The 72089-nt window shown below is 43.9% G+C and overlaps 1 long non-coding RNA gene across 1 annotated transcript; it reads left to right on the top strand.

Moving 5' to 3' along the window:
* The first annotated feature begins 28077 nt into the window (after window positions 1-28077).
* LOC129629981 (uncharacterized) lies at window positions 28078-60570 on the top strand. Its single transcript, XR_008703444.1, has 5 exons — window positions 28078-28285; window positions 29718-30067; window positions 48826-48918; window positions 52637-52693; window positions 59852-60570. It is a non-coding gene; the product is annotated as an uncharacterized LOC129629981 (long non-coding RNA).
* Window positions 60571-72089: the final 11519 nt, after the last annotated feature.

Below are 72089 nucleotides of genomic sequence, written 5' to 3'. Positions count from 1 at the left end.
AAGATATTGCTGTGTGTATACATTCACAGGGAAACAGGACTTTGTTTGCCCTAAGGCTGCTCTTGACTCTTTCTCCTGGTCTTGCATCCCCTCCCTTCCCTGATTAACAACTGCTTAAATCTGTCCATTGGCACTCAGGCAAGGTCATGGAGGCTAAATGAAGGCTATTTCCTATAATCAAAGAAATTGGCGACACAGAAAGGCTCCAGTACCCAGGAGCCCCACAGGGCTCTGCACCTTACCATGTGGGCATAGCTCTCTAGGGCTGCGACTCAGAGCTTGAAAAAAGGGCGTGGCCACATGAAATTTCTCAGTCGGAGGAGTGCATCCACCCAGGCGTCCTCCAGGGCATGGTTATCTTCTCCTGGAAGGATCTGGGTGTTAAGTCACATTGCGCTTTGGTACTCACCTCCCTACCAGGTGGGTACGGAGGGCCTGGGCAGCGGGGCCGGGCGGAGGTAAAGGACAGGGACAGGGGTGGCGAACAGGCATTTCCGGAGATGGAACGGGGACGGGAGGTGGGGAGTGTGGGTGGGAGGTCGGTAGTTGGGTAGGGTCCGAAAGTGGTGAGGATGGGGAGTCGCTGGTGGAATGGAACTGGAGACAGGACCTAAGCGAAATGGGGGCGGAGCCTGGGAGGGCAGGGTGGGGCCGGAGCCTGGGTGGGCCGGGTGGGGGCGGAGCCTGGGTGGGCCGGGTGGAGGCGGAGCCTGGGTGGGCCGGGTGGAGGCGGAGCCTGGGTGGGCCGGGTGGGGCCGGAGCCTGGGTGGGCCGGGTGGGGGCGGAGCCTGGGCGGGCCGGGTGGAGGCGGAGCCTGGGCGGGCCGGGTGGGGGCGGAGCCTGGGCGGGCCGGGTGGGGGCGGAGCCTGGGCGGGCCGGGTGGGGGCGGAGCCTGGGCGGGCCGGGTGGGGGCGGAGCCTGGGTGGGCCGGGTGGGGGCGGAGCCTGGGTGGGCAGGGTGGAGCGTGACCTGGGCGTGTCTGGGTGTGTCTGGGGCGGTCTGGTCCAGAGCGCGCGAAGTCTAGCGGCTCCTGGGAGCTGGGGGTCACCCGCAACCGCTCTAGGGGTCCGGGTGTACGGGAATTGGTCTTCCGACGGGAGGCGGACTGGGCAGGGCGCGGACATCGCAGAAGCAGCACGGCCGGTGACTCTACTGCTAATGACGCCTGGGGTTCGGGGAGGCGGCGGGAGAAGCAGGAGCAGAGGTAAGGCGAGGGCGGGCGGCTGTGGCGCTGATACTGGCGGCTCGGGAAGCATCCGGCCTCCAGGTGCTTCTGGGAGGAGGGAACCTGAACCTGGAGTTTGTGCGGGGGATCTGGCGAGCTGGCTGTTCGCCCTGGGGCGCGGTGCAGGGGCGTGTCCTTCTCCCTGAATGGATGGCTCCTCTCTGGAGCCCTGGGCTTTGGGGCCAGTTTGCGTGCTCCTGCATCTCAAGGTGGTGCCCCAGGGTCGATGAGGGGACGTGGTCAAGGGGAGGGTTCTGTGGATGGTCTCTCAACTCCCTGCCCCCGGGTCAGTCAAACTGCGGTCCTGGGGTAGGCGTGTCCTGACTTCTTGCTTTACTTCACCTCACACGAGGGATCCCTGCCCTGCTCCTAGTTCAGTCAACCTGTCATCACGGAAGTTGAAGAGAAATCTCATCACCTCCATCCCTACAACTGTGGTGTCTCACTCCACCGCTCCTAGATAATCCAGTTTCTCCACAACTCTGGGGTCCCAAGAGCCGATGTTGGCCTACGGAGGAAGGCAAGGTTACAGCGTTAGTTCCTTGCCAGGAATATGGGACCCACCCGGAGGCACCTGAGATTGAGATAAAAGCAGTTTGGGGGGTGCGGGTAGAGAGACTCGGGGTGGGAGGGGCCTCACCTTCAAGACTCTGATAAGCCCCGTGGATCTTGTAGAATTTTTGTTGTCTTTTCCCGTAAGGAAGATTGCATTTCAAACCAAATGGAGTTCAGAATCTATAGTGCTCATTTGAAAACTTTTGTTGATCTGACTCAGTTTCCAGGACTCTCATTTGTAATTCTGTGTTTTACTTCCTCCTTTCCACTTTGGGGACAAAGGACACGGTTCACCATCTGTATACAAATTTTATTCATCTCCACCTTTTCTGTTCAGGAGTCTTTATGTAAGAAGTGCAAAACTCTCCTTTTTCTTAGATCAGGAATCAGAAAACTGCAGCCAGGGGCCAAATCCAGTCCATCATCTGTTTTGTAGATCAAGTGTTAGAATACAGTGGCACATTTTCATTGATTCATCATCTCTGGCTGCTTTCCTGCTCCAACAACCAAGCTGTGTAGTTGTGCAAGTCTTGAAATTTTCTTTCTCTTCTTCAGTCCTTAAAATATTTGAGCTGTATGATGTAAAGCACAAAGAAGTGCGGGCGAATACTTGTCTAATGAACGGATTTGTGAGTGGCAAGTGAATGGTGGCGTGTGAGATTGGCTGGAGCTTCCTTTTCTGCTGTAATTATTCCGTAGGGCTGTATCTTTGCTGACCCCACCAAATCTTGTCTTCTCCTGTCTTGTCTGTTTGCTTTAGAAGATCTTTTTTCAAGGAGTAAGATCGTTGTTGTTGTTCAGTTGCTAAGTTCAGTCACTAAGTCCTGTCCAACTATTTGCGACACCATATAGCCCTCCAGGATCCTCTGTCCATGGGATTTCCCAGGCAAGAATGCCGGAATGGGTTGCCATTTCCTTCTCCAGGGGATCTTCCCAACCCAGGGATCAAATCCTTGTTTCTGCATTGACGGGTGGATTCTTTACTGACGAGTCACCAGGGAATCACTAGAAATTAGCAGAGGGGTTCTAGTTGGGAAGGTACTGGGGACCAACCAAAATACTTGCAAGAGGTGGCCAGGTGGCCACTGTGGTCTTACCGATCCAGATATTGGGCCTGAGAAGTCCAAATGTGATTTTCCAACTCTACACCCTCAAAAATTCTGTCTGGATAAAAACGGTAATATCTGTGGATATCTGTATCATAGGGCATATATTTCTTACACTATTTTATCAAGTAGTAATGTTTTCAAACTCAGAGAACAACTCAGATGGTGTTTATTACTTCTGTGAGAATGAATTTTGCATTCCTTTTAGAAGAGATAAAAAAGATTGCATGAGAAAAAGTAAATATATAACTGGAATTATATAATTAGGAGACGGGCTCACATTTTTTTAAACTATATATATTTAAAATTTTTATTTACTTATCTATTTTTGATTGCCCTGGGTCTTTGTTGCTGCAAGAGGGCTTTCTCTAGTTGCGGCGAGTGAGGGCTACTTTCTAGGCCTGGCTTTTCATTGCCATGGCTTCTCTTGTTGCAGAGTACAAGCCCTAGCGTGTGCAGGCTTTGGTAGTTGTGCTGTGTGGGCTCAGTAGTTGTGGCTCCCAGGCTCCAGAGTGCGGGCCCAGTTGTTGGGGAGCACTGGCTTAGTTCTACCGTGGTATGTGAGATCTTCCCGGACCAGGGAATCAAACCTGCATCTTCTGCACTGGCAGATGGATTCTTAACCACTGGACCACCTGGCAAGTCCAGGTTTTCACATTTTATGCCTCTTCCCCTCAACACTCTTCCTCCCCTTTACCTCGTTGGCCTTGCTTGTGCTGCTAGAAACACAGAAATGTTTGCTTTGGGATGCCAATGTGTGCCTATCTAATATTCCCATAATATCTATTCCATAATATTAATAAATATTGCTTATTTTATCCTTTCTGTTGAATTATGCTATCAGATGAGATGTTAAATTCAGACTCATGGGATGTGTCTGACAAAGTATATGAATATATTCCTAAAAAAACATCCTGCAGAAGCTGTAATCTCTGAATTGTGACAACCTTAGGTGGAATCATTTTAATAGAATATAACTTACAAACTGCCTGCAATACTGTGATAAGAATTTTAAAAGCTTTTCAGTGCAAAAACCCAGTGCATTGGGTTAGAAAAGCAGAAAAAGTCTTGATTTTTAAATAGTATTGTAATGAATGCTCATTGTGAGGCCCTGTGAATAAATGAATTTGAAAATCACGTGATTATAAAGGAGGACAGAAGAGATTAGAAAAAGGAGCACATTTGAAAGTGTTCTAACAGCTAATGTCAAGCCAAAGGAAATGAGAGTCACACTAACGGGCTCCTTGTTTGGGGACTAGATACATACAGAGAGCTTGGCAGTGGGGTTGTTCTTTACATGAATATTGTTGTCCCTGTTTCCTTGGATACACCTAAGTATTTCTAAGAGTGAAAAAACCAGGTCAACGTATATGTGCTTCTTTAGCTGACCCACAGATGCACAGATCTGTAGTCTGAAGAGCTGCTATAGCTAATATGAAGACCAGGGAGCATGATCATAGATGCTTATTTATGTCAAATTGTTAGAGTTATTTGTTATTTAGCCACAGCTAACTGATACACCCACACTGATCTCTACCTTCTCTTCAATACTTTATCCTTTACTCCACATACAACATATTTTAGAAACAATTTATGCATACCTCACATTATTCTCTAGATTTATTAATATATTATTTAAGACTGCAAATGAGAGAAACTCAGTTGAAACTGGCTTAATGCACAGGGGCAATTCGTTAACTCACATAATAAATTCACACGGATCAAAGCATTGAGATAATATTAGGATCTTCTTTTGTTCAGCGTTCTGAGTGTTTTCTTGTATTTCCTTGGAGGGGAAAGGTGAGACCCCAGAAGCTCTAAGTTTTCATTCAACTGGATTAGTACATACTCAGAATAAATCAAAACTTTTCTTTTTCAGTAATTACAGATAGGGCACACAAAGGGCAAGCATGCCTTGAATATTGGAGTGAAATTCTTCTTTTCAGCCCTCAAATAGCCTATTTTGTGATACTGGTGCATCTTTAAGTTGATTTGAAGGTTCTGATAGCTTACGCATAGAGTGAACAGTGCTGGTCTTCATGGTCTCTGAAGGAGAAAATTTAACTCTAGGACCAAAGATGGATCTGTTACTCAGATCGTGTAGCAAAGTGTTCTTAAAGTGTAAAGGGACAGAGAAAGCTTCTGACATAGACATCACAAAGGGGCAGAAAGATTACCCACCCTCACTAGCTTAAGCAGGGCATTATATGCTTCTGAACTGGCTGCTGAGAATAGGTAAAAACAATACCTCAAGGTTGTAAGAGTTTCACCTGACCATTTCCCAAGGCATACTTCCTGAGATAACTTCAGCACAAGATTAGCCAGGGAGAATGGGTTCCAGGCAATGTCTGGGCAATGTCTCTGGGCAAGATATACTGTTGCTGTGTAATCAGGGGTACAAGTCTTGAGAAACAGGTTCCCAGACAAGATTTGTTACAATTTTAATCAGTAACATATAGCCCAAGAAAAGCATTTCCATGAGCAAGACACTGGCTGTGTAATTATCAGCTCTGGACCTAAAGAAAAGCCAGTTTTCAGGTAAGATACATTGTTGCACAAGGCTTAAGGAAAGCCTGAGCTAGAATGTTCACCTCCTCCTTAAAGTGCCCTAGACCCCCTGCCTAAGTTAACTCTCTCAGTTCAGTTCAGGTCAGTCGCTCAGTCAAGTCTGACTCTTTGCGATCCCATGAATCGCAGCACGCCAGGCCTCCCTGTCCATCACCAACTCCCGGAGTTCACTCAGACTCACATCCATCGAGTCAGTGATGCCATCCAGCCATCTCATTCTGTGTCGTCCTCTTCTCCTGCCCCCAATCCCTCCCAGCATCAGAGTCTTTTCCAATGAGTCAACTCTTCGCATGAGGTGGCCAAAGTACTGGAGTTTCAGCTTTAGCATCATTCCTTCCAAAGAAATCCCAGGGCTGATCTCCTTTAGAATGGACTGGTTGGATCTCCTTGCAGTCCAAGGGACTCTCAAGAGTCTTCTCCAGCACCACAGTTCAAAGGCATCAATTCTTCGGTGCTCAGCTTTCTTCACAGTCCAACTCTCACATCCATACATGACCACTGGAAAAACTATAGCCTTGACTAGACGGACCTTTGTTGGCAGAGTAATGTCTCTGCTTTTGAATATGCTATCTAGGTTGGTCATAACTTTTCTTCCAAGGAGTAAGTGTCTTTTAATTTCATGGCTGCAGTCACCATCTGCCATGATTTTGGAGCCCCAAAAAACAGTCTGACACTGTCTCCACAGTTTCCCCATCTATTTCCCATGAAGTGATGGGACCAGATGCCATGATCTTCGTTTTCTGAATGTTGAGTTTTAAGCCAACTTTTTCACTCTCCTCTTTCACCTTCATCAAGAGGCTTTTTAGTTCCTCTTCACTTTCTGCCATAAGGGTGGTGTCATCTGCATATCTGAGGTGATTGATATTTCTCCCTGAAATTTTGATTCCAGCTTGTGCTTCTTCCAGACCAGCATTTCTCATGATGTACTCTGCATATAAGTTAAATAAGCAGGGTGACAATATACAGCCTTGACGTACTCCTTTTCCTATTTGGAACCAGCCTGTTGTTCCATGTCCAGTTCTAACTGTTGCTTCCTGACCTGCATGCAAATTTCTCAAGAGGCAGGTCAGGTGGTCTGTTGTTCCCATCTCTTTCAGAATTTTCCACAGTTTATTGTGATCCACACAGCCAAAGGCTTTGGCAAAATCAATAAAGCAGAAATAGATGTTTTTCAGTTCTTTATAATTCCGTTATGTAGCAAGCTCCACAGTATGGCCCATGTTTCTCACAGGCCTGGAATGTCCTCAGTCACTGTCTGCTGAATGAATATCTTTGTGTGTTTCATAATCAAAGACACCGTGAGTGTAGGCCAGCAGTCAGCTTGCTGTGTGACCTGCAGTTGATCAGGCAGGGTTGCTGAGGCACTAACAAAGCTTTTGTATGAGGCAGTCCATTGCCCTGAGCTGGGTCCTGGACATCAGATGATCAGATTTAGTTCCAGACAGCACTGCAGAAGTATAAACTCAATGAAACCCAATTAGCAGTAGGTCTCAAGGATGCAGAGTGTAATTGCTTATTTTCCTAAATAACAGAGACACACTGTGACTTAATTACAATAGTTTCATTGTGAAATAGAATTGGGGTAATTTCCAAGTAAGTATATCTTATATTAATGAGATTTGTTCAATCTTATTGGCATTACTGTGAAATGCCTTCATGCTGCAAATTATTTTCTAAATTGCTCATGTCATCTGTGGAAGAAAAACATCTGATTTCCTTCTGGAAGTGAAATGTGTGTGTTTCAGAAAAGTTTCCATGCTCAACTTTCCTGGGTGACAAGACTTGATTGTGCAAACAAAAGAAAGCAGCAACAACAACAAAAAATCACATATCTCCAAAGCATCAGTGTTCAGTTTAATATCCACCATGAAACATCCATGTATTAGGAATTTTTTCACCAGGAGTCTGGAAAGCTGAATCCACCAATAGTTAAGGGTCTTAACATTTGAGACCGAACTCTGCCTCTGGGTATCAACAGTGTTACCAAATACTACCAAAACATTGGAGTTTGGAGCAGAGAAATGTTATTGTAGGGCCATGCAAAGAGACAAGTGGTAGTTCTATGCCCCCCCAAACCCCAAATTCCCTGAAGGGTTTTAGCAAAGCATTTTAAAGGCAGGATAAAGGAGGGGCATGGTTGGTTGCTGCAACTTCTTGGTGTAGGAATCCTTTGTTCTTGCAGTTGTCTATGTAGGTCATGTGATGATGTTCCTGTAAGCCTCCAAAAGCAATATTATTCTCCATTCTGCAACTTTTTATCTCTGTATGAATAGAAAAGTGCTATACCTTTAAGGTCAGAGCCTTGAGGATCCTGTGTATTTCAGGCTCTAGGCAACATTCTTAACTTATAGCAAAAGCAATAAAATACAAAGGTTAATGTAAAAGAAATAGATCTACTACGGAGTCAAATTTGTTCTTCCCTATTATAATATGGAGTTTCCCAAGTGGTGCAGTGGTAAAAAAATCTGCCTGCAATGCAGGAGATGCAGGTTTGATCCCTGGGTTGGGAAGATCCCCTGGAGAAGGAAATGGCAAAGCACTCTAGTATTCTTGCCTGAAAAATCCCATGGACAGGGGCGCCTGGGGGCCTATAGTCCATGGGGTCACAAAGAGTCAGACATGACTTAACTAAACAAACAGCTAAACAACACAATTACAACATGACCTTAGACAGATATTAAACATTTCTTTTCTCCAACTTGCTCACTTTTAAAGTAAGTGAGACATTCATTTATTGGGTAACTCCTATGTACAAGTGCTTTTCTAGGCATTAGGAGAAGAGCAGCCCATATGGGTAGACTAAATTCTTAATTTCTTGGCGCCTACATTCTAGCAGCAAAGACAAAAAGCACATAGATGAATGAATAAATGAATAATTAAGCAAAGGTTAATTTGATGCAAATACAATCAGAAGATATAATTGAGGTGTGGGGGTTGTGACTTTGGGAGGAGGATCAGGAAAGTACCTCTGAGAGTGGTAACGTTTGAGTGGCAATTTGAATTATAGGTCGTCGTTGTTTAGTCGCTCAAGTTGTGTCTGACTCTTTTGTGACCCCATGGACCCCCTTTCTCTGTCTATGGGATTTCCCAGGCAAGAATACTGGAGTGGGTTGCCATTTCCTTCTCCAGGGCATCTTTCCAACCCAGGAATCGAATCCAAGTCTCCTGCATTGCACATGGATTCTTTACCACTGAGCCACCAGGGAAGTGAGAAATGGAAAATTTGGAGTGGGAACATTCCAGGCAGACAGAATGGCACAGGGAGCCTTGAGATAGAAACTTATTGATGTCTTAAAATATCTTCAATTATATATTTCAGCCATTTCTCCTCTTGCAGAAATTTCAAACCTGTATTCCACCTTTAGCATCCTGTTTTCTCCATTGTCATGGGTTAGATTTAATTGTCCTTATCTAGACTAAGCTTTCATTCAGACAATTTCCTAATGAATTGAATGTGTCTAATTAATTAACTTGCTTATGACTCCTTCCTAGATTTCTGCAATTTGTTTTCACCATTCCCAATCTAGCATATACCTCTTTCCCGGCCAGTTTTCTAATGTGATTAGCCAGCAGACACTAAAGCATAGAGCTAAAGAATCTGCCTACAATGCAGGAGACACGGGAGACAGGTGTTCCATCCCTAGTTGGGAAGATCCCCTGGAGGAGGAAATACTCCAGTATTTGTGCCCCCCAAATTCCATGGACAGAGGAGCCTGGTAGGCTACAATCCAAAGGGTCGCAAAGAGTAGGATAGGACTGAGTGACTAAGCAAGCACTCTCTAAAGCATAGAGGAAGAAGAAAACGCTGCTGCTCAAACCTTACACATCCATGTATCCTGATTCCTTCCCAGTTACCAGCAATTGCCCAGGAAATATGTCAAATTTAAAATGGTCATTCGTCTAGTATTTATAGCAAGGGGTTGTGATAGGCTGGGACCTGGGACCTTTTGCTTGTTGCTGGACACTCCTTTCCTCCAGCAACAAAATACAAAGAAACGGTATGGGACTAAAAATAACTGTGTGGATGTGCAATTGGGGGAAATTATGGATGAAATATACAAAGAGACCAAACCCCCCCCCCCAAAAAAAAACCCAAATCAAAAACACAACTGCCATTTTGAAGAGCCTGGAGCAAAAGCCTGGTACAGAGCATGTCCCCTGCACTCAACACCACCTAAGGGGAGGGCAAACCACCTAAGCCATCCCTCTGGCCATACCCATGAACACACCCCTGTGCTGTTCTGTGCTTAGTCGCTCAGTCGTGGCCGACTCTTTGTGACCCCACGGACTGCAGCCTGCCAGGCTCCTCTGTCCATGGGGATTTTCCAGACAAGAATACTGGAATGGGTTGCCATGCTCTCCTCTGGACACACCCCTACCCTCACCCAGTGTAAGGAACAAGCTAGTCCACCCTCAGGGAGTGAGCAAGCAAGGGAACCTGTTACTTGTTCTGGCTCCCCCTGTGTAGCAGGGACCCCCAGTAAAGCTTTGGCTGAATTTCTTGTCTGGCCTCTAGCCAATTCCTATTGATTGGGGAAGGCCAAGAACCCTGGTCAGTAACAGTATGATGGTATAATGTCCCAGAACTTCTAGGCAGTATTGATAAAATCGACATTGATAAAGATGCTTAGAGTAAGGCAGCTAATACATATTTCACACGTTGATCAGATAAGTCATTTCCTCTATGAAGGAATGCATGATGCTATGATGGGTCCACCTGCTATCTAGAAATATATCAATCAGTGATGATGGCCAGTTCAACTCAGCCCACTCCAGAACAATCAACAAGAAAGTCAGAGTCAGGTTGCCATCACTTCATATCCTGGAGCCCAGTAAATGTGCTGCTCCTTTTAATCCATGATTCAAAAATAAAATGCTTTGGCAACACGACAACCAGTTACTGATGGGGGTGATCTTGTGCAAAAGACAATGTAACTTTTGCATTTGCCTTAAAACAGGAGGTAATAACAGAATCTACTTTGCAGGGTTGTAAGTTTGTTGATGCATGCCACGTGGTGAATATAACACCAACAAAGGACCCCTACGGTTATTATCAATTCTCATCATACTCATCCTTGGTTGTCACCTTTTCAGTTAAAGCTCTCCTTGAATACCCAATTGAAAATAACAACTCTTAGTCATAAAAAACAATGGAATCATGCCATTTGCAGCAACATGGATGGACCTTGAGATTATCATACTAAGTGAAGTAAGTCAGATAGAGAAAGACAAATACTGTATAATAAACTTACATGTAGAATCTAAAATGCAACACAAATGACCTTGTCTATGAAACAGAAACAAACTCACAGACATAGAGAACAGACTTATGGTTGCTGAGGTTGTGGGAGGCTTGAGGGAGAGATGGACTGGGATTTTAGGGTTAGCAGATGCAAACAGTTATATAGAGAATGGATTAACAGCAAGGTCCTACTGTATAGCACAGTGAACTATATTCAATATCTTGTGATAAACCATAATGGAAAAGAATATGAAAAAGAATGTATAACCTGGTAGCAGAAATTAACACAATATTGTAAATCAATTACACTTCAATAAAATAAATTTAAGAAAAAACAACTTGTTTTTACTCTCTATTCCCTTATCCTGCTTTAATTTGCTTCTTCTTTTTCTTTTGGCATTAATTACCATTTGACCTGCTGTATATTTATTTGATTGTTATCTGTTTCACTCTAAAAAAACAAACAAAAAAACTTCCTGATCATTGAAGTCATCCTCCCTGAAGGATCATCCATGTCTAGATAAGTGTGTTGCATATAGTTGGTGCTCAATACATACTTGCGGATTAAACAAATCAACAGTATCACAGTCAACCATGCCTCGTGGCTGAGTCAGGCGGATAATGCAGAGGCAATTTTTATCTCTTCTTGCTGTATTCACAGTTGGAGAATGAGCTGGAAAACAATTTGGATCACTGTTTTAGGCTTCCATCTCAGGTAGCACAGTGGTATACAATCCATCTGCCAATGAAGGAGATGCAGGAGATGCGGGTTCAATCCCTGGATTGGGAGAATCCCCTGGAAGAGGAAATGGCAACCCACTCCAGTATCTTTTCCTGGAAAATTCCATGGACAGAGGAGTTTTGTGGGCTACAGTCCATGGGGTCACAAAGAGTCTGACATGACTGAGCACACACACACTCATGGACAAAGATCTGCTTGAGCTTTGTAAAAATAAAGTCCTTCTGATATGCTAAGCATTATAGGTAGACCTTCGGAGAAGGCAATGGCACCCCACTCCAGTACTCTTGCCTGGAAAATCCCATGGACAGAGGAGCCTGGTGGGCTGCAGTCCATGGGGTTGCTAAGAGTCGGACATGACTGAGAGACTTCCCTTTCACTTTTCACTTTCATGCATTGGAGGAGGAAATGGCAACCCACTCCAGTGTTCTTGCCTGGAGAATCCCAGGGATGGTGGAGCCTGGTGGGCTGCCATCTATGGGGTTGCACAGAGTCGGACGTGACTGAAGTGACTTAGCAGACTTAGCAGCATAGGTAGACCTTATTGCATTATTACATGCCATCAGGGAGTTTTACTATCGTCTTGATCTCTGCTGAGCTGAGATTAAACAACAGCCTAGTAGACACTGGCAGGAGGCATCTAGGTTTCATGGGATTATGATCCTTCTCTCTTTCATGAGAAGAAGGGCATTAAGAAACACCCAGAATAGTTTTTCCTACCCAAAGGCTGATAAATCATTATTGAAAGTGGAAAAGGAGGAATAGGCCGTGGTGACTTGAAGCAGCATTTCATGGCTTTGGAAGATATGACATGTGAATCACTAATCTGGACCCTACTTTGGCTACCTGATGTGAACAGCCAACTCTGGAAAAGACCCTGATGCTGGGAAAGATTGAGGGCAAAAGGAGAAGCAGGCAGCAGAGGATAAGATGGTTAGATAGCTTCACTGACTCAATGGACATGAGTTTGAGTGAACTGTGGGAGACAGTGAAGGACAGGGAAGCCTTCTGTGCTGCAGTCCATGGGGTCTCAAAGAGTTGGACACAACAACTGAACAACAGTCCTTGGAATCAGTTGAAATACCAGGCACTTTAAAAATAAAAAGATGCTGAATTTAAACAGAATTTTCTGAATGTTGTCTGTGGATTCTAATTTGGAACCCTTTTGTTTTTCTTATTTTGATCCAGGAAATATACACTGTCCTCTTAAGTTTATTTTCTTATAAATGAACTCATTAAAATGCAGCAAAAATTAAACAAGCTTAATTAACTTAAGCAAATGTAATATTTTCATGGATTAACTGAAGGGAATAGAACCTAACACATTTATTTGTTATGTGCATCAAACATATTAAACGACTAGCTTAATGATCCCTCCACAAACTAATACTTTTGTTTTAATAGAAAAGAGAGTTAATCATAAAACAACTCCCTCTAGCAACATGGAATGAATAAGTCACAGCAGACTGTCTTTCTAGATAATTAAAGTTCAGATTTAGCCTTTTCTTTCAGAAATACCTTATTCGATCTTTTTTTTATTTAATTTTTAAATATTCATTTATTTATTTGGCTGCCCTAGGTCTTAGTTGCAGCACATGGTATCTTGGATCTCCATTGCAGCATGCGGGATCTTACGTCGCATAATATGGTATCTTCAGTCATTGAATCTTGCAGGTTCATTTTAGTTGCTGCACATGGGATCTTGTTTCCCCGACCAGGGATCAAACCTGGGCCCCCTGCATTGGGTGTGTGGAGTCTTAGCTGCTGGATCACCAGGGAAGTCCCAGGTATGGAGACTGAGGATAAAGATGCAGTCCATCACCATGTTGTAAGCCAAAGGATAGAGGTGCATAAGGAAGCTTAGAGATGTCTTCCATACCTATCTAATATGTATGGAGGAAAGGTTCATTAAATAAGTATATAGAATACCCAGCACAGTATTTGATCCATAGCTTACAATTACTAAATGTGAATTCTTTGTTTTTAAGTATAGTTGACTTACAATGTTAGTTTCAGATGTACAACAAAGTAATTCTGTCATACACATGTATATATCTATTGTTTTCCAGATTCTTTTCCATTATAGGTTATTACAAGCTATTGAGTATAGCTCCATGTGCTATACAGCAGGTCTTTTTTTAAAAATCTATTTTATATGTAGTAGTGTGTATCTGTTAATCCCAAACTCCCAATTTATCCCTTTCCCCCCTTCCCCCTTTGTTAACTGTAAGTTTGTTTTCTATGTCTGTTAAACATTAGTTCTTTTAATTAGTTCCAACTGCCAAAAGTCCATATTTTTAAAATAGATGTTGGACCAAGAAGAAGGACTGAAGAAATTATCTTAATTCTCTCAGTATCTTCCTTTGTGATAATGAAAAGAAAAGAAATTCTTTTTTTTTTTTTTTTGGTGCCAAGCAGATGGTTGGAGTTAAAGGTCTACAAAGCATTGTGATGTCATTTGCATTAATTATTTTAATAATTAATCATTAATTAAACTTTATCCAATACTGCTTTCATAAATCTTGAGTATAAAATTGAGTATAAAAAAATGGATGGAACTATGGTTTTTAGACTGATAATGTAAAAATGTCATTTATCTGCCTGTCTTATATGTCAACGGCAATCCATTTGAGTTAAGATTTGGAGAGAGTGGTAATAAAAATGGAATTTTAAAATATGATAATATGAGCCTATTTAGCTTTCTAACAACAAGCAAAAGAAAACAAAAGGAATAATGTTTGAAAATAGTTATAAAAATTGAGAGCTTAATGGACAGGTCTGGATGCCAGTTGAAACCTACTTCTTAGCATCCCCTGCTGTTTAAAGCTTGATTTTTCTCACAAATATCCCCAAGTTGATTAGAAAATATCTGAGAATTCATTCTAATTACATGCACTGTTTTAGGACTTGGAAATGATTCATCTGGAACGTAATAAAGTTTAATCTTCCTCTTCACCCAAATTTATACTTGTTGGTGGAGGGGAACTTACCATATGTGGAAAGATGAGTATATTTCAGAAGAGACTCCTGCTTATAATCAGACTCAAGAAGCCATTATTCTAATTCAGATTTACTATCTTCTCCACCAGAACTGATTTCTCTTTATCCACACACAAACAATAATTTATGTCCTAATGGTCTGAACTGCTGACTGCCCATTGAGCTTAGAATTCAACCTGAGTTGCTATCATTCTTTATAGAATGATATATATTTTACTATGATTTAGAAGTGGCTGAGTGTATTATAAAATGTTTTAAATGTGAAAAAGCATCTCCTCTTAATTTAAACATCTTGTCAGGAGAAAACTAAGCCAACAAGGTAGTGAAATAATGTAATTATTCTGATTTATGGTACATATTCTTTCTTATTTAATCTGTTCTCTTGCCTTCTGAGAGAGAATTCTGGAAAAGTATTTAGCTAAAATAAGTAACTCTTAACTCCACTTGATTTATCTTTCTCTGTAAAATCCATATATATTTTTTTCTACTAGGACCTGAATTTATTTTTTCCTTTTTGGGGCAAGATTTATTGGGGGGAGTGTCTTAAATTTCCTTAGTTTGAGTTAATATTGATCAGGTAATAAACACTGAGTGGAAATTCAGACATAATAACATGGGCATTCTGGACTTTTAATTTGATTCCTTTTAAAGTGAATATAGCAGTAATTTGCCCTCATTGATTGATGGGGACTGGAAGGTTTGGATAAATAACTCTTTACCCCAGTGTAGACGGGGGCTGGATCCTTGAAAATTTGAAAATACCACATGGCCCAAAAGTGGAGGGATGGTTTTGTTTCTGAGCTCACCTTGGATGAAGCAACACAGTACTTTAAGCAGATCACACTGAAGGGATAGAAATGAAAAGAGAAACCTCTTTTTCTGTGAAAAAGGGTCAGCCTAAAAAGAGAACTCCAAAGACAGCTGTCAAGATGGAAATCAATCCAAGTTGTTTGTTTGTTTGTTTTTTTAAATAGAGTGGCAGAAAGTTACAAGAGAAGGAGGCCAGTAACCAAGGAGGAGCAATCATCTTTCTGATTGAAAGTGGTCCATTGTCGAGAGAATCTTGGGATCCATAGTTAATGAAGTCACCCTCCCCACCCCCCGACAGGACCAGTGCACTGAATGGTTATCTTCAGCACATTTGTCAGTTGTGATCTGCCAATTAAGACCAGTGATGACAGCTCAGTCTTTTATCTGTCTCCAGACATCCCCTCCAAAGGCTTCTGTTTAAATGTGTATTGGCTTGCTCCCTGCAGCATCCTCCAAGTATCACATTCTAGCTCTTAGGCAGCTAATTAGACACATCTGATGTCTGGCTGCATGTGTGTGAATTCTTCCCCGACCTGCCTCCCACGTTGTGACACAGGCCAGGGCTTGCAACGAAAGGAGAGAGATTGGCACCTGCTTGTTTGTCTTTAGACTTGGATGAGTCTCCTTGTGTGTGCTGTCTGTATCGGTTTGTGTACTCCAGGATATCCTGGCTAACTTTCCGAGTCAGTGGAGTAGTTCTTCCTCATATGTTTAAAACTGTTGAATAATACTTCAGATTGGATATTTAGCCACATTTCCAACTTTTCCTCCCCATTGCAGTCATTAAAGTCTGATCTGATTTGAGGATGAAAAACAGGTTTTTGTTTCATTAGGCTAATTGGTTGCACTCAGGAGCATTGTGGTGAAAAGAATTCTGAAGACAAATCTGGCCCCTGATGGAAAGAGTGTGGTCCTGTGCTAGGGTTGATTAGCAATGTCTGCCTTGAGTGCAGGTGGGGAGTGGATACTGGGTGCTATGATTGATTTGCAGTGTCTGCTTTGAGTAGAGGAGTGGAGTGGATACCAGATGTATCATATCCTGGCTTTCTTGATAGGGATAGACACCTTCACCTTCCAAATTCCCACTGAGCCTGCAGATATAGATCTTCACAGTGATCAAGAACAATAAAGCATCACATTAGGTAATGTGGCCAATTTCTATTTATTAGGACAACAATTGGAGAAGGAAATGGCAACCCACTCCAGTATTCTTGCCTGGAGAATCCCATGGACAGAGGAGCCTGGTAGGCTACAGTCCACGGGATCGCAAAGAGTCGAACACGACTGAGCGACTTCACTTCACGTCACTTCACTTCAGGACGACAAATAGGTTCTTACTTTGAAACTTGCCTTTGATGAATTCTCAGTACACAAGACCTTGCAGGTCTGTTTCCCAACGTCCCTTTGGCCATTTTTGTTTGAGACTGTCACCCCATGAGAGTCCGCTGCTCTGTGGCTGTTGGTTTCCAGTATAAACTTGGGGAAATTTGATCCTTTAAGCTTTTGCATAAATTAAAATGAGCAGCACACTTTGGTTTACACTGTCTGGCTACTGCAGACTAATCAGCCCCACTTCTAAGAAGCTCAAAACAAGACAACCACATCCATGTGTTACCGCAGCACGGGACCACTGGCAAGCATCTTCAGTCAACTTGCTACTGTGATGGCCACATAACAGGACTTACATGCTACGTCATTTCCTAGCACACACTCAAAAACACAGAAATACAAAAGAAGTCATCCCAGAGAGCAGATGGAAGACAGCTAAATGTAAAAGAAGGGGAAGACCAACTCTAAAATATTTGATTCAGAGGGTTTTGGGAACCCCCTTGAGGATGTGTGGTTTCTTAAGGTGGATTGGAAAAATAGACCTGGCTCAGCAAATCCAGAGAGAAACTGCTGTTCGTCAGCCAGTAATAGAATCCTGGCTGTTTCTGTGGCAAGAATGGGGTATGACAAATGTTTGAAGGTTCTGCCAATACCTCTAATATTTTTTATCCTTTTTCATGATATTTTATCACAGGATATTGAATATTGTCCCCTGTGCTATACAGAATGATCTTGTTGTTTATCCCATTCGGTAGATAATAGTTTGTATCTGCTGACCCCAAACTCCTAATCCTTTCCGACCCTCCCCCTCCCCCGTCCCTGCGAGGGCAGCCACAAATCTGTTCTCTATGTCTGTGAGTCCATTTGGGGAATTAATTTTTATTCAAATTTATTAGGAGATCAAGAATCCAGATAACACTGTTGAACTTTTGCTCCTTTGAAACATGAAGTGGGTCTTCTACGATGAAGCCTCAACAGTCACTCAGTATAGCTTCTATTGAGGCTGCAATTGTGGTCCAAGGTCAAGGGGAGGGACTGTGGACCTCCCCTTGGGAGAGTAAGACTGTTAGTGTCACGTTAAGGTAACGTGAATGAGACACAGACACTAGACTGCGTGTGACTCTGTGACCCCACGGACTGTTGTGCACCAGGCTCCTCGGTCCCTGGGATTTCCCAGGCAAGAATACTGGAGTGGGTTGCCATGCCCTTCTCCCGGGGATCTTCCTGACCCAGGGGTCGTACCCGTATCTCTTATGTCTCCTGTGTTGCAGGCAGATTCTTTATCGCTGAGCCACCAGGGAATCGCAGTAGTGATTGCTAAGAGGGAGGGGAGGGGAGGAAGGGATGTATTGGGATTTGGGGGTTAACAGATGCAGACTATCATATAAAGTGTATAAACAACAAGGTCCTACTGTAGAGCACAGAGAACTATATTCAATATCCTGTGACAAATAATAATGGAAAAATACAAATATATATATATGTATAGCTGAGTCACTTTGCTGTACAGCAGAAATTAGTGCAACATTGTAAATCAACTACACTTCAATAAAATTAAAAAAAACACACAAAGCAGATAATATGAATGTATCTTTGCAGACACTTTTGGTCAGTCAGTCTGCTGTAGGTTTTACCCTTCAGGTAACGATCATGTGTAAAAACTCTGATACCCTTGAGGGAAGTGCCCTAGTCAAGATTAGATGAAGGAAGCACTAGACTTTAAAAAAAATCCATTCTGAAAATCTCTGCTTTTTAAATTTTATTTATTTATTGGCCATGCTGTGCAGGCATATGGGATCTTAGTTTCCCAACCAGGGATCAAACCCATATCCCTGCACCGGGAGTCTAGTCAGTCCTCCCTGGACCACCAGGGAAGTCCCTGTAGGCTTTTATCTTCCTTTATCATTCTAATGACTTTTTTTTTTTAAGTTTCTTTTTTACTTATTTATTTTTTTAAATTGGAGAATAATTACTTTACAATATTGTGATTGCTTTTCCTATACATCAACATGAATCAGCCATAGATGCGTGTCCCCGAACCCCCTCCCATCTCCCTCCCCACCCCATCCCTCCAAGTTGTCACAGAGCTCCAGCTTTGGGTGCCCTGCATCATGCATCAAACTCACACTGGTTATCTATTTTACATATGGTAATGTATATGTTTCAGTGCTGTTCTCACAAATCATCCCACCCTCTCCTTCCCCCACTAAGCCCGAAAGTCTGTTCTTTTAACGTCTGTGTCTCCTTTGCTGTTTTTAATTGAGAGCAGAGAAAAGGGAGAGGAAAGCTTGGAAAAGACTCAGAAAAAGGCTATGGAGGACCTCCGGGCAGACTTGGCTGCCTTTCCTGATCTCTCTAGAATCATCTTGCTTCTGGAAAATATTTACCTTTGGCTGATGAGGCAGCTCATTCACGGATGGTGACTGCGAGGCCCGATCTCTCTCCAGGGGCGGGCAGCTTGCAGATGGAGCCACTTATGCAGTGCAATGAGCCGCCCAAGCCGTAAGAAACCTAATGGGACAGAACATGGTCTAATTTTCCAGGAGAGCCAGGCAGCCACCCTGTGATTTGACATCCAATCAGAGTTCCCATTTGGGGCTCCCTGGTGGGCCGTTCAAAATTCCCATTGAAGAGGCAGCTTTGTAAAACCAAGCTTGCTTCGGCAGGGAGCTGCCTCTGGGTGTGTAAGACTGCCCCTGTGATCTGCCTATTAGATGTCCATTTGCCTGATTCTGCTCCCTCTCTGACCTGCCAAGGAATGAAGGCGCCAGGAGCCCTGAAACAGATTCCCACAGATTTGTATATATTTCTACTACAAGTCTTCCCTGGTGGTTCAGACAGTAAAGAATCTGCCTGCCAATGCCGAGAACTAGGTTCAGTCCCTGGGTCGGGAAGATCCCTTGGAGAAGGGGATGTCTACCCACTGGAGAATCCCATGGACAAAGAGTCTGGACTGCAGGCTCTGCAGAGGACTGCAGTCCATAACATCACAAAGAGTTGGGCAGGACTGAAGGGGCTTAGCACACATACACACACCCTGGGACTAAGCAACTGAAGCCTGGGAGCTGCAGCTCCCTGCAGACAGGACTGTGCCCTCCAGCGGTCATGGGGATAATGACACCTCATAAGCACCGTGCTGTGGTTGCTCATTTTACAGGTGCTGCCACTGAGGCAGAGTTTAAGGAACTCGCCAAGGCCAGACATAAGTGAAGTCACTCAGTCGTGTCCGACTGTTTGCGACCCCATGGGCTATAGCCTACCAGGATCTTCTGTCCATGGGATTTTCCAGGCAATAGTCCTGGAGTGGATTGCCATTTCCTTCTCCAGGGGATCTTCCCAACCCAGGGATCGAACCCATGTCTCCCGCATTGTAGACAGACGCTTTACTGTCTGAGCCACGAGGGACATAGGGTGAGCAGAATCTGCATCAGCGACTACATTTCCATCATCACACCATATCAACACACCCTACCCAGACCAGCTTTACTCACCTGCTTTATCTTGAAGGCGGAGTGTTTATTTCTGCCTCCAGCACTGGGCATTCAAAGGCAGAGAGTTCACAGACTGTATCTTATTTAGATGAAGACTGTGGAGGTCCTTAATCAATTTTATTTTTAAAAGTGATCTATTTTTTTATGTATTTGCTGGGTGTTTGTTGCTGCATGCGGGCTTCCTCTAGTTGCAGAGAGTGGGGGCCGCTCTGTAGTCGCGATGTGCTGGCTTCTCGTTGCCCTGGCTTTTCCTTGTAGAGCATGGGCTCTAGCACACACAGGCTTCAGTAATTGCAGCTTGCAGGTTCAGTAGTTGTGATGCAAGTGCGTAGTTGCTTAGTCACCCTGTGGCATGTGGGATCTTAGTTCCTGGACCGGAGATCAAATCTGTGTCCCTTGCAGGTGGATTCTTAACCACTGGAACACCAAGGGAAGTCCCTTAATTTTAACCTCTGATTTCCAGGTCCTTATCCTGCTTTTCCCAAGTTTTGTAGAGAATGTATTAGTCCTCACTCACCCAGTCAAGAACTGAACAACCAGGTAACTTGCATCTCCAGAGACCTAGCTCTTTCCTGGCTAACATTTGCCTTCCCGTGTGGAAAAGAAAGACCTCTAGGATGAGAGCTTTACTATTTATAGTCTCATGGGCCATCACAATGTCATCATCTCGGACAGGGCATGCACCCTGTCATCAGGGGGGCCCATTCATTTCAGATGACCCACAATTACGAGTCATTTGGCAGAAGCCACTTGCATTTCTCACTTAACTCTCAATTCACTGCCTGTCTCCTCAGCTTTCTCCCACAGGCAGTGGCTGGTCTGATCCCTCAGTCATTGCCACATGATATCCACTTCAAAGGGCTGCATTTGTGAAGCTAATAACAAACATCTAATATAGTGGAATGGGTGGTCAGCCAGTGGATGCGTGAACGAAAAAAAGATGCTGGACATCATTAGCCGTTAAGAAAATGCATGTTAAAGCCACAGTGAGACACTACTCCACAGCCTTCAGAATGACTACAATTTAAGAAAAGATTGACCATTCCAAGTTGGTGAGGATGGGGAGGGATGGGAACTTTCTGCTGGGGTAAGGGTAGAACGGTACAGCCAATTGTGTGTTTTTAAATGTTATTGAAGTCTAGTTGAGTTACAGTGTTGTGTTTAATTTCTGCTGTACAATAGATGATTCAGTTATGCATATATATTTTTTTTTTTCATATTCTTTTCCATTATGGTTTATCATAGGATATTGAATATAGTTCCCTGTGCTACACAGTAAGACCTTGTTGTTTATCCATCTTATATATACTGGCTTCATCTGCTAACACCAACCTCCCAGTTATTCCCTTCCCTACCCCCACCCCCACCCCTACCTAGGCAATGAGTCTGTTCTCTACGTCTGTGAGTCTGGTTTTGTTTCATAGATATGTTTATTTGTGTCATATTTTGGAATACACATATCAATGATGTATGGTATTTGTATTTTTCTATACTTAGTATAATTATCTCTAGGTCCATCATGTGGCTGCAAATGGCATTATTTCATTTTTTTGGCTGAATAATATTCCATTGTATATATGTACCATATGTTCTTTATCCATTCATCTGTTGTGGGACATTTTGGTTGTTTCTATGTCTTGGTTATCGTAAATAGTGCACCACTTTGGAAAACATCCTGGCTGTTTTTTGCTTTTTTTTAAGTTAAATATACACCTACCCTATGATCTAGTCTTTCTATTTCTAGATATTTACCTAAGAGAAGTGAAATCGGCTATCCATACAAAAACTTGTTCATGAATATTGATAGCAGCCTGTTTGCACTTGCCAAAACCTGGAAAAAGCACAAATGCCCATCAGCAGGTGAACAGATAAACAAGCAGTGGTGTGTTCCTACAGGGAAGTGCAACCAAACCATGAGAGGACGTTTGCTGATACATGCTGTAACATGGATGGGTTTGAAAATAATTACGCTGAATGAAACAAGTCATGCAGGGACTTCCCTGGCAGTCCAGTGGCTAAGAATCCACCGTCCACTGCAGGGCACCTGAGTTCCATCTCTGGTCCGGGAGCTGAGATCCCACATGCTGCAGGGCAACTCAGCCTGAGGGCCACAACTAGAGAAGCCCTTGAGCCCCAATGAAGACCCAGCACAGTCAACATTTTTTTAAAGAAGTCATGCAGAAGAGGTATGATTCCATTTTTATGAAATTATAGACGATGCAGACAAATCCGTAACTTCAGAACTCAGATCAGCAGTTGTGTACCGATTGGGCTGAGGGTACCAGAGAGGGATGGGATGGAGGGATGACAGAGTGGCACAAGTAAGTAAGCTTCTTTATCCTTATCTCAATTTCAGTCCTAAATTCCCAGGCATATATATAGGTCAAAACTTATGAAACAGAATATATTTTAAATACACGCATTCTATCTTATATCATGCATACTTCCCTAAAAGTTTTTAAAATAGCATTTTTGCTGTTGTTGTAGTTTAGAGGCTAAGTTGTGTCTGACTCTTTGCGACCCCATGAACTGTAGTGTGCCAGGCTCCTCTGTCCATGGGATTTCGCAGGCAAAAATACAGGAATTGGTTGCCATTTCCTTCTCCAGGGGACCTTCCTGACCCAGGGAATCCAACCTGCATCTCCTGCATTGGCAGGCGCATTCTTTCCCACTGAGCCACCTGGGAAGCTGATAATACCATTTGACACATGGTAAGTATTTGATGAGCACATTTGGTGAAGGCATGGCACTGCATTTGTGGCAGGGAGAACAATTTTATTCCCTTTCCTTTGTTGCCTGTCTTTTCTTCTGCTTTTGCTTCCAAAGAACTAAATACATGGAGGAGGATGTGGCCCCCGGGGACCTAGTTACGGGGTGGCCGTGGGCTCTGGGTGCCTTGCCCTAAGAAGGGAGTGAGGTTCTGGGGCCATTCCTGCAGTTCTGCTCTGCAAAATTCTTGCTTCTTGAGATCCCTGCACGGATGAAAAGGAAATGCTGACGTTCATGTATTTCAATCGACAGTTTGAAACAATACACTTTAATGGGAACATGGCTTTAAGCTGCATTCTACAAGTTGATTACAAGGCAGTGTGGGAGAAGAGCTCACTGCTGTGGGAACTGATGGGCCAGGGCTCGGAGACAGGAGGGAGCCTGTTATTTCAGGAAGTAGGACAAGACAGTGGGTCTTGTAGGCGGTGAAATGAACAGAATGAGATTAGGGATGCAAGCAGATACCCAATGGTGTGGGACTTCCTAGGACCATAGAAAAGTTTGCTTTTCCCCCCCCCAACAACAGTAGGAAGTGACTGGAGGTTTTTGAGCAGAAGAGTGACTTTATCTTCTGTTTACTTGAAACAGTCCAGTCTGGAAGTCAGGTTGCTGTGTGGGGAGGAGATTCGAGGACCGGAAGAGTGCAAAGTGGGGTTCTACTGTGGAAGATGCTGTTTTCATCCAGGTGGGAGGTGATGCTGGCAGAGAAAAGGCTGAAACCTCTTGAAGGGCAGCCCTGGGGACTTCCCTGGTGGCCCAGCAGTTGAGACTCTGCCTTCCAGTGCAGGGGGCTCCAGTTCGATTCCTGATCAGGGAACGAAGATCCCACATGCAGTACAGTCAAATTTTTTTAAAGGAGAGGGGCAGCCGTAAGATAGTTTCTCCATGTAGGCTGAGTTGATCTGAGCAAAGCATCTGGAGGATTCTGGACTAGACCAGAGATTCTATGTCAGTTACGTTCATTGTGACTGGTGATCCCTTTTAAAGTTGCTTTTGGAACACTCAGTCATGACCTATATGGGAAAAGAATCTTAAAAAAGTGAATATATGTGTATGTATAAGTGATTCATTTTGCTCTACACCTGAAACTAACACAACATTGTAAATCAACTCTACACCAATAAAAAATTTTTTCTTTAAGTTGCTTTTGGCAGACAGAAAAGTTACTCCTAGGAAGTTTCCAAGAATAAATCATTTTCTAGGAACTATAAATAGCAGTGCCATTGCAGAAGTTATACTTGGCAGCCTGTTGTGACATGTTGCTATCAAAGTGGAGATAAAACAATGTGAGCTGGGATGGCAAGCAGCAGGTTGGTTTGGCTGCCCGGTTGTTTTGAGGTCGACCTCTTTAATTATTGCCTAAGAGGCTCTGTGCCTCTCCAGTTGAGGGACCCCAGAGTCCCACCCACCCCTTATTGTCCCTCTCACAGTCTGCAGTGTAAGGTAAGGGTGGCATGGTGATGTTTTTTTCCCCTGCATCACTAACAGGTAGAACTCGTGTTTATTCCTTTTCTATTGTGAAGAGCAAGGAGATCAAACCAGTCAGTCCTAAAGGAGATCAACCCTCAACATTCATTGGAAGGACTGATGCTGAAACTGAAGCTGAAGCTCCAATACTTTCGCCACCTGATGCGAAGAGCCGACTCATTGGAAAAGACCCTGACGCTGGGAAAGATTGAGGGCAAGAAGAGGAGGGGGGGCAGAGGATGAGATGGTTGGTGTCATTGACTCAATGGACAGAAGTTTGAACAAACTCCAGGAGACAGTGAAGGACAGGAAAGCCTGGCATGTTGCAGTTCATGGGGGTTGCAAAGAGTCAGACACCACTGAGCAACAGACCAGAAGCTGTGAAGAGAAGCTGGGGAAAATGCAAGCCATCCTTTCCTTGGAACTGGATTTCAGCTCTCTCTACCACAGGGGATACAGCCTTTTAGAATCTTCCAGACATGCTGGATCATTCAGTAATCTTAACCTAAAAAACCCAGAGGAAACACGGACAGGATGGGAGGTCTTATGTGCTGATTTGAGAGACAGATTTTGTGTGTCTTTCCCTTGCTCACTTGCTGTATTGTGGCTAGTACCCTACTAAGCTTTTAGTTTTATTTTACTTACATATGTTGAAAATTTAGATTCAGCTGGAGTTAAGTAATGGTGACTTTTCAACTTGAAGCAGTGGTTTGGGATTTCCCTGGTGATCCATGGTTAGGATTCCACGCTTTCATGGCTGTGGCTCGGGTTCAATGCATAGTCAGGGAACTAAGATCCCGCAACCCGTGCCACGTGGCCAAAAAATAAAAATAATAAACACACACACACAAAGTAAAAAAATAAGCTAAGTAGTGCACAGGGAGGGTGTATATGTGTTTGTGTGTGAAAGTGTATCGATACGTGTGTGTATACCACATATGTGTATATTCGTATCATGTAAATGCATTAGAAAAAAAAAAAAACAAAATGAAGCTAACCCATCAGACTTAGAATTCTGACTTAGACTTTTAATTCTTAGAAACTTACAACAGGTTTAGTTCGTCTGGGAAGTTAGGCTTGAGTTGGCTTAAAGAAAAGTATCAAGGAAGTCATTTTTTAAAAATAACTTTATTTATTTATTGGTTTGCTGGGTCTTCATTGCTGCAGGGCTTTTCTAGTTGCTGTGAGCGGGGACTACTCTCTAGTTGAGGTGCACAGGCTTCCCATTGCTGTGGCTTCTCTTGTGATGGAACATGGGCTCTATAGAGTGTAGGCTTTAGTGGTCGTGGTTCCCAGACTCAAGAGCACAGGCTCCTGGGCTTAGCATGTGGCATCTTCCTGGACCAGGGATTGAACCCGTGTCTCCTGGATTGGTAGGCAGATTCTTTACCACTGAGCCACCAGGGAAGCCCAGGCAAGTCATGCTTTAAAGACAACGTGTCTATAGTAAACTGTGTGCCCAAGGATGACAGCATCTGGACAACAGTGGTGAGGACTCTGTGTCTTCAGGTCTGAGCTCAGGCTTACCTGCTACCATGGTATCTGTCCATCGTGAGTGAGTGTCCATCAACCGTCCTCAAAGGCTCAGAGACAGATCCCTGGGTGACCCTGTGCAGGGATACCCAAAGCCTCAGGGAAGTGCACACTCTTTGTAAAGGAAGGAGACTGGATGAGATAAAGTCACTGTTCTTTCTTCCCCAGGATTTCTAGTTCTGATCAGGGAGCTGAACTGCTCTGCGTCATCACTTAGAAGTGAAAGTGTTAGTTGCTTAGTTGATTCCAACTCTGTGACCCCATAGACTGTAGCCCTCCAGGCTCTGTCCATGGAATTCTCCAGGCAAGAATACTGGAGTGGTTGCCATTCCCTTCTCCGGGGCATCTGTCCAACCCAGGGATTGAACCTGGGTCTTCTGCATTGCAGGCAAATTTTTTACCATCTGAGCCACCAGACACACATCCTTTTTGTTGTTGTTATTGATGTCATTGACCTTCAACTGTCCTGGACATCTGCACTTGTGACTTTAAAAAGCCAGAGCAGCAGCGCTGCCATTGAAGATGAGAAGACCATCAAAATCTGACCCAAGTCCCATCTACCTGCAGGTTCTTGAGACTCTTGCTGTTAGAAATTAGGAAGAAAGTGCTCCTGTATTGTGGAGACTGTTTCTTTTCAATTTTAGAGAAAAGGAGAGGAAAAAAGCAATTAGCACAGTCCTTTGAAGAATTATGCAGCAGGGGTGATAGCAGCTGAGATAAAGAGTGAGGAATCATTTTATGAATTATAATTCATGCTGAGAAATCGATCAAGGGTGAATAAAGTGGTAACTTTTAAAGCAGAAAGATGATTCTCTTTGCCTATTTCTTTCAACTTAGGGATGCCTGGAGAAGTTCAGAGGGGAGGGATGAAAGAGATGAGGACTCAGACATGAGATAAAGTGCCATGCAATTCAAAACATTAGGAAGATTTAGAGGGATGCATCAAACAAAGGCACCCAGCGGCTGTGATTCTCGGCTCTCAAGAGTGTACCTGGATTTGTGGAGAAAGGTTTAGAAGCTTAATTTACATACATGAAAGTCCATTTTTAACTTCCAATGAAGAGGCTGTACCACCCAGTGTGGTATTACATCAGATATTCCCTGTATCTCACAATAAATTTATTCTAGCCCTGTCCTTCCTAACAGAATTGCAGAATGAGCTTTTCAGGTCAACTTATGTTTCTTCCACCTTCTCTCTTCCCTATCTCTCCTCTAACCCCCTTTTCCAGAGTGCTAATATCCCATAGGTCCTTCTTGTTTATTTTTCCTGACCTGGGCTTTACCAAGTCACTGGGAGGGATGGCTCATAGTATTTTTTATTCGTGTCTTTAGCCAGCCTGTGCTCATTAGGAATGCTTTTGTCTGTAAGTTCCCAGGTGGCTCAGTGAGTAAAGAATTCTCCTGTAATACAGGAGACATGGGTTCAATCCCTGGGTCGGGAAGATCCCCTGGAGGAGGAAATGGCAGCCCTCTCCAGTATTCTGGCCTGGAGAATTCCATGGACAGAGGAGCCTGGGTGGCTACAGTCCATAGGGTCACAAGGAGTTGGATGTGATGGAAGAGACTGAGCACAAAGAGGTAACAGAATCATAGTAGCTAAAACAAGCAGAAGTTGATTTGTCTCCAGTGCAAGAGGTCCAGAAGCAGGCCATTTTTGCTTTGTTTTAGTGGTTCTATGATTTCAGGACTGAAATCTTTGAGGTTCTTTTGGTCTTTTCCTTATTCTTGTTGCCTCATGGTGCCAGAATGGCTGCTGTACCTCAGGCCATCTCATGCATGTGCCAGCAGAGGGGGAAAAAAGCTGAAAGTCATGAGTAAAGTTTTGTCAGAATATATATGTATGTATAACTGAATCATTTTGGTGTACAAGAGAAATTAACACAATGTTGTAAATAAACTATACTTCAGTAAAATACATTTTAAAAGAGTAAGTTTTTTCTTAACTAAGTTACATAGGTAGTGATTTAGATAGTGACTCAAACCATAGAGAATCTGCCTGCAATGCAGGAGACCTGTGTTCTATCCCTGTGTTGGGAAGATCCCCCGCAGAAGGAAATGGCAACCTACTCCAGTATTCTTGCCTGGAGAATTCCATGGACAGAGGACCCTGGTGGGCTACAGTCCATGGGGTTGCAAGAGTCAGACAGGACTGAGCGAATAACACTTTTCACTTTCAGTACCCAGTGATCACTATTGTTATTACTATTATTATTATTATTATTTTTTTTTTTTCTTCAGGAAGCCAAAGGCATTCCATAAGACTTCTGATCCTATCTCATTGGCCAGAGCTGAGCCTGACTTCCAGCAGATCATTGCCCTGGAGAACCTAGGTTACCCTTGTTGGCTGACACTGATTATGATTGATGTTTTGAGCTATAGAAGGGAGTAATTTTTCTGAGATCAAGGACATTCACATGCTATTGGATCAAATGGAGCTCTGTTGCCAAGAAGGTGGGTAGATAGGGTACAAGGAAGGCAGAAGACAGGGTCAGCCCTATACTATTTATGCCATTAAGTGTTGAAAGAGTCACTATTTTAAAGACACCAATCAGTTGATCCGCCTCAGGAGGCATCTGCAGAGGTGGGAATGACAGTTTGCTTTGTATTAACTCAGACTTGCTTACTTCTTCAATTAGCATTAACCGAGCACCTATTGAGTCAAGGCTCTGTACTGGGCCCTCTGGACACAGTACTAAGCCAGGAGGGCCAGGACTCATGCTCGTGGAGTTCCCAGTGTAGAATGGGAGACCCACCCTGACAAGCCAGTGAACGGGTGACCTCAGAGACTGGGAAGGGCTGCTGGAAGCAGCCAAGGTGGAAGGGGAGAGACTCACAGTTGTGGAGGCAAAGTGTCTGGTTCCCACTGAGTGGGGAAGTCGGGGCGGAGAGGCGCGGAAAGGATATGATGTATTTGAACAGAGACCACAGTGATGACTAGAGATTGTATTAAATCAATGACCACCTTTGAATTATGAGAGAATGAGCAGGTTTTCCTATTTATTAGGTATAATGTATGTATCTCAGTTTCTCTGTCTACAAAAGTGGATCGAAATGATGGGTTACCATCACAGAAGGTCACCCCATACCAGTCTCCACTTGGTTGACCTCACCCCTCTGTACAAGCATCAGTGTTTTTATAAGATCCAGGCAAGGTAAAAGCTGGGGATGAGAGAGTGTGGAAAGGATGAGGCCACTAATATTAATAAAAGGCCCTCATCAGAGTAGCCTGCAGGGCACGGGGGACCTGTGGGTACTGGGTCCTAGGATGCCCTGAGTCTGCAGGTGACTGGTTCCAGCTGTGACCTGGTCGGTCCAACCATCCCCCTTCCTCTTCAGGGTATGTCTTACTAACCCATCTTCCAGTGTCTGTCTCCTCTCTAGACATAGCATCAAGCGCTGATACAGGATGTGGGGACACACTAGGTGACCTTGGGGGTCAGCTCTGATTACTCCTTTTAGTCTGCTCTGCCGTCTCTAATAGGAGTCGGCCCTGTACCTTCCTCCACTCATGAGAGGTGATAAGTGAATGGAGAGGTGAAACATATGTCTGAAATCTGTGAAGCTGACAGACAGAACCAGAAACTATGCTGAGGTGAAACTGACATTCAGACAAAGAACATGGTTTATGCTTCTCCAGAGGCATGAAATCAGCTGCGTGAAGACTGGCGTGGGGTGGCCCTCTGTGACCGGATTTCATTGGCGGAGAAGGTAATCCATTATATTGAATTTGCTTATGTAGACAGAAAGACTGGGATATATACATTATACCTAAGAAACAGGAAAGCCTGCTCATTCTCCCATAATTCAGATGGTGGCCATTGATGTAATACAATCTCTAGGGAACTGATTGGCATGTTTAGGCTTTGTGGGTTTTTTTTTCCAGAGATTAGTAGTTAGAAGGACTGTTGGCCCTTCCCTGAGAGCCATTTCAAGGATGCACCTCAAGAGAGCAGGAGTAATGACCTGGGATGCTGAGGGTGACTGAACCCCACGAAGGCCTCTCTATAAACTCTCAGATGCCACAGGCTGGCAGAGGGGAGGTGAAGACCTGGTCCCTGGGCACTGAAGACCAGCCCTGGAGGAAGTTACCTGCTAGTTAAACCATGACCTGTCCATCTGGAGTGCCTACCTCTTCCATCAGTCTCTCCCTGCCCTCTGGGTATGGATGGATTCCACCTGGAAAGCTCCTGAACCCACAGTCAGTGACACATGTCATAAAGAAAACAATACCAGGTAATGGGATCAGAGGCTGGAGTGGGTGGGGCTACTTTAGAGAAAAAGGCTGCTCAGGGAGACCCTGCCTGGAGGGGTATCCAAATCCCACAGCGAAGAAGGGGCCAAGTTGGCAAAGATTGGATGGGGGGCCAGAGGGGAGCAGTTCCAGGCAGGGGAACAGCAAACGCAACAGTTCAGAGGAGGGCTGTGTTTTGTGTGTTTAAATGATTTCTATAGATTTTTATATTTAATCATCACAGTAACATAACAGAAGAGCTGGAATTAGTCCCCATAGTAAGATCAATAACAACTTTAAGGAAATCACTTAGTGAAAGATCGAGGCCAAGGGTGTGGATCTCAAAATCTGTTCCCTGCTGAGTACTGAACTGCAGGTGGAGGTGTGCTGGTGAGGCTCATATAATTTCCTGTTTATAGAAAGAGAGAGAGAAACTTCCGGAGGAAAGAAGAGATAGGGACTCAGATTCTCCTTCTGGCAGGACTATGTTAAACTTCAGGCATGACCTTGGCCGAGCCAGCTGACCTCCCTGTCTCAGTTCCAGGTCTCTTTATGTGCAGTAATCTCTCCCCTTCTCACTTCCCAGGGTGGTTGTGAGAATTGCAGGTGCAAAGGGGGTCTCAGAGTCAGGACACAGTGTGGAAAGGAAGGTACAGTGCCTGTCACAGACACATGCCAGACTTCCTTGGGTCAAAAAACTAATCGTGGGATTTCCCTGGTGGTCCAGTGGTTAAGAATCCACCTGCCAAGGCAGGAAACATAGCTTTGATCTCTCTCTGGGAAGATCCCACAGTGCCTTGGGGCAACTAAGCCCCTGGGCCACAACAGTTGAGCCTGTGCTCAACAAGAGAAGCCCCAACTAGAGAAAGTCGGCATGCAGCAGTGAAGACCCAGGGCAGCCAAATATATATAAATAATTAATTAATCACAGCTGTTGTGTGTGATGGACTGGGTCTACCATCCTGCATATGCTATTAGGTTATTTCTCTAAGTAAAGATTCCATTTCAAAATGAAGCAGCAAGGGAGGAAGGAGGGGTGGGATGAATTGGAAGACTGGAACTGCCATATATACTACTATATATAAAATAGATAACTAATGAGAACTTACCGTATATAGCTCAGGGAATTCTACTCAATGCCCTGTGGTGACCTAAAGGGGAAGGAAATCCAAAAAAGAAGGGATATATCCCTTCCATGCTTGGGTCAGGAATATCCTCTAGAGGAGGAAATGGCAACCCATTCCAGTATTCTTGCCTGGAAAATTCCATGGACAGAAGAGTCTGGTGGGCTACAGTCCATGAGACTGCAAAGAGCTGGACACAACAAGCAATTGAACACACACACACACACACACACACACACACACACATAGCTGATTCACTTTGCTATACAATAGAAGCTAGCACAACACTGTAAAGCAACTATTCAGTGTCAGTTTCAGTTCAGTCGCTCAGTCGTGTCCGACTCTTTGCGACCCCATGAACTGCAGCACGCCAGGCCTCCCTGTCCATCACCAACTCCCAGAGCTTACCCAAACTCATGACCATTGAGTTGGTGATGCCATCCAACCATCTCATCCTCTGTCGCCCCCTTTTCCTCTCACCCTCAATCTTTCCCAGTATCCAATAAAAAGCTTTCATTTATTAAAAATGAAGCAGCAACTGATCAGGGATTCTGAATACCATTTCCCAGGTCTCTTGGGAAATTGCACAAAAATCAGATATTCAGTGGCTGAGTTAGTGAGGAACCGTTGAAGGAAATTCAGGGCCAGGTGGTGAGTCCAAGTTCTCCCCTCTTCTAGCTGGGGATCCTTGAGGGACACACTCAGCTTCTTGGAGCTTCTGTCTGTCAAGTGAAGACAGTCATCCAAGTCAATAGTTTCGAGGTATAGCCAGCATCTCGTCTCCTGACATTACAAGCCTTCTGCTTTCTGGGATGGGCATGGGAGTTTCAGCATTTACAGCATCACTGATGAAAGTCATTTCCAAATTCCATCACAGCATGTCAGTGTGGAAATTAGAGGAATTCTCTGGCAGTCCAGTGGTTAGGATTCCACATTTCTGCTGCAGGGGGCCCAGGTTCGATCCCTGGTCTGGGAACTAAGATCTTGTAAGTAGCCTATGCATGCATGCATGCGCAGTTGTGTCCAACTCTTTGAGACCCCATGGACCACAGCCCACCAGGTCCCTCTGTTCATGGGATTCTCCAGGCAAGAATACTGGAGTGGGTTGCTATTTCCTCTTCCAGGGGATCTTCTCAACCCAGGGATTGAACGGTGTCTTTTGCATTTCCTGCATTGGCAGGCAGATTCTTAACCACTGCACCACTTAGGAGGTGGGGTCAAAAAAAAAAAAAAAAAAGAAAGTAGATCAACTCTGGCATTAGCAAGCCCCTTGAACACTGAACAATATAAATTCCCTGGTTCAGGAACTGTCTCTATCCCCCACCATTCCCTATCTGCTTTCCTGATAAAGAAAACTGCTCCTTAAATTGATCTATTAAGTAGAAGCATGGATTTTTTTTCCTATCTCATAATAGGATCAGCTCAAATCAAACATCCAAAACTGGTACCCCAGAGGCCTGTCTTCCAAATTGGATTTAGAGGAGTTCATTTCCAGGATCAGAAACTGAAGGAAATGGCTAATCTGCTTGTGGTTTCTTGCTCCCATGCAATCGTAAATATTCTCACTTTCCATCTCGGGAGGAGGCGGGCAGGGGCAGCATCCCCCCATCAACTCTGGTAATAGACGATCCCTGAGTAGCCTGGGCAGAACGTCATAAAAGCCCAGTCTCATATCTGCGACCCCTTTAGACCCAGGGGCTCATTTTTGAGAACAGTATGTTGATAGCATTGGAGAGGAGAGAGGAATATGGCTTCCCCAATGGCTCAGTGGGTAATGAATCCATCTCTAATGCGGAAGACACAGGAGACCCAGGTTCAATCCCTGGGTCAGGAATATTCCCTGGAGGAGGAAATAGCAACTTGCTCCAGTATTCTTGCCTGGAGAATCCCATGGACAGAGGAGCCTGGAGGGCTACAGTCCATGGGGTTGAAAAAGAGTCAGACACAACTGACTAAACATGCATACGTGTATATATACTTTCAGATTCTTTCCCATTAGAGGTTTTTACAAGATACTGAGTATAGTTCCCTGTGATATATAGTAGGTCCTTGTTGATTATCTATCTTATATGCGCTAGTGTGCATTTGTTAATCCCAAATTCCTAATTTAAATTTAGAGTTTGGGATTGTTTTTCAGTTTAAGAGATGTTGAGACAAATGGGATGCCAGATAGCTTCCCCAAACTCCTGAGGTATTTGTCAGAGGACAAAAAAGATTTTCCCTGCGTGAAGGTGAAGGCAGTCTGATTTTGTGTTTTTCTAACAAGGTAAATGCCAGGGACGATTCGTTTCTGTCTCATTTCACGCAGCCTTGAGAAATGAGCCCACTTGCACGCTCTGAGATGTTGGCAAAGAAATGATGGAGCTGGCTTTGCTCTTAACACTAGAAATCAGAAATAGCGTTGTCGCTGGCGGGTCCATCCATATGTATTTGTGCCCTGAAGTATGACTCGGAAGAGCTGGAGAGGCATTCCAGAATTGCTTTAGATAATCATAATGTAGCAAATCATCTAATTTATAGATTAAGCTGGCTCAGTCAGCATATCTCCTTGCCCTTTCATCTAAAGAAAATAAAGGGTTGAATGATTGTCACATAGGGACAGAGTCACACAGTCCAGTGTCTAAATGTCCAGAGCATACAATAGAAGGTTGACTGGACCAGGCACCCTTCTGAGAGCATCTGCTTCCAGTGGGTGGCCATCAGTAAAACAGGAGATAGAATTTTCATAGAATTTGACTTATTGCTGACTTCTTTTAGCCTTATCTGAAAGATAATAATTCTAAGGGCTTTGGGGGATAAAAATAACTTTCCATAAGATTTGCCCATAATAACACAACCTTATTTCCATTATGCAGAGATATTTTTTAAAATATCTTAGCCAGACCAACTCTCCTGAGATGTGTCTGCTTCTAGGTGGGACATGGGGAAGGGGAAGGGGGCTTTGGCAGGCTCAGGGTTAAACGGGAGGGGGGTAAACATTCAGACCTTCTCTAGCCAAGAAATTGCTACCATCTTCCTCCAACTACCCATGTCACCTGCATATGATCAGCCCCATCCACCTCACCCTCCCAGAGTTCATTTTTTCTTAATTTATTTTTTATTTTATATTAGGATATATTTGATTTACAGTGTTGTTTTAGTCTCAGGTGTACAGCAAAGTGGTTCAGTTATCCATCTATATCTACCCATTCTTTCTCAGATTCTTTTCCCATATAGGTTATTACAGAAGACTGAGTGGAGTTCCCTGTACTGTATGGTAGGTCCTTGTTATAAAATTCTCTTTTATCATTGTGTTTTTGTTCAGTCACCTAGTCGTGTCTGACTCCTTACGACCCCATGGACTGCAGCACGCCAGGCTTCCCCATCCTTCACCATCTCTCGGAGCTTGCTCAGACTCATGTCCATTGAGTCAGTGACGCCATCCAACTATCTCATCCTCTGTCATCCCCTTCTCCTCTTGCCCTCAATCTTCCCTAGTATCAGGGTCTTTTCCAATGAGTCTGCTCTTCACATCAGGTGGCCAAATATGGGAGCTTCAGCTTTGACATCGGTCCTTCCCATGAATATTCGGAATTGGTTTCCTTTAGAATTGACTGGTTTGATCTCCTTGCAGTCCAAGGAACTGTCTTTGGCACTCAACCTTTTTTTATGGTCCAACTCTCACATCTGTACGTGGCTACTGGAAAAAGCATTGTATACAGTTACTCAAGTACCATCTGTGCTTTGGGCCCTCTCCTTGATTTTAGGTATAAGGCATACAAAAGGTACCCATCACTTAGCTTCAAGATTTTTACAGTGAAGCTGAGAGATATTAGCTGACCATGTTCCTGTATGCTAAGAGGAAGTATTTTACAAGTGATATGGTTACATATTTAGATAAAGAGCTAATTCTCCCAAGAGGAAAATGTTTCATCAGGGAAGGCTTTCAAGTAAAGATAACATTGAAATGGGGTTTTGAAGGATGGGAGGGAGTTTGCTAGGGAGAACAAAGACCTGTGAGTAGTAAAATAATAGTTACTCTTAATTGAGCACCAACTATGTGCCACACATACCTTGACATGTTCAAAATGTCTTATTACTATTAATCAAGGCAACAGTATGAGTTATAGAAAGCCTTATACCCATTTTACAGACTAGGAAAATTGACTCTTCCTGGTATGGGTAGCTTTTGAAACAGGCAGACTGTTCCTAAAACCTGGATTCTGAGTTATCATATCACACTGCTGTTCTGGGAAGAAGCATCTGGGAAGAGAGAGAAATCTGATGACACATGAATGGTTGAAGAAAGTGTGTGTATCTCACCTGCCCAAGGATTGGGATGTGTGTGACTCACCAGCCCTGTGACTTTGGGGCAGATAATCAAGTCCTTCTGAACCTCAGCTTTTTCACAAAGCGAGATGGGCAAGTGTCGTCTCTCCCAGGGGTTTATGAGAATCCCTATCCTTTGTGTTCCTCTCTTTCCTTCTCCTCCTCCTTTCTTCCCAACAGGTGTCTGCTGAGTATCTATTACCTGCCAGATATCTGATAAGCCCTGGAACTGCAGCTTAAATGGGGGCGGGTGAAGAGGGGTTCTCAGTGCTGGAGCCAAGTGACTCAGCCTTGGCCAGTGGTCGCAGGGCACTAAGCTCCAGGCATGGATGGACCAGTGGTCCTCTGAGGAGCCCAGGGCACTGCAGGGCACTGAGCACAGCATTCCTGGGTCAGAGGTCCATGTGCCTCTCCTTGTGTATATCTCTTTGACTCTACTTTTTCTGTATCCCTTTTGGTTTATTTTTGGCTGCACTGGGTCTTAGTTGAGACATGAAGGCTTTTCTCTAGTTGCAGCACACAGGCTTAATTGCTGAGACATGTGGAATCTTAGTTCAGGAATTAGACCAGGAATGAAACCTGCATCCTTATGCATTGGAAAACAAATTTTTAACCACCGGACCACCCAGGAAATCCCTCTCTGCATCTCATGATCTGTCTTGCCATCACCTTGTTCTGTTGGTTTTTATTTCTCTCTGTGTCCTTAACTCTCTTCTCTCCTAGATTAACTCTCTTTAGAAAGCAGTCTGGCTTCCTCAGTCTTCCTCTCTCTGTTGACTCTATCTTCCGCTGTATGTTCTGTCTTTCTTCTTGACGTCTTCCTGTCTGCCTTCCTGCTTTTCTGTCTCCGACTCTATTTAAGCATTTGGTTCTCAGTCTACGTTTCTCTCTCTCATTCTCTGTTTCTTTTTCGAGGGAGGCTGTGCTGGGTCCTTGTTATAGTGCGTGGCCTTCTCTAGTTGCAGCGTGTGAGCTTCGTTGCCCTGTTGCATGTGGGATCTTAGTTCTCCAACCAGGGATCAAATCTGCATCCCTTGCATTGGAAGGTGAATTCTTAACCACGGGCCCACGAGGGAAGTCCCCCTCTATGTCTGTTTCTAGCACCATTTCCCTCTCCGGCTCCCTCTTTCTTCCTATCTCCTGTTCAGACACCCGGAAACAGGACTTGTCCAGGGGATGGGAACCAGCCACAGACCCAGCTACATCTCTCTATGACTGAACCCACCAGGGACCAGATGCTAGACCCTTACAACAGTGCTCACTCACCTTCAATGAGGTCATTGTTGTGACCTTGCATCGTCGGCTTGTCCTATGGAATATTTCTCTCAGCAGCTCTGTCTAATCAGGTTTGGGTGTTAATTAAATGACTGATATTTGCATGCTAGTTTGGTGGCAACTTGGTGTCGTATTAAATTTTAATTTGGCCTAAGCTCAATAAGAAGATTCCTTCAGTCAACAAAGATGCTTGTATTAACAGGTTACAGATGTAATTAGGCACAGCTTGACTGAACTGCTAATAGATTCAGGTACTGGAGAGGAATTAGAAATAAACAGTTACACACTTATTATTCATTGTTGGTGCTGGGGTATGTGAGTTGGCAGGACCACCTGAATTGTGGAAGCTGAGAGCATAAACATGCAGAATCCATCCACATTTAAACTTAGATGTTGTCAACATTTTCTCCCAGTCTCTCTTTTTGCTCTTGTTTCTTTATTTGTGGATCTTTCCCTCTTACCAGTCTCTCTCAGCTTGTGTGTTTGCTGTCTTCTTGATCTCTGTCTGGGTGGCGTAGCCACAATAACAAATCATCATACAATGAATGGGGCTTCTGATGTGGTGCTAGCGGTGAAGAACCCACCTGCTAATGCAGGAGACAGGAGACATAGTTCAATCCCTGGGTCGGGAAGATCCCCTGGGGGAGGGCATGGTAACCCACTCCAGTATTCTTGCCTGGAGAATTCCATGGACAGAGGAGCCTGGTGGCTACCATGCATAGGGTCACAAAGAGTCAGACACGACTGAAGTGACTTAGCACACATGCATACAATGGGTGACTCAAAACTGCAGAAATGTATCCTTTCAAAGTTACGGAAGTAGAAGGTCCAAAGTCAGCTTGAACTTGGGCACAATCAAGGTCAGCAGTGTGATGCTCCCTCCAGAGGCTCCAGGGGAGAATCTGATCCTCACCTCTTCCAGCCCCTTGGCTTGAGGCCCCAGTCACACCAGTCTCCACTCCCAATGTCACCTAAGTGTCAACGTGGATGGATTCTTTTGTATATTCATGTCCTGTGCCTCTATAATGCAGGTGGGTCCTGCCGATTTATGATTGAGCCTGTTGGACTTCCGAAGGACGGAGAGTGATTTGACCATGATGAGAAGTTGGGGCGGTGGTGCAAGAGGGAGAAAGAAAGAGAAAGGAAGAGGAGGGGAAGGGATGGGAGTGGAGTAGGGAGAGAAAAGAGAATCACTATGTTGACAAGTAGAGAAAAAGACAATTTTGAACTCTGAAAGGAGAAGGAATCACCAACAAAAATGTCCCCCAAAGACCAAGCAGGTGATGGATATAAGCAGAACCACTCAGGTGAACACTGAAGTGGAGATGGGGATAATGTGGCCACAAGCCAAGGGGACCAGAGGCCCAGATTCTCCCCTGGCGCCTCTGGAGGGAGCAGTGCCCTGCTGACCTTGACTTTGGCCAAGTCACACTGATTTTGGACCTTCACCCTCCAGCATCGTGAGAGGGTATGCTTCTGTTAGCATCGTCTGGTGGTTTGTTTCAGCAGCCCCTGGAAACTAATTGGCTTCTTCTCTCTGTGTCACATTGTCCTCTGCCTCCCTCCAATAAGGATCTCCACTTGTATTCAGGATTCACCTGAATATTCCAGGATAATCTTATCCCTATAACAAGATGCTAAACTGAATCACATCTGTAAGTCTCCCCCGCCCCTCTTTTTGTCATTAAGGCGACATTTGCAGATTCCAGGGAGTACGGTGTGGATGCCGATATTTAGTCCATCAGTCTGAATGCTGTTCTGTCTCTCTCCTGTTTCTTCTCCTCACCACTCAGAGAAGGGGCCTCTCTTTTTCTTTATTCTTGGTTGCACCAGGTCTTTGCTGTTGTGCCTGTGCTCGGGCTTTCTCTGGTTGTGGTGAGCAGGGAGTGCTCTCTAGTTGGGGTGTGCAGCCTTCTGATTGCTGTGGATTCTCCTGTTGCAGAGCACAGGCTCTAGAGCATGGGCTCAGTATTAATAGTTGTGGCACACAGGCTTAGTTGCTCTGAGGCATGTGGAATCTTCCTGGACCAGGTATCAAACCCATGTTCCCTGCATTGGCAGGCAGATTCTTAACCACAGCACCACCAGGGAAGTCCGAGTAGTGGCTTTTCTAAGGACTCCTCAACTGTTCCATTTTGACTCAGAACCAGAAATTAGCTGGCTTTTTCAACAGACCAGACAGGAACATCTGTCTTGAGCTGCATCTCCTATTTGGAGCCATGTGGATGGAGACCAGAACAGGTGTGCACAAGAGAACCCATCACTTCTCTTAACCTTGACTACGAGCAAGGCTTTTGCCAACGTGAACAAAGTGATCACTTTTGACCTGCCCTGCCACCTCTGGAAAGGTAGAAACCACTTCCTTTCAGAAGATAATTGCCATCAAACTGTTTGGGGCATTAGCCAAGAGCTGGTTCTTTGAAGTTGGGCACTTGACCATCTCTACTGCTTAACAGATGTTGGCCTTGGGCACACCAGGAACCACCTCTGAGCCTCAGTTTTCTGTCCGGTAAAATGGGCATGATAATGGCACCTCTTTGGGGAGTTGCTGTGCATTTCTAGGCTCTCTGTATCTTCCTCTCCCTCTCTTTCTCTGCCTTGTTTCTGTGACTCTGTCTTTATCTTTTCTTGTCTCTCAGCTTCCCTGTTCTCTGCTTTGCAACCTGTGTTTCACTGTCTCTAGCTGTGTCTCTAGCTGTGTTTATTTTTAATAGGTTTTTTGGTACAATCTTTATTAATTTTATTTGTTTATTTTTGCTGCACTGGGTCTTTGTTGCTGTGCACGGGCGTTCTCTGGTTGCCGTGTGTGGTCTCACTGTGGCAGCTTCTCTTATTGAAAAGCATGGACTCTATGGCATGTGGGCTCAGTAGTTGTGGCACACAGGTTTAGTTGCTCTGGGGCATGTGGGATTTTCCTGGAGTAGGAACCAAACCATGTCTGCTGCATTGACAGGTGGATTCTTAACCACTGACCACCAGGGAAGTCCTCTAGTTACGTTTAAAGTCCTCTAGTTAAGTCCTCTACTTCCCCTGCCTGCTGTCACTTTATTCCTTTATTTGAGGAGATGGATTCTCTCTCTGTCTTAGTTGTGTCATCCCTCTCTGTCTGCCTTTCTCTCTCTCACTCACCCCGATGGGGGTTCTGCTCACAGGGCCCTCTGCTGGTCCTCCACAGTACAGAAATAGGAGAGTCCTCATCCCTTTGTTGTTTTAGTTGTTAAGTCATGTCTGACTCTTTTGTGACTATGGATTGTAGCTTGCCAGGCTCCTCTGTCCATGAGGTTTCCCAGGCCAGAACACTAGAGTCTGTTGCCATTTCCTTCTCCAGGGAATCTTCCTGCCCCAGGGATTGAACCTGAGTCTCTTGCTTTGGCAGGTAGGTTCCTTACCACTGAGCCGCTAGGGAAGCCCAATCCCTTTACCCACCCACAGAAGCCTGAAAGATGCCTGTCTTCCAGTTCCTGGCCTGCAAATGGAGGTTTGCACTGACTAATAGCAGACTTCACTTTTTCTTTTCTTTATTATTTATCCAGTAGAGTGTGAGAGACTCAGCCATACATGGAATTGACCCAAGCCTCTTGTATTTTTTATTCACTGGGATGTGGGTATTGTCCAACTCAGGAACCAACACAGCAAAGATAAGTCACACTTGGCCTTCAGTGTTGATTACTGTGGCTCAGGGGGCATCAGTTAAGAGCGTGTGCTTTGGAGTTTGGAAAATCCCGGCTCAGCACCTGCAGGGTGTCACCTTAGTTGAGTCACTTCCGTCTCAGCCTTGGTTTCCTCTTTTGTAAAATTGGCGTAATAATCGTACCTCCCTTTAAGGATGCTCTTGTTTTTTCTGTGTTCGCCTGAGCTGTTCTGCTCATTTATCACCTGCTTGATCTTCGTGGGGACATTTTCCCCTGTTGCTCAGCTGGTAAAGAATCTGGCTGCAATGTGGGATACCCGGATTTGATCCCTGGTTGGGAAGATCACCTGGAGAAAGGAAAGGCTACCCACCCCAGTATTCTGGCCTGGAGAATTCCATGGACTGTATACTCCACGGGGTCACAAAGAGTTGGATACGACTGAGTGACTTTCATTCGCTTTTGTTGGTGACTGTTGCTGCTTCAGGGGCTTCCCAGGTGGCACAGTGGAATCCACCTGTTAATGTAGGAGACGCAAGAGACACAGATTCTATCCCCAGGTCGGGTAGACCCCTGGAGTAGGAAATGGCAACCTATGCCAGTATTTTTGCCTGGAAGATTACATGGACAGAGGAGCCTGGCGGCCTATAGTCCATGGGGTTGCAAAGAGTGGGACGCAACTGAATGACTAAGAATGTGGGCACACTCCTTTCAGAGCTTGAAACCATCTTTTTCTCTGCCAGTCAATATATTGATTCTCTCTTCTCTCCTTCACCCTCTCCACTCTCTTCCCGCCTCCTCCTCTTTCAACCCTTCTCCCTCCATCTTGTAACCACCGCCACCTCTCATCATGGTCAAATCATTCTCCATCCTTTGCAAGTCCAGCCAGCTCCAGTATGATGCCCAGTTTTACAGATGAGGGACTGGAGACCAGCAAAATACTTCCTTTCTTGGGATAACCCAGAAACCTTGCTTCATAAGTGGGAGATGAACCCACATTCTGTGACTCTTATTTCAGTGCCTCTTATAAAGACTCTGCTGACCTTCCTAGTAGCAAGGTCAAGGATGTGAGTTGGGTGTGTAGGATCTGGTGCTTGTCTTTGACTGATAAGTGAACAATGTCTTAAATACTTAAAGGTTATAAAATTCAACCAGAGAGATTGTTAACTTCAGCCAGAGAGAAACTAGGGTTTTGACTCTAACTTAAATCTTGATTTTTAATTTTAGTGCAGAACTTCAGGCACCTCTAAAGTCTGCTCTGCCTAGCCTTAAACTATCATCCCTGTGGACTCAAGATGAAAGAGCACTGATCTTCGTTATTATGATGGAAGACTTATGGACATCAAGGGCAGGAAATTAAGCACCCCTTACTCAAGAGTAACCTGGAAGTAGCGTTGGAACACTTATTTCATTACTAGTCTTCCTACAGAATGATGTTCCCTGCTTTTCAGTCCACGGGGCCACCAACTGCTCCTAAGTTGATGTCTCTACCTTTCAGAAAAAGAGCTAAGACAGACTTCATCCCCTAATTCCACTCCTGTTGTCTCATTGGCTCAGTTTGGGTCACATGTTCACCAATTATCCAATCGAAGGTGGCCAGAGTCACACGTTCACCAATTATCCAATTGAAGGTGGCCAGAGTCGGGGGTAGGGGTGGGGTGGTTCATACTTCCAAACATGGCGGCCAATGTCCATCTTGCTGGTACCAGGGGGTATGGATATCAAGAAATGACAAATTCCTGATGAGTGTCTAGAAAAACACTGATGGCTTCACATCCATTGAACATTCATGACATTACCTCTTACCACACGCCAGACATGAAAGTTGGTCTCTACCTTCGTGGACTTTCCAATCGCTTAGATTTTTCTTGGTTTAGTTCCTTTCACTTTCTAGGAGGAACACTTGTGTTTAGTGTTGTTTCCCCAGCTTAAAGTTTTCCATGCAGGGGTTACAGACACATCTGTTTTATATTTGTACAAATTATGAAAAAAGAATGGATCAAAAAACTTTCTGAACAGCACTTAAAGCCCACTAGTCAGTCCCCCCACCCTGATCTTTTTTGCAGTGACCCCTTTGAGGGGTCGATAGGTAGATGCTTCAGTTCAATTCAGTCACTCAGTTGTGTTGGGCTGTTTGCGACCCCATGAACTGCAGCAGGCCAGGCCTTCCTGTCCATCACCAACTGCCGGAGTTTACTCAAACTCATATCCATAGAGTCTGTGTTGCCATCCAACCAGCTCATCCTCTGTCGTCCCCTTCTTCCACCTTCAATCTTTCCCAGCATTAGGGTCTTTTCAAATAAGTCAGTTCTTTGCATCAGGTGGCCAAAGTATTGAAGTTTCAGCTTCAGCATCAGTCCTTCCAATGAACATTCAGGACTGATTTTCTTCAGGATGGACTGGTTAGATTTCCTTGCAGTCTAGTTAATCTTTGCAACTAATGGATATTCTCTGTCCACAGGTAGAGTGATAATGGAAGTTTCTTCCTGTTTTTTCCCTTCCCCCTATTAGCTATTACCTCCTTGACACAAACACTCTGCTTTGAGCCCAGCTGAATTTTTATTGAATTTTCCTTTAAGTACTGTCTTTTTTGAAACTTCTCTCTTCATTTTCTTCAGGGACCAGCAGGTAGCTGGATTTTGAAAGTATCTACTGTCAGAATAGCATGTTATCACAGGCCACAAAAGTACTATATAAATGGTGGGCTAGGCAGACTTCAGAGATATCTGAGACTCGGCACTAAAATTAAAAATCATGATTTAGGTTATAACCAAAACCCTAGCTTCTCTCTGGCTGAAGTTTACAGTTGTCTTGAAATTTTATCAATCATAAATCGATTATAACATCTGAGGTAAAGGGAGAAAAATGAAATAAAGTTATCACGAGAGTCCCCTTCAGAGGCTGGCATGGGAAAACCAGTAGACAGAAGATGAGCAAACTTGGATCTCAGAGTTAGTTACTACTCCTGGGGTTTCTACAAGAAAGAGAATCCAGTGTATAAACCACCACAAGCCTGTGGTCAGTGTTTATAAGCGTTGGATCTCTTTGTGCATTTCTCCTACCAACAGAGCTTCACATTGTGCAAAACACACTTAATCAGGCTTTTTTTTTTTTTTTTTAATTTAAAAATGCCTATTTTTTTTTATTTTGGCTGCACCGAGGCTTTGTTGCAGTGTGTGCAGTATAAGGGCTTCTCTTGTTGAGGCACCAGGGCTCTGGAGCACAGTCTCTCTAATAGCAGTGTGGGTTTAATTGCCCTGAATTATGTGGGATCTTGGAAATGGCAACCTACTCCAGTATTCTTGCCTGGAGAATCCTGTGGATGGAGGAGCCTGGTGGGCTGCTGTCCATAGGGTTGCACAGAGTTGGACACGACTGAAGTGACTTAGCATGCTTGCATGCATTGGAGAAAGAAATGGCAGCCCACTCCAGTATTCTTGCCTGGAGAATCCCAGGGACAGAGTAGCCTGATGGGCTGTTGTCTTTGGGGTCACACAGAGTCAGACATGACTGAAGCAACTTAGCAGCAGCAGCAGCAGCATGTGGGATCTTAGTTCCCAGACCAGGGGCCAAACCTGCATCCCCTCCATTGGAAGGCAATTCTTAACCACTGGACCACAAGGGAAGTCCCCAAATAATCAGTTTTGTTGGGCATTTTTGCTTGCTTTCCTTGTATGTTTGAGTTTGAAGTTTTAGGAATATGATTTTTTATATACAAAAGTTCCTTTGGTGTTAGTTAGGGTAAAGTTTTAACTTCATTTATAGCAAGAGGTTGGAGAAGGAACTGGCAACCCACTCCAGTATTCTTGCCTGGAAAATCCCATGGACAGAGAAGACTGGTGGGCTACAGTCCATAGGGTCGCAAATGAGTCAGAAACGACTGAATTAGACTCAACAACGACATAGGAAGGGCTGGCTGGCTGCAGCAAAACCCTGGCAGCTACAGCAGTGGGTGTTGACTTGCAAGTTGACAGTCATCTTGGCTGTGCTCCTGGGCAGTCAGTGTTTCAACTCTGCTCACTCAGTGGTAAGAACAGAAGCAGCAGTAGTATGTGCATGTCTTAAGAAGAGACTTGCCAGGAATTAGTCTGTGTGATGGTAGGAGCTAGTAGGACAAGCTGGAAATCCACAGGGCAGGCCACCAGGATGACAGGAAACTGAAAATTCAGATAAGAGATGACCTTGCAATTCACAGGCTGAAGTTCTTTTTTTTTTTTCATGGAAACCTCAGTTCAGCTCCTATGATCTTATCTCCATACCTATACTTTTGTCTCTGCTTTAATGAGTTTTTGGTTTTTTTCATCCCCAGTCCCTCCCTTCCTTAATGGATATCTGAAATATCTATTTGTGTTTGTTTAATCTCCCTGGTGGGAATGGTTTCTGTGAAGCTTGATCTCGGTGCCATTTGATTGTTTACTTATTATCTTCACTCCCAGAATAGAAATTTGACAAGAGTTTTGGGTTGGCCAAAAAGCTCATACAGATTTTTCTGTAGATGGTACAAAAACCCGAATGGACTTTTTGGCTAACAAGAAACGTGGGTTCAGTCCCTGGGTTGGGAAGATCCCCTGGAGGAAGGCTTGGCAACCCACTGTAGTATTCTAGCCTAGAGAATCCCATGGACAGAGGAACCTAGAGGGCTGCAGAGAGTTGAACACGACTGAATGACTAAGCACACACGCGTAAGATATGTTCAGGTAATACTTGGTACAAAATGAATGAGTGACTGCAGTTTATCTAGAGGGGGAAAAAGACATGTACAGCATGACAGTGCTTCAGCTTCTCTAGCTCAGTTATCATGTTTTCAGACTCTCATTCTAAATGTTCTGTTCTGTTGACAAGTAGCTATTAGTTCCCAATTTAATATCAATGTAAAGCAAATCATCTGTATTTAAAAGGGAAGAAAAATAGTACTTATCACATAGATTGTTGAGAAGGTTAAGGTGGCACTATAATTACACGTGTCATCTCTCGTTACTCTTATTCTGCTTGTTTCTTAAAACTATAGCTCAGAGGAATGTGAACTCTGCATCCTGGTCTCTGTCAAAAGTGAACCGTGAAAAGATAAAATGGGTAGGAACAGAATTTCAAGAAAGATCTGAGTTGATAGGAAAATTTGGAGTATCCCTGAATAACTCATTTGGAAAATAAATATTTGCTGTATCAAAAAATATATATTTTAGTGACTTCCCTGGTGGTCCGGTGGTTAAGACTCCATGTTTCCAATGCAGAAGGCATGAATTTGACTGCTGCTTGGAGAACTAAGATCCCACGTGCCACAACTGAGGGTTCACATGCTATAACTGAAAAGACTCAGAGTCAAAAAAGTTTTTAAGTAAAAAAATTGTATATTTATATATACACACACACACTCTAAGACTCATTGGATTTGACTGTGTGAACCCTCAGTACTTGCACTTCGGCCATTCTGGGAGTCGGGCTTCATGTCCCTTGTCCCTTTTTTCCTACTCTGTCATTTTAGTCACATGATGAACTCTGGTGCATTGCACTGTGTTCTTTAAGAGGTGTTTATACAGTCCTTGGGGTTGCAGAAGAGTCTGACATGACTTAGTGACCAAATACCAGCAGGGTGGTGGTGTCAAGTGCCCCAGAGATAAAACCACAGGAGAAACAATCAAAGAAATTATCAGCGTTTATCTGGCGAGAAAAGAATAAGACTCATGGCTGGGAGGAAGGAGAAGGGATGGGAACTCTTTCTTAAGGATTGGAAGGGTCACCATGTCAATGGAGTCTTCTCTCTCTCTCTCTTTTTTTTTAAATAAATTCCAAAGTAGAAGTTAAAAGGCTATCAGCTTTAGCTCAGGTTTGTTATTGTTGTTGTTGCTTAGTCACTAAGTCGTATTTAACTCTTCTGTGACCCCATGGACAGTAGCCCACCAAGCTCCTCTGTCCATGGAATTTCCCAGACAGGAATACTGAAGTAGATTGCTACTTCCTCTGTTAGGGGAATCTTCCTGACTACCAGGGATAATACCCAGGTCGCTTGCATTGCAGGCTGAATCTTTACCACTGAACCACTTGGAAAGCCCCTTAGCTCAGGATAAAGAACCAAAAAGTATGGCCCAGTGCATAGAGCAGGGATCAAACTTTCAAGCACCAATGTGTTGATCTGATCCTGGCCTCACAACTTGCTAGCTCCTTGAACTTGGGCATGCTAGGTGCTACTGTTGCTGCTAAGTTGCTTCAGTCGTGTCCAACTCTGTGCGACCCCATAGACGGCAGCCCACTAGGCTCCTCTGTCCCTGGGATTCTCCAGGTTAGGCATGCATATAAACATGTTTGATGTATTGACTCATTTAAGCCACACAACTTTTTGAGATGGATATTACACACTCACACACACAAATGCTATTTATTGTGTGACTTTACAGATGTGGAGACATTAGGTAATTCACCTCAAGTCACCCAGCTCATAGGTGGTAGATCTGCAGTTACCCATAGGTGCTTGCTGGCACCAGAGCCACCCATTGCCAGCTCTGTGAATGCATAACTGAATCTTTAGTGTGTTGTGTAGATACAGGGCTGTCGACTTTTAAAGAAATGCAAATGTTACAGTTGGGAGTTAAGTTTCATTTGGGGCAAAATGAAGCCTGTAGTCCAGGAAACAGTACCTCAAATAGCTCTGAGAACCCTCTCCAAAGAGGAGAGGAGGAGGGTGAAGGTCAATATATATGTGATTTTGATGAAGAGGGAATTCATGCAATCAAGCATTTATCTTTGCCAAAGATTTCTGCTAGTCATGAGGAGCTGATGTCACCATGAAGGGATTAAGTGCTTTTTTAGATATGTGCTCAGTCACTTCAGTCATGTCCGACTCTTTGCGATCCCATGGACAGTAGCCCACCAGGCTTCCCTATCCATGAGATACTCCAGGCAGGAATACGGGAGTGGGTTGTCATGCCCTCCTCCATGGGATCTTCTCCACCCAGGGATCAAACCTGTGTCTCCTGTGTCACCTACATTGCAGGTGGATTCTTTACCACTGAGCCACCAGGGAAGCCCCTTCTAGATACGAGGAGATGAAAAGATTGGGTTCATAAAATCAGTTTCTGAAAATATCTAACTATCTGAAGATCTTTCCTGCCAGTTCCCCCTCATCCCCAGCACAGTGTCCCTCATTCCTGATCTCCACCCTAAACTCCTTTCAGGGGGTATTGAAGGGTCAGCAGGTGCAGTAGCACGTGATTTAATCCTTGTAGAAGTAGATGACAAGTGCCCATGCTGCTGCTGCTAAGTTGCCTTAGTTGTGTCCGACTCTGTGCGACCCCATAGACGGCAGCCCACCAGGCTCCGCCGTCCCTGGGATTCTCCAGGCAAGAACATAGCAAATACCAATTTGTAGTGGACAGGACATTCTTAAAACTATTAGAAAAAGTACCCCTGGCTACTGTTTTTCTAGTAAAGGGATTGGTTTATTGGGAGAAAGCTTTTTTGAATTCTCAAAACATATGCATTTCCAACCATACTCCCATGGCTTCTTTTCTTCTATTTACTAAGTTTCTTTGAAGTCTTTTGGAGGAGAAAGAAAAATGTGATTTCCAGGGTGTGATTATATTATAAACTTTGAGAATCTGTCTTTCAGGCTAAAGAATGGTCTCATGTCTTTGTGTTATTAGGAAGTGTATACTTTGCCAATGAACCTTGGCTTCCGTTAACACCAGAAACCAGTCAGGCATTGTCAGCCTGGGACCGGATTTTTTCATTCTTGGAGAGAAATAAATAAAACACGATTACTTGCCCTGCAAGAGAGTGCCTGCCAACTTCCTCTGCAATAATTAAGTTTTCAGGCTTCACTATCAACCTGACCAGACACTAATGAGATGCTAAAGTGTTCAAAGAAGTTTCATTAACATTTTAAAGCTTTCCTTGCCCTAGGGAAGCATCTTGTTTTCAAATATGGTCTCTGATGGGTAAAGTAAGGCAGAGTATCTTCTGATGGATGGGCTGTCAGAGGAAATCTAATGTGACCAGCTGCTTGCTCAGAAATGGAAAGGAAATTAATCAATAAGTAGGACTTGACATCACCTCTAGGGAGTGTCAGCAGCATCCATCCAGTAGCTGCAACTCCTGGATGCAGTGACTACACAAGAGGTAAGTGGTGGGGCTGGAACTGGAACTCAAGCACAGGGTATCCTACTCTTTGTGCTCATAACTACTCTCTTGTTGCTGTTCAGTCGCTCAGTCGTATCCGATTCTTTGGGATCCCATGGACTGCAGCATGCCAGGCGTCCCTGTCCTTCATCTCCCAGAGCTTGCTCAAACTCATGTCCATTGAGTCAGTGATGCCATCCAACCATCTCATCCTCTGTTGCCCCTTCTCCTCCTGCCCTCAATCTTTCCCTGCATCAGGGTCTTTCCCAATGAGTCAACTCTTGACATCAGGTCATTTTGCCTCTAATACAGAAAAGTAGATTCCTCTCTTGGCCACTGACTCCAGGACCGTCAGCAAGTCAATTCAACTCTAAAGAATCTTAGCTTTTCCTCTTAACAGAAAAGGTAAGCTCACACTACCTCGCATGCTCTATTGTTCTATGAATATGATACAGTATCATTATTTATCACACGGTCAATCAACAAGAGTCCATGCTTTCACGTGCTCCTTGAGGTAAAATGGGCAACAGCAGTCAGTAAGGCATTTTGTACAATTGACACTTTGTCAAGCGCAAATCGTGAAGCAGATGTAAACACTATTATTACTATCATTGCTGCTCCTGGAATTAATTCAGAGGGTTCAGTGGTCATGTCTATCAGTTCAGTTCAGTCGCTCAGTTGTGTCTGACTCTTTGTGACACCGTGGACTGCAGCATGCCAGGCTTCACTGTCCATCACCAACTCCTGGAACTTGTTCAAACTCATGTCCATTGAGTTGGTGATGCCATCCAGCTGTCTCATCCTCTGTCGTCCCCTTCTTCTGCCTTCAATCTTCCCCAGCATCAGGGTCTTTTCAAATGAGTCAGTTCTTTGCATCAGATGGCCAAAGTATTGGAGTTTCAGCTTCAGCGTCAGTCCTTTCAATGAATATTCATGACTGATTTCCTTTAGGATTGACTGGTTTGATATCCTTGCAGTCTAAGGGACTCTCAAGTCTTCTCTAATACCACAGTTCAAAAGCATCAATTCTTCAGCGCTCAGCTCTCTTTATAGTCCAACTCTCACATCCATACATGACTACTGGAAAAACCATAGCTTTGACTAGATGGATCTTTGTCGGCAAAGTTATGTCTCTGTTTTTTAATATACTATCTAGATTGGTCATAGCTTTTCTTCCAAGAAGCAAGTGTCTTTTAATTTCATGGCTGCAGTCACCATCTGCAGTGATTTTGGAGCCCCCCGAAATAAAGTCTGTCACTGTTTCCATTGTTTCCTCAGCTATTTGCCATGAAGTGATGGGACCAGATGCCATGATCTTCGTTTTTTGAATGTTGAGTTTTATGCTAGCTTTTTCACCCTCCTCTTTCACTTTCATCAAGAGGCTGTTCAGTTCCTCTTCAGTTTTTGCCATAAGGGTGGTGTCATATGTGTATATGAGCTTATTGATATTTCTCCTGGAAATCTTGATTCCAGCTTGTGCTTTATCCAGCCCAGCATTTCGCATGATGTACTTGGCATATAAGTTAAATGAATAGGGTGATAATATATAGCCTTGACGTACTTCTTTCCCAATTTGGAACCAGTCTATTGTTCCATATCTGGTTCCAACTGTTGCTTCTTGACCTGCATACAGATTTCTCAGGAGGCAGGTCAGGTTGTCTGGTATTCCCATCTCTTGAAGAATTTTGCACAGTTTGTTGTGATCTACACAGTCAAAGGCTTTGGCGTAATCAATAAAGCAAAAGTAGATGTTTTTCTGGAACTCTCTTGCTTTTTCAATGATCCAGTGAATGTTGGCAATTTGATCTCTGGTTCCTCTGCCTTTTCTAAATCCAGCTTGAACATCTGGAAGTTCACGGTTCACATACTGTTGAAGCCTGGCTTGGAGAATTTTGAACATGACTTTGCTAGCGTGTGAGATTAGTGCAATTGTGCAGTAGTTTGAACATTCTTTGAAATTGCCCTTCTTTGGGATTGGAATGAAAACTGACCTTTTCCAGTCTTGTGGCCACTGCTGAATTTTCCAATTTTGCTGGCAAATCGAATGCAGCACTTTAACAGCAGCATATTTTAGGATTTGAAATAGCTCAACTGAAATTCCATCACCTCCACTAGTTTTGTTCATGGTGGTGCTTCCTAAGGCCCACTTGACTTCTCATTCCAGGATATCTGGCTGTGGGTGAGTGATCACACCATCATGGTTATCTGAGCCATGAAGATCTTTTTTGTACAGTTCTTCTGTGTATTGTTGCCACCTCTTCTTAATATCTTCTGCTTCTGTCTCTGGGATGCTAACAAGTTAAACCAGAGGGAATTCCATGGTGATCCAGAGGACTCGGCACTCTCACTGCTATGGCCTGGATTTGCTCTGGGGGCAGGGAACTAAGATCCTACCAGCCGTGTGCATGTGTGCATGTTGAGTCATTTCTGTCATGTGCAGCTCTTTGTGACCCCATGGACTGTAGCCCGTCAGACTTCTCTGTCCATAGGATTCTCTAGGAAAGTATACTGGGGTGGGTTGCCATGCCCTCCTCCAGGGGATCTTCCCGACCCAGGGATTGAACCCGTGTCTCTCATGTCTCCTGCAGTGGCAGGCGGGTTCCTTACCACTAGTGCCACCTGGGAAGCCCTCAAGTCATGTAGTGCAGCCAAAAACAAACAAATAAACAAACACCTAAACTAGAGAGCATTGTCCAGATGTGTTGAGGACCAAAGGGGCCATACCTTAGCTACGTTTAGCCCTTAATAGGCTCCTTTTAACTTGAAAAGATGCTAATAGTCACAGCATTAAGGCTGTCAAAATCTCCATTTGTCACCATTGTTCTAACACAAAGTGACACTTGGAATTCTGTGGCCAGACTGTCCTGCAGTCGCTTAGTCCCAACCTCTCAGCCTCATCTTAACCATGGCACATAAAGCTGGTCAGCCCTTGGGGGCCCCTTCTGCGTGGAGCTTGGCTTTACCTCTTGGCTCTGTCTCAGAAAGCTGATCTTTCCATAAAAGAACTCACCAGTGGACTGCCTGCTTTTGCAGAAGAGAGAGTGAAGTACATCTGAAGATGTGTGCAGGAAACTCGAGTTTTCCCAATGCAGGGATCCCCCCTAGTGGACAGTAAACAAAGCAGTGGCCTGGCCCTTTGCCTGGTGAGGCCAAGATGGGTAAGCAGCTCCTGGGCAGGTGGCCTGAGGACCAAGGAGGGCATTTGTGCACTTTTCCAGTTCCAGGAGGGACCTGATCCTTCCTTCTCTCTGCTTGCCTCCAGGAGTCCAGAAGGTTTTTATGTTTACTCCTTTCTGCCCTTGGATCCTCTTTTTTTAAATATTAGTATTTTAAAAATAATTTTTAGTTATTTATTTTATTTTTGGCCATGCTGAGTCTTCATTGCTGCTTGGGCTTTTCTCTAGTTGTGGCAAGTGGGAGCTACTCTCTAGTTGCGGTGCACAGGCTTCTCACTGAAGTGATTTCTCTTGTTGCAGAGCACGGGCTCAGGGGTGTGCAGGCTTAAGTAGTTGCGGTTCCCAGGATCTAGAACACAGGCTCTGTAGCTGTGGTGCGTGGGCTTAGATGCTCCACAGCGTGTGGCATCTTCCCGGTCAGGGGTCGAACCCGTGTCTCCTACATTGGCAGGTAGTTTCTTTATCACTGAGACACCAAGGAAGACCTGGAACCTGTTTTTGTTTTTAAAATCAGGTTATGTGAACATTCAAAATCTATCCCCCATCATCCATCCACTACGCGACCCCCTGGGCTTTTTGCTTCTTCTTTAGTCCTGTGCCCCTATTTTAATCTCACCATCAAATACTCCATTCCTTTCTATTTTATGTTGGTAGTGATGCATTTCAAGCAGTCTTGGAACTGTGGTTATATGTCAGTAGATACCCTGCACAGGCAGCCATACAGCAGAGTACAGCATCTGAAGTCTCATGACATAGATTCAAATCCAGGTTCTACTATACTTTCTGTGGCCTTGGGCTAGTTGTCTCATCTGTTCAAGGCTTGGTTTCTTTCTTATATTTAATTTGTATTTTATATTGGAGTATAGTTGATTTACAACATTGTGTTAGTTTCAGGTGTTCAGCTAAGTAATTCAGAAACACATGCACATCTATCCATTCTTTTTCAGGTTCTTTTCCCATATAGGTTATTACAGAACATTGAGTAGAGTTTCCTGTGCTACACGGTAAGTTCCTTACCTGCTAACCTTCAAGTTGCAAGCTTTCAAAGATGTGAATGTGCATTCACATACTCAGTCATGTAAGTTAGTTCATGTGTCTGATGTGTATTGTCACGTGTGTGTCCTCTACAAGTGGCTGTGCTGTTGTGTACTTTACTATAGTAATACTGTATAGAGGACAGTCTACAGTATCTTCATCTCAAGCCCAGAATGTCATCTATGATAAGAAAAAAAAAGAGCCACCACCCAGACATCACTAGATTGTTTCTTCAAGAGGGTACTGTGCTCAGTCGTGTCTGACTCTTTATGACCCCGTGGACTGTGGCCCACCAGACTCCTCTGTCCATGAGGATTCTCCAAGAAAAATCCTGTAGTGAGTTGCCATGCCCTCCTCCAGGGAATCTTCCCAACTCAGGGATCGAACCCAGGCCTCTTGCATTGCAGGCGGATTCTTTACCATCTGAGCCAAGAGGGTGGATAGAATGGAATCCAGCAAGGAACCAGAACCTGTGCCATCAACATCAGGCATAAGTGACATTGCAGTTGCCCTCCATCTCCTACTGCTGACAGTCCTTCAGCTCTAGCATCTCTCACCTCCTCTCCCTCCTCCAGTCACTCACTCTTCTTGCCTGTTCACAGAATGCCAGCCCCTGTTCACCAGCTATTGTACTGTACTATTGTACAGAACAACACTCTGGGACTCTACTGTAAGATTAGAAATGCTTTCTTTATTTTTTATGTTTGCTTTTTATGTATTATTTGTGTGAAAAGTATTATAAACCTATTATAGTACAGTACTATATAGCCAACTGTGTTAGTTGGGTACCTGGTCTAACTTTGTTGGACTTATGGACAAATTGGACTTATGAACATGCTCTCATAGCATAACTTATTCAAATGTAGAGGGGACTTACTGTACAATTTGTCCTTGCCTTGGTTTCTTAATCTTTCCAAAATACTCATTCTATGCAATGAAAGTGCCGTTTGGTTTGTTCTAGGGCCAATATGAGATTTTCCAACGTTCCCAAGTTTTTTCAGATCATCTTTTAACCAGAAAGGTGAGAGTGGACAACTGAATTTACTGAATGATTCCCAGGCACCCAGTTCTTTAAAGTGATGGATACAGCAATCGTCTAGGATATAAGTGATTTTATCTCTATTTCAGTTGGAAGAAAAGCTATGACAAACCTAGAAAGTGTTAAAAAGCAGAGACATTACTTAAAGGTCTGTATAGTCAAAGCTATGGTTTTTCCAGTAGTTATGTATGGATATGAGGATTGGACAGTAAAGAAGGCTAAGCACCGAAGTATTGATGCTTTCAAGCTGTGGTGTCGGAGAAGACTCTTGAGAGTTCCTTGAACAGCAAGAAGATTAAAGCAGTCAATCCTAAAGGAAATCAGTTGTGAATATGCATTAGAAGGACTGATGCCAAAGCTCCAATATTTTGGCCACTTGATACAAAGAGCCGACTCACTGGAAAAGACTCTGATGCTGGGAAAGAGATTGAAAGCAAAAGGAGAAGGGGGCAGCAGAGAATGAGATAGTTAGACAGCATCACCAGCTCAATGGATATGAGTTTGAGCAAGCTCCAGGAGATGGTCAAGGACGGGAAGCCAGGTGTGCTGCAGTCCATGGGGTCACAAAGAGTTGGACATGACTGAGTGAGTAAACAAAAGTCTCCATTTCACAGTAAGACTGAAGCTCTGAAAGTTTCTGTGCCAAGATCATCCATGTAATAAACAAGTAAAGTGAGGTTTGAGTCCCATTCGCCCACTCCAGTGTCTGTGCCTTGTCACCTGTGATGATAATGAAATTCTTAGTTTTTTAATTCATTTATTCATTTATTTTTACCATTCTGGGTCTTAGTTGCTGCACAAGGGCTTCTCATTGCAGTGGCGCCTCTTGTTGTGGAGCAAGGGCTCTAGGCGTGTAGGGCTTCAGTAGTTTTGGTGCATAGGCTCAGTAGTTGTGGCCCATGGGCTTAGTTGGTCCGAGGCATGCAAGATCTTTCTGGACCAGGGATCAGACCTGTGTCCCCTGCATTGGCAGGTGGATTCTTTAGCACTGGACCACCAGGCAAGCCCACCAACCCATGATGATGAACATTAAGGAAACACCTAATGAACTTCATGGATGTTTTAATTGGCTGCTGCATTGGTGGGAGAGCCCCCTGAATCATGACTGAACCTCATTTTCTTAAAGGATGCTGAAGGGTTAAAGTGAGCATACTAAGATCAGTCAGAGGCTTTGACTCTCTGGGGAAGTGTCGGGACGCAAACACTTCTGCATGAAGCCAGATGGATGTTAAACATCTCATTTCACCGCGTGCTGAAGATAAAGTGAACAGCAAAACAAAAAATACAAAGACAAAATGAAATGGGAACCATTTAGAGGGGGGATTTCTCTGTAAAGAAGACATCCCTTGAGGGTGAATCAATACAGGCTACTCATCTCCTGCATTGTACATGGGTTCATTAAAAAATCAGTGGCCTCACCAATCAATAAAGCTTCGGGGACCCAGGCCTGTCTGACAACCCAGAGGGTGCAAATTGCACAAAAGTAGATGGCTACTCTCCAGGAAGAAGGAATTTTCTCAAGTCAAATCAATAGACCCACATCTCCAGGCTGCATAAGCTGGGGAACATTAATGGAGTTGTTTCAAAAAACCAAGGCTAATAAGCTCTGCTGTTATTCGATTTAACTTCAAAGATCCTGGTGTAACCTTACCTGAGGAGAGCAAAATCAAGTAGGGAAGAAAAGCGTTTTTCACCTGCATCCCCGGGAAGGCCATGTACCAACAGAAATCAATGATTTTCACGTGCACACACCACCTTTGTAGAATGCATGTTTCAGGGATCGACTTGCAGATGTAAACTGAAAGCTTTGCCTCAGGGTGGAGTGTAGCCTGCAGCCTCCAGACATGGTCTTCCTAAATCCTAGGTATAAATGCAGCAGCTAGAATCCTTGTTATAAGTCTTGCTGCTGCTGCTGCTACTAAGTTGCTTCGCAACCCTATGGACCATAGCCCACCAGGCTTCTTTGTCCGTGGGGATTCTCCAGACAATACAGGAGGGGGTTGCCATGCCCTCCTCTTGGGGATCTTCCCAACCCAGGGATTGAACCACATCTCTTATGTCTCCTGCATTGGCAGGCAGGTTGTTTACCACTGGTGCCACCTGGGAAGCCCTCTAAGCCTTGAGATCTTAATTTAGGATTTCTCAACCCTGCCATTTGCAGTCTGATAATCCTTTATTGTAAGGGTTTATCCTATCCATTGTACAGTGGGTTTTTTATTTTTATTTTTATTCATTTGGCTGCACTGGGTATTAGTTGTGGCACACACAATCTTTAGTTGCAGCATTTGGCATCTAGTTTCCTGACCAGGGATCGAACCTGAGTCCCCTGCATTGGGAGCACAGAGTCTCAGCCACTGAACCACCAGGGAAGTCCCTGTGCAGTGTTTCTCAGCATCTTTAGCCTCTTCCCCACTAGATAACAATGGCAACCCCTTGCCTGAGTTGTAACAAGCAAACATGCCTCCAGACCTTGCTAAATGTCCCCTGGAAAGTCTTTTACCCTCAGGTGAAATTGTTCCTGGGTAAGAATTGAATTTTACTTGCAGAAAAAAAATTGTGGAAAAAAAAAGAATATCTTGAACCTTATAAACTAATATTTAGGAGGTTAGGGCTTTTGGGATGATAGGAACCAGAGATAAAACTATGATTAGACACTTCCTTTTTAAAAATAATTATTTATTTGGCTGTGCCAGGTCTTAGCTGCAGCACTCAGGATCTTCAGACTTCATTGCAGCATGCAGGATCTTTATTTAGTTGCGGCATGTGGGATCTAGTTTCCTGACCAGGGATTGAACCCAGGCCTTCTGTACTGAGAATGTGGAGTCTTAGACACTGGGCCACCAGGAAAGTCCCTGGATACTTTATTTTGTTTGTTGTTTCTATGTACCAGTTTTATTTCTCCAGATAAGCTTCTTCACAAAATAGAGACCATGACCATGAGTAGACTGAAGCTCGTACCTGTGCAACTCTGTAATAAGCAAGGAAAAGAATATTTTCCAACCAAGTTCAATCCAAAAGCACCAGGAAGGAGTCTATTCCAGCTTAAGTAACAAATCTGCAAGTCTCTCTGGAGCTGTCTGCGTTCAGGGGGAGTTGACAGACTCCAGTTGGCTCATATCTTCTCCTGTTGGGCAGGGGTTTCCTGCTAAGGAGAAGAAAAGAAACTTATCCATTCATCCATCCACCCATCCATCAATCATGTACTTTGTACTATTCACTGTCTTGAGTGTTGAAGATATAAAGATAAATAGCTCACCTGTGTCCTGCCTCAGAAAGGTTTTCAGTGCAGTTTATTAGATTTGCAGCTAAACTGGGATAATATCCTACGTCATTTCAGCAGATGGTGATAAGAAACTCTATTTTAGTGATTTGGAAAATGATTGAAAAGGGTCTGGAAGTAGATATGGGACTTATGAGGGAGCAGACAGAATTTGATTAAGAAGACAATGAGAAATAAGGCATTCTCACAGTTGAAAAAACCTTGGCCATTTTCTTCCCCACAATTTTAAACTTTATTTTATATTGGGGTATAGCTGATTAACAATGTTGTGATAATTTCAGGTGAACAACAAAGCCATTTGGATGCATGGATCCATTCTCCCTCAAACCCCTCTTCCCTCCAGTCTACCACATAACATTCAGCAGAGTTCCCTGTGCTCTACAGTAGGTCCTTTTTGGTTATTGCTTTGGCCAGTTTTTAAATAAAATTCCCCAAATGCTTGGGAAAATAGAAGAGATAGCAACTGTCTCAAAGCTCACCTTGTAGGGCAAGTGTCAGTGATGATACTGGTGGATAAGAGTCACCCCAGAATCCTACCAATGCCCCGCCCTCAGATAAATACTGATAACTGTTATCTCAGTGTCAGGAGGAAGCTGCAAAGAGGAGAAAACAAAAACTCGTTAGAACCACCGAGATCCAAGATGGCAGAGGATTTGACATCCAGTGAACCTTGAGCCTCATTATAGTCTTGGTATGGTACACCAGGGCTTCCCTGGTGGCTCAGATGGTAAAGGATCTGCCTGCAATGTGGGAGACCTGGGTTTGATCCCTGGGTCAGGAAGATCCCCTGGAAAAGGGTATGGCAACCTACTCCAATATTCTTGCCTGGAGAATTCCCAGGACAGAAGAGCCCGGAAGGCTATAATCCATGGGGTTGCAAAGAGCTGGACAGGACTGAGCAACTAACACTTTCACTTCCTCAGTACATTAGCTGAATGACATAACCAGCCGGCACCATGACAGTTGACAGTTACCATGACAACAACTGGAAAAGCCCAAACAAGGGCTGAAAAGGACAGTTTCATCCATTCTGGGTCCAAACCATGCCCTTGTTCTTGGATAACTCATGAATATTCCTCTCATTCTTGCAAATGCCTCCTTTTTACCTCAGCCTTCCTGTATATGTGGTGTCTTCACCCAAATTGGGTTGAGAAGTTATTTGCAAGCTAGTTTCCTGCTTCTCCATTCTTTAGCCATTGAATAAATCTTGTGCTGTTCCAGTCTCAGCATTGGTTTCATTATTTCGAATCTGATTGGAAAAAGAACCTCCCTGGCTGAGTCAGGGTCTCGGCTCAGGCTAGGACCCTGGCACAAGTCTGGTCAAGCTATTCAGTAACAGAATTATGAAGATCGTGTAAGCTGAGCAAATGAGTTTCGGGTTTATTCTAGTCAGAGAAGGCTCATTGGACAATGGCCACTGGGTGAGAATTCTTTTGAATTATCTTTGAACATAATGAAATTGATAACAATACAAGTGGTCCATAGGATAGAGGAAAGGTTATTTCTAAAGTCCTCGTCCAAAGATCCAAACAATATACTGAAATCCTTGTTTCCTTTATAGCATTAACCATGGGCTGGAATTTTTCTTTCACTTGTTATTTGCTTGGTTCTGTCTTTTGTCCACAATAGAACATGATCCCCGTGGGTTCTCACAAGTCTCTGGAGTTCACTTCTGTATCTACATCCAGCACAGCATCTGGTATCTACAGGGTGTTCAGTAAATATTCCCTGAGTTTGTCCATTCATCCATCCATTATTCATTTATTCAATCATTATTCAGTCATGCATATACCCAGTCATCTGTTCAGCACAGCACTTAATGAATACCTACTCCAGCTGATTTATCAAAAAAGAGCGTTCTTGGTTGATATGTAGGTATTTGGAAGAAAATAATGTCCAGTTTGATAAACAAAAACTGATAGATGCATTGGTGCTTCTGTGTCTCCGTTTAGATTGTGCAAGTGGTACTTTATACATAGGGCATCCTCCCTAATGGAGACTTTTTCTTTTTGATGAACAACCCAAAGCAAGATCTTTCTCAGGTGTATGCTGGTGGATGGGTAGAGAAGCCTGGAATGTAACAGTTCATAGCTTGTATGGAGAGTTTGTTCTCAAAATCATGACTGTCGAGGACAGAGGTATTGGAATACCCATACTGGTGGGAATGTATAATGAAGCAACTGCTTTAAAAAACAGCTTGGCAGTTTCTCAAAATACTAAACATGGAGTTCTCATGGATCCAGAATTCTCACTCCTAGGTATATGCCCAAGAGAAATAAAAATATATGTCCATGTGAAAACTTGTACATGAATCTTCATAGCAGCATTACCTGTAATATCAAAACACCCTCAAACATCCATTCTCTGGTAATTGGATAAACACTTGTGGTCTATCCTTACAATGGAACAGTATTTAGCCATTAAAAAGGAATGGCACACTGGTAGATGTTACCACATGGATGAGACTGGAAAGCATGCTGAGCGCAAGAAGTCAGTCATGAAGAGCCATGCATGGTGTAACTATGTTCACGTGGAAGGTCTGGAGCAGAAAAGTCCATGGAAACAGAAACTAGACTTGTGGTTCCCAGAAGCTGTTAGGCAGGGAGTAAGGGATGAGGAGTGACTGCTAATGAGAAGGAGGTTTCCTTTGGGGATGATGAAAAAAATCCTAAAATTAATAGTAGGGTTACTATTGTTAATAGTTAATATCACATACCTGTGTATCTAAATAAAACACTAATTTGTACACTTTGCAAGCTGAATTTTATGATACGATCTCTGGATTTTTATCTTTAAAAAAAATTTTAGGGCTTCCCTGGTGGCTCAGTGGTAAAGGATCTGCCTGCCAATGCAGGGAACATGGGTTCCATCCCTGATCCAGGAAGATCTCACATGCCTCGGAGCAGCAAAGCCTGTGTGCCACAACTATTGAGCCTATGTGCTAGACCCTGGGAGCTGTAACTACTGAACCCACGTGCCACAACTGAAGCCCTGTGTGTTCTAGAGCCCGCCTCTGCAACAGGAGAAGCCACCTCAAGGAGGAGCCTGCTCACCACATCTGGAGAGTAGACCCGGCTCACCAGGACTGAGGAGCCTCAGGGAATTCAGAATGGAGACCAGCAGGATAGCCCCAGACAGCTGAGGAGAATATCAAAGGAGTGAATTCAGTGAGCCCAGACTCTTGCATCTTCCCAGTGCTAACTTCCTTAACTTGGGATATCTGATTTTCCTTTAATTAGCAACAATCTTTTGATGTTCTGACTACCTGCCCTTTGTGGCAAAAGTTCTATATAACTTGGCTCCTCCCCTTGCTACCTCGGAATAGTTCTCTCAGGGTTATTTGAGATGCTTCCCAGGCTTGAGGTCCTAAAAAAATTCCTACCGAATAAAACATAACTCTCCCCTTTTAGGTTGAGAATATTTTTTAAGTTCAGACACGTCATGAAATACCATTCTTGTCCAGGAGCACTGAGAATCTATGGGTAAATTAACTTTTTGTAATTTGAATAATATTATGGCCGTACAAGATGAGATGATTATAAGTGTGTTCTGTTTTACTACTGTAAGCCAAGGTTTTCCATGAAGCAATAAATTGGTATCATTTCACCATGGCCGTAGGGGTGAAGGGCGGGGTAGGGATTAAGAGTTATTTCTACTGGTGAGCTCACTGCTTGCACATAGAATTTCTCGGACAGCTCAGAAAAGGTCCCTTAGAGGCAAGGATTTGATTTCTCTATATATATGGTGGGAAGAACACAAACTCCATCCATGGTAAGATGATAATGCTGAAGGCATTGCTTGTACACCAAGAACTTCCCTTTGAAAATACTAGGGCTTGGCTGGATTCTGAATTTCTGAGTCTTCTGAGAAATACCCCCAAGATTCGGAGTTTGTCAGCGGGCACCCCATCTGTGTCTGCCGGGTCCTGCCAGCTTGGGTCTTTCCTAGTCCCTCTTTTCGACTCTCCGTTTGTGGAATAGGTGGTTGAGAGGTCACATTTTTTTAAAAAATTAATTTATTTACATTTGTATTCACTTATTTCCCTTTCCCTGGAATCAGAAGCAAACTGTCCGTTATTGATAAAAAAAATAAGCACCCTAATAATTGAGAATACTGTTTTATTCGGTGGACTTTCTGGGGACTTCAAGGCTTTGTGGCTGCTTCTGAAGTAGCTCTGAGGGACAGCTGTTAAGAAGTAAGAGAGAAGCCAGGATGTTAGTAAGATCCGCTACATGCAAAGTTCAAGTTGTGAACTTTCAAAGGCAAGGACGGGCTTCTACACGCCCAATCACGTAAGTTAGCTCATGTGTCTGGCGTACATCGTCCTGTGCGTGCATCCTCTACACGTGCTTGTGCTTTTGTGTACTTTACTGAGCAGCACTGTATAAGATACATTGTACAGTATCTTTACTTCAAGCCCAACATGTCCAGAAGCAAGCATAAATGCAGCTGATTCGTGTTGATGGCAAAAACCATCACAGTATTGCAAAGCAATTATCCTCCAATTAAAGTAAATACATTAAAAAAACCAACAGTGTTGTAGCTGGTACTGTATTTTCAAGATCCTGTACTGTTTACAGGATTAAAATGCTTTCTTTATTTTTTCTGTTTGCTTGTTTTTCATGTTTTGTGCAAAAAATATTATAAACCTATTACAGTGCAGTACTATATGTCTGATCGTGTTAGTTGGGTACATAGGCTAACTTGTTCGCATGTATGGGACTTACAGGATAGGAGTTTTTGCAACAAAAATCAGGTAGATAGATTATTAAAAGATTACTGTTAATTAAAGGAAAAAACATATATCTTAAGTTAATGAATGTAGTGCTTTTCTTTGAATGAGAGATAGGAGAGACTGGTCTCATTGAAATCATTCCTTGGATATGCACCGTAGCTATCTGGGGCCAGTGTCCTGTTTTCTCCACCCTGAATCCCCTCAGGATACACAGGTCAGGGTGACTTCAGTGGCTGCTGGCTTAATGGCTGCTACATCTTTGTTTACTATACGGCAGCTGACATTCTTTGCCTACATACCTTAGGCTCACAATGCATGATACACGATTTTCTTATATTTACTGTGTTTTCTTTTTTCCTAATAGGAACTTTACTAAGTAGCTTTAATAGGAGTTAGAAAAATTCTGTAGACATTCCTTTCTTATTTCCCACCTTGAAAATCTGTTGATCCTGCCAAAATACCTTAAAAAAAAAAAAGAAAGAAAAAAATGTGACTAATTCATGTGCAAACCCTGAACCCCTAAGCTTGTGATTCCAGCCTCCGTGCCAATGGAACCTCATTCAGAGTGCTTCTCTCCACCAGGTTCAGTGTCTGCAGAGCTGGTACAGGAGGCTGAGCAGCACCATATGCTGGGCCCTCACCAGATAAACAGCTCTTCATCCCTCCTGGGCTGCTGTTTGAATCTATGAAGCGCTTGGATCTTTTCCTATGCTAACAAGTGTTGGTGCTGCTGAACTCAGGTCCAGCTGCTTGCTACTCAAAAATCAATACTCGAGAGAGGCGAAAGTTAGCAGAAAGGAAAATTGGTTTTAATTGGTTTTAGAGTGCTGGCCATCTAGGGAGAGAGTGGACTCTATCCCCCAAAAACCATCTTCAAAGATTCTGCTCTGAAAGTTTTTAAAGGGAAATATGGAAGTAATCTCAGTTAATTACTGAAATTGGGGGGCCAGAGTCATCCCGCACTCCATGCAGGTTTGTTGACTTTTTATGATTTTTTTCCCCAATGCTCTCTTGTTCATGTAGCTAGTTTGTGAGATTACTGGAGGGAAAGCTGAGGAACAGATCTGTTAATTACTTATTCTTGTTTTTGTGGGGGGCTGGGTAAGAAGTGGATTTATTTAGACAGAAACACAGACCAAATATGGGCCATTTCAGAAGGGTCGAGGCCCCAAAATTCGGCACAGTTAGTTTTTTTTGTTGTTGTTTTCTTGAAGATGGTGCCTTTGTTTTTGTCTTTTATATTTATCTATTTATTTGGTTGTGCCAAGTCTTAGTTGCAGCGTGTGGGAACCTTTAGTTGTGGCATGTGAACTCTTGGTTGTAGAATGTGGGATCTAGTTCCCCAACCAGGAATTGAGCCCTGGTCATCAGCATTAGGAGCGCAGTCTTAGCCACCAGGCCACCAGGGAAGTTTCTGGTGTGGTTAGTTTTTACAGACTGGGTAATTTCATAGGCTGATGAGTGGGAGGGTTATTCCAACTATTTTGGGGAAGGAGTGGGGATTTCCAGGAATTGGGCCTCAGTCCACTTTGTGGCGTTATATGGCTGGCCTCAGAACTGTCATGGCTCTGGTAGATATGTGTTGCATACCTACCAATGTGTTGCAGTGAGTATGTAATGAGGCTCAAGGTCTCAGTCAGTTCAGTTGCTCAGTTGTGTCCAACTCTTTGCGACCCCATAGACTGCAGCACGCCAGGCTTCCCTGTCCATCACCAACTCCCAGAGCTTGCTCAAACTCATGTCCATCAAGTTGTTGATGCCACCCAACCATCTCACCCTCTGTCGTCCCCTTCTCCTCCCACCTCCAATCTTTCCCAGCATCAGGGTCTTTTCCAATGAGTCAGTTCTGCACATCAGGTGGCCAAAGTATTGGAGTTTCAGCTTCAGCATCAGTCCTTCCAATGAATATTCAGGACCGAGTTCCTTTAGGATGGACAGGTTGGATCTCCTTGCTGTCCAAGGGACTCTCAACATTCTTCTCCAGCACCACAGCTCAAAAGCATCAATTCTTTGGCGCTCAGCTTTCTTTATGGTCCATTAGATTCAGTGGGGCAGCACAGGTGCCGGCCCAGCGCAAGTGCCAACGCTGTGTTGCCCCAGATCTTTCAACATCAGTTTCTCCCTTCAGAATGTGGACAGGACCCCGGTTGATTTTCTTTCCAGCTGTGCTTGCAGCTGAACCAGGCTGCCCCATTGCCACCCTCCCTATTCTGATTCCTTCACGACCTCTAGGATCCACCTCATCCCCAACGCCCATTTCCCAGCAGACACGTGGGACTTTCTCATCCCCACGCATCGTCCTTTCACATCATCTATTTTGTGTGTGTATCATTTCAAAACAAGCTGGCTGTCACTCACTTCACGGACATGCCTGGTACCCTTGCTTTCGCCTATCTACCTGCACTCTGTCTCAACTCCTGCAGAACTTCCTCTCCTAAAGTGTCTCATGCGCGGTCATACGCGTGATGCATGTGCTCGTGCCCTGCCTTCCCACTACTCCTCACTTTAAGTTACATATTTCTTGGGGGCTTCTGTGTATTTGTGTCCATAACAAAGACCATTGCAAAGCATTTTACCTGAATGTGCTGCAGTCCATTAGGTCGCTAAGAGTCGGACACGGCTGAGCAACTTCACTTTGACTTTTCATTTTCATGCATTGGAGAAGGAAATGGCAACCCACTCCAGTGTTCTTGCCTGGAGAATCCCAGGGACAGGGGAGCCTGGTGGGCTGCCGTCTATGGGGTCGCACAGAGTTGGACACGACTGAAGCGACTTAGCAGCAGCAGCAGATTCAGTGCTTTTTAAAAGAAGTTTTTTTTAAAGCTGTGATTCTGTTTTATTTTTTAATTATTGTCTACACCACAGAGCATGGTGTATCTTAGTTCTCTGAGCAGGGATTGAACCTGCACCCCTTGAATTAGAAACTCGGAGTCTAAACCACTGGACCACCAAGGAGGTTGCTCAGTTGCTTTTCTATAAACAAGAGGCTGGGGACTTGGTGGGGGGTGGGGGTGCGGTGGGCTTTGTACTGAGGGAGTTGGGGAGGAATCTGCTAATTTGCATGGGTGGCCCTTAAAAAGTTCTCCAGGTCTAGGGGTGAAATGCTAAAATGAAAACATTCTACAAATAAAGTAAGTGCTAAACTTTGTATGGAGTCATCGTCTGGGACCTAGGATGCTCTGAAATTTGGATAAGAGATAATTTTTGGAAGATGCCTGTTTTAGAAAGAGTAAAGCCTTATTGAAAGTGTTTTGGATAGACTTTTTTCTTTAGGGGAAAACAACTAAAAAAGTCTTGGTTTTCCCCTGGGAGTAGCCCATCAAACAGAATCAAAAAACATTCCCTGCTGTCTAATGGAGGTTTTGGAGGTTGGAGAAGGGTGTCAGGGAGCCCTGCTGTGAAGACGTTCTGTCTGCCCCAAATTAAGGTGAGCAGCTGACCCTTGTTAGAGATCTGAGATGAAAGCCAGTGTCTGTGTACATCTCCCAGGCCCCCATGGGAGATTTGGGGAAATATAATGAAAAATAGTATCTCTGCCAACTCAAAAAACCTCTCCCAAAAACAGAAGAAGGGAAAAATTTTTATGAAGTATTAACCCAGAATGCCTGCACATCACAGGCGCATTGCTAATATCTTGCAAAGACAGAAAGCCATTTCACCATTATATAGAGCTAAGCAGATACCACCCCTCTTGTATATGTTCTCAAGATAAACAATAACCAGTTCAATAAGTAAAAGGATTCAACAGCACTGTTTATCAGAAGGACTTCGTCCTAAACTCTCCTGTTAATTAGGGTCCTCGCTTGTACTAGCAAGTTTCTTTTTTCTAAGGAGAGAGAAATTTTTCACAGCACAGGGAGCTCAGCTTGGTGCTCTGTGATGACCTAGAGAAGTAGGAGGGGAAGTGGGATGGAAATTCAAGAGGGAGGAGATAGATGTATACTTATAGTTAATTCACATTGTTGCACAGCAGATAGTAACACAACATTGTAAACAATTATACTCCAACAAAAAAATTTTTTAAGAAAAATAAATTTTTCATATTTTTAAAATGGAAGGTGGGTTTACAACCTGGAGGCAGGTATCAGTGGAAGTTACAATCCCCCTCCCACAGAAATTGGGAGATAGAGGTGTTATCCTGCTATTAACATTGAAAAAAAGAAGACATTCCTGAGTTGTAGACAAATGCTTATTTAGTTTTGAAAAGATTCACATACACTTCAATGGAGGCAGAGAAAGCAATTACAAGTTTTCTGGAGTCAATTCTGTAAGAAAAAGAGACTCTTTTTGTACCAGGAAAAAAAAAAAATCAAAGTTAATTTTTCTTACTAGAAATGTGTTTTCTCATACGGAACCCCAATTAGTTTAATTAATTACTATTTATTTTGTATACGTGTAGTTTTAGGAGAATGAGTGTGAGACCTGGGACATAGCCAGGCAGCAGGGGAGCCTAGAGGGCTCAAGCTTCCTTGGTTCAAGTCATTGCCAAAGCTGACAGTTCTGTCTTCTCCAAGAGCATGCATTTCAGGGGAGGCGACGAGAGGAGTTACCCCGCGTCTGAGGCCAGGGGCGGCGAGTGGGAGGAGCTACCCCATGCCCCCATGCCGGAGGCCAGGGGCGGTGGCCGGGAGGACCAACCCCAAGTCCAAGGAGCCGTGGCTGTGCGGGCGCAGGAGGGCCTAGAGGAGCTATCCCACGTTGAAGGTCAGGAAGGGTGGCGGTGAGGAGATACCCCTCGTCCAAGGTAAGGAGCAGTGGCTGCGCTTTGCTGGAGCAGCCGTGAAGAAATACCAGACGCTCAAGGTAAGAAAAACCCAAGTAAGACGGTAGGTGTTGCAAGAGGGCATCAGAGGGCAGACACACTGAAACCATACTCACAGAAAACTAGTCAATATAATCACACTAGGACCACAGCTTTGTCTAACTCAATGAAACTAAGCCATGCCCGTGGGGCAACCCAAGATGGGCGGGTCATGGTGGAGAGATCTGACAGAATGTGGTCCACTGGAGAAGGGAATGGCAAACCACTTCAGTATTCTTGCCTTGAGAACCCCATGAACAGTATGAAAAGGCAAAATGATAGGATACTGAAAGAGGAACTCCCCAGGTCAGTAGGTGCCCAATATGCTACTGGAGATCAGTGGAGAAATAACTCCAGAAAGAATGAGGGAATGGAGCCAAAGCAAAAACAATACCCAGCTGTGGATGTGACTGGTGATAGAAGCAAGGTCTGATGCTGTAAAGAGCAATATTGCATAGGAACCTGGAATGTCAGGTCCATGAATCAAGGCAAATTGGAAGTGGTCAAGCAAGAGATGGCAAGAGTGAATGTCGACATTCTAGGAATCAGCAAACTGAAATGGACTGGAATGGGTGAATTTAACTCAAATGACCATTATATCTACTACTGTGGGCAGGAATCCCTCAGAAGAAATGGAGTGGCCATCATGGTCAACAAAAGAGTCTGAAATGCAGTACTTGGATGCAAACTCAAAAATGACAGAATGATCTCTGTTCGTTTCCAAGGCAAACCATTCAGTATCACAGTAATCCAAGTCTATGCCCCAACCAGTAACGCTGAAGAAGCTGAAGTTGAACGGTTCATTGTCACCCTGCTTATTTAACTTATATGCAGAGTACATAATGAGAAACGCTGGACTGGAAGAAACACAAGCTGGAATCAAGATTGCCGGGAGAAATATCAATAACCTCAGATATGTAGGTGACACCACCCTTATGGCAGAAAGTGAAGAGGAACTAAAAAGCCTCTTGATGAAAGTGAAAGTGGAGAGTGAAAAAGTTGGCTTACAGCTCAACATTCAGAAAACGAAGATCATGGCATCTGGTCCCACCACTTCATGGGAAATAGATGGGGAAACGGTGGAAACAGTGTCAGACTTTATTTTTCTGGGCTCCAAAATCACTGCAGATGGTGACTGCAGCCATGAAATTAAAAGACACTTACTCCTTGGAAGAAAAGTTATGACCAACCTAGATAGCATATTCAAAAGCAGAGACATTACTCTGCCAACAGAGGTTCGTCTAGTCAAGGCTATGGTTTTTCCTGTGGTCATGTATGGATGTGAGAGTTGGACTGTGAAGAAGGCTGAGTGCCGAAGAATTGATGCTTTTGAATTGTGGTGTTGGAGAAGACTCTTGAGAGTCCCTTGGACTGCAAGGAGATCCAACCAGTCCATTCTGAAGGAGATCAGCCCTGGGATTTCTTTGGAAGGAATGATGCTAAAGCTGAAACTCCAGTACTTTGGCCACCTCATGCGAAGAGTTGACTCATTGGAAAAGACTCTGATGCTGGGAGGGATTGGGGGCAAGAGGAGAAGGGGACGACAGAGGATGAGATGGCTGGATAGCATCACTGACTCGATGGACGTGAGTCTCAGTGAACTCTGGGAGTTGGTGATGGACAGGGAGGCCTGGCGTGCTGCGATTCATGGGGTCGCAAAGAGTCAGATATGACTGAGTGACTGATCTGATCTGATTAACCTAAATTTTTTAAGAACAATGGTTTTGCATTCAGATACTATGTGTTCAAATTATATTTCTGTCTCTATAGTTCTGTACTCTGGACCAATTGGAATTTTTTTCTCTGCACCTCATTTGTTGCATTATAAGAATTAGAATACTTTGCAAAATTACTGTGAGGATAATGTGGCTATTGCTGATTGAAAAAAAAAGCATAACCTAAAACTTGAGAATTATGTTTTACTTGCCAGACTGAGGACTTAAACCTGAGACACAGCCTCTAAGATAGGTCTGAGGGGCTGCTCTGAAGAGGTAATGGAGGAGCCATCATATATAGGAGTTTTTGTTTTTTAATTTAACTAAATTTATTTATTTCTAAATTGGAGTATAATTGCTTTACAATGTTGTATTAGTTTCTACTGTGCAATGAAATGAATCAGTTATAGGTATACATATATTCCCTCCCTCTTGACTCTTCCCTCATCCCACCCTTGTAGGTTATCACAGAGCACCCAGCGGAGCACCCTGTGCTATGCAGCAGCTTCCCGTCACCAAAAAATCTACAAACAGTGAATGCTACATAGGATGTGGAGAAAAGGGAACCCTCTTGCACTGTTGCTGGGAATGTAAATAGATAATAGCCACTATGGAAAACAGTATGGAGATTCCTTTAAAAAAAAACTAAAAAAAACCCCATAGTTTTTGTAGCAAAGATCAGGTAGTTGGAATGTCAAAAGATTGTTCTTGTTGTTATTTAGCCACTCAATCATGTGTGACTCTTTTGTGACCCCATGTACTATAGGCCTCCAGGCTCTTCTGTCCAAGGGATTTCCAGGCAAGAATACTGGAGTGGGTTGCAATTTCCTTCTTCAGGTGATCTTCCTGAACCAGAGATTAAACCTACATCTCCTGCATTTGCAGATGGATTCTTTACCATTGAGCCACCTAGGAAGCAATTCTGCTGCTGCTGCTGCTAAGTCGCTTCAGTCGTGTCCGACTCTGTGCAACCCCAGAGACGGCAGCCCACCAGGCTCCCCTGTCCCTGGGATTCTCCAGGCAAGAACACTGGAGTGGGTTGCCATTTCCTTCTCCAATGCATGAAAGTGAAAAGTGAAAGTGAAGTCACTCAGTCGTGTCTGACACCTAGCGACCCCATGGACTGCAGCCTACCAGGCTCCTCCGTCCATGGGATTTTCCAGGCAAGAGTACTAGAGTGGGGTGCCATTGCCTTCTCCAGGGAAGCAATTCTAGACTTGTCCAAATGCTGCAAAAATATCTCAATTCCTCCATTCTGTACTTTTACATAGTAAGTCCTTTAATAACTTTCAGACCCCCTCTCAGGGCAAAAGAGTCTCTTCCACGAGTTTTAAAACTGGTCACGAAGTGTTGGTTTGGTGCTTACAGGTAGTGTGCAGAGGCTGGTCTAAGAAAGTTTTGAGGCATCTACTGCCAAAACATTCTCTGGTACTTTGATAAGACTGAGGAAGAGATACCTTTAGTTAAAAGTATTCATGTTTGCTTTCTTGTCTAGTACTGTTGAGCTTCTGTGTATGAAGCAAACCTCATAAGATAGCCATTAGAAAAACTTATTAATCAGCTATTAGAAAAACCTGTTATTCACTGGGGAAGCCCGTGGAAAGATTACTGTTTATTAAAGAAAAGCAGATATCTCAAGTTAATATATACAGCACTTTTCTATCGATGGGAAGATATAAGACTGGGCTATTGAGATCGTTCCCTTGTTATGAACCTTAACCATCTAGGACCAGTATCCTGCTTCTCTCCATCCTGAATCCCCTCAGAGTCACTTTTGGGGGTGGCTGCAGTGGCTGAGGGCTTAGCAGCTGGCCACTCGTTTGTCTCCATCCTAAATTCCCTAAGGGTGCACCATCTGGGTTTACAATAGTGGCTTGATGGCTGAAGTGGCCTCTGTTTACTGATGTGACTGGCAACATTTTTCCTTCACAGTATATATTAAGTTCTAGGAATCATGCCCAATTCATAATAAGCACTCCATATAGGGTAGCGATTATTACCCCTACTCTTACTACAGGGTTTACTTGAATACAAGGCAAAACAAAAAAAAAAAGATGTAGATTCTCCCTAAGTGTCAAACTCTAAGCATTCACTTTGAAAAACTCTGTAAAGATGTGAAATATCTCATTCTCAAGAAAATTGATTAGTAAAGGGTTTTTATGTAGTTTGCATAGCTTCATATAGATCTATGCATTTTTGGCATATGTGTGAGAAACAACATCTGATTCACGAGCTTTTCTGCATAGCTCTACATTTCTCATGCTGAGAGCAGGCTCATAAGGAGGGATTATAATGTAAGACCAGGTGTCTCTTAGTTGAGGAAGGTCAATACAGTGGAAGACTGCAAAAGGAATCACACCTATTAAATTCTTGCTTCTCTTCTAAATGGAAAAGAAAGCAATGGATATTTCTCATGAGACCCCCAGATGAAAGAGGCTTTCCTCTGAAGCGTCTCTTGCTGCTGCTACTGCTCTAGAGTAATACAGTGGCAAGATCTTGGAGGAAAGCGTTATTCAAAGACAGCTTTTGCTAGATAATATTTGCAGATCATCTCACATGTTTTCACAAAGTCCGATGACATAAACCATTAACTTTCCCTGTTGAATTTCACATGGCCTTCAGTTCTCTCAACATTAGATGCCCTGCGTTTGTTTCTCCTTGTCCTCGGGACTCAGAGAACCCTGCAGGTGTCATTTAGCTCAGAGACAGACTGCTGACTATGACATTTGTTCTATGGGTCTATTGCCCCCTCTTCCATTCTCCCCTATCCCCACCCCACACAGGCAGTGGTTCAGTCAGTTCAGTCGCTCAGTCGTATCTGACTCTTTGCGATCCCATGAACTGCAGCACGCCCAGCCTCCCTGTCCATCACCAACTCCCAGAGTCCACCCAAACCCATGTCCATCGAGTTGGTGATGCCATCCAACCATCTCATCCTCTGTCATCCCCTTCTCCTCCTGCCCTCAATCTTTCCCAGCATCAGGGTCTTTTCCAATGAGTCAGCTCTTCACACGAGGTGGCCAAAGTATTGGAGTTTCAGCTTCAACATCAGTCCCTCCAATGAAACAGGCAATGGTTGATGTGATACAAATAGGATTCATTTCTATGTCAAAAGGTCATATTTGCCCCTTTGGATGCAAGGTCTATCTGGTTTCCTCTGGGAGCTGTGTTTGTGAATAAAATACAGATTGTTGTTGTTTTTCAGTCACTAAGTCATGTCCTACTTTTAGCGACCTCATGGACTGCAGCGTGCCAGGGTTTCCTGTCCTTTACTATCTCCCAGAGTTTGATCAAACTCATGTTCATCAAGTTGATGATGCCATCGAACCATCTCATCCTCTGTCACCCCATTCTCCTGCCCTCAATCCTTCCCAGTATCAGCTCTTTTCCAATGAGTCAGCTCTTTGCACCAGTTGGCCAAAGTATTGGAGTTTTGACTTCAACATCAGTCCCTCCAATGAATATTCAGGGTTGATTTCCTTTGGGATTGACTGGTTTAATCTCTTTGCCATCCAAGAGACTCTCAAGAGTCTTCTCCAGCACCACAGTTGGAAAGCGTTCGGACTTCTTTATGGTCAAACTCTTACATCTTATCAGGGCTTCCCTGATAGCTCAGTTGGTAAAGAACTGAGTTATGGATAGAACATGGGTTCTATCCATGGGTTGGGGAGATCCCCCAGAGAAGGGAAAGGCTACCCACTCCAGTATTCTGGCCTGGAGAATTCTATGCACTTATAGTCCATGGGGTCACAAAGAGTCGAACACGACTGAGTGACTTGCACTTTTCACTCACTC

The sequence above is a fragment of the Bubalus kerabau genome, chromosome 16 (genome assembly GCF_029407905.1).
Source record: "Bubalus kerabau isolate K-KA32 ecotype Philippines breed swamp buffalo chromosome 16, PCC_UOA_SB_1v2, whole genome shotgun sequence".
Lineage (NCBI taxonomy): Eukaryota > Metazoa > Chordata > Mammalia > Artiodactyla > Bovidae > Bubalus > Bubalus kerabau.
Note: the sequence above shows the minus strand (reverse complement) of the source record. Positions and strands in the feature narration are given on the sequence as shown.